Raw genomic sequence first — 68552 nt, 5'->3', positions numbered from 1 at the left:
GGAACTATAAGTGATGAGAAATGTTGAAATGATTCATTTGAACTGTGTGGGTGCTGGCTGTGGCAGCTAGGGCCTGAAGACAAGTGGTCTCTGTTGGAATGAATGGCTTTTCTTCAACCTGTACAGTGTCGTTTTGTCCCCAGCGGGCCACTAGCTACCTTGCTGGGTCTTCACAATGGGTGATCCAGAGGATAATGCAACATGTCACTGTGATGACTGGATTCCATTAAGTACTTAAGCGTTACTGCCCTGTGCTCTCATCAGGCCTATTCTCATTCAAATGGCCCAATGCTGCATGCCTATGTGGGAACCAGAGCCAGCTACTGTATAGCAGTCGAAAGGTGTGTTTAGACTGTCGAGTTAAGAAAAAAAGAAAAACAATTGGGGGGGGGGGGGGGTGGATGGTTTTCCAAGTCTGGTCTATTACAGCCATCAAGTACAGTATGTTGTAATCCTGGGGTGCTTTATGTCTTCAAACATTAAATAGATTATCAAAACTATTTACATTGATGATCTAACATTAGACTACTTAATGATCATTCTCACTGTCAATTAGCCCTATTTTGGAAGCGTTTCAACAACTCTCCAAGCCACTTGAAAGACTTTGTTGTAAGAAACAGTGGTTTATCAAAACACCATGATATTCAGTACTTCATGGACAGGCACGGTGACCCATTTAGAGCGCTTTTTTATATACCTTTACCCCTTTTTCGTGGTATCCAATTGGTAGTTACAGTCTTGTCCCATCGCTGCAACTCCCATACGGACACGGGAGAGGCGAAGGTCGAGAGCCACACAACCCAGCCAAGCCGCACTGCTTCGAGGCAATGCCTGCTTAACCCCGAAGCCAGCCGCACCAATGTGTCGGAGGAATCACCATACACCTGGCGACCATGTCAGCGTGCACTGCACCCACCCCGCCACAGGAGTCGCTAGTGCGCGATGGGCCAAATCCTCCCCTAACCAGGACAACGCTGGGCCACGGGCCTCCCGGTCACGGCCGGCTGCGGCTAAGCCTGGACTCAAACCAGGATCTCTAGTGGCACAGCTAGCACTGCGATGCAGTGCCTTAGACCACTGCACTACTCGGGAGGCCCAGGACGCTTTCACATATACCCTGTATGATCCGGATCCTGGAGCATTTGGTACTCTGATCCACGCTATAAAGTGTGTGTCAAAAGTTAGCATTTAAAACAGTGGCCAAGTAAACAAAACCAAAGTATGGATTGCTATCATACCTTGTCCATAGACAGCTTACAGGGTACGAAAACCAATTTGTAATTTTGATGTCAAACCTTGTCCATAGACTGCTTAAAGGGTAAGGAAACCAATATGTCATTTTGATGTCAAACCTTGTCCATAGACTGCTTACAGGGTAAGGAAACCAATATGTCATTTTGATGTCAAACCTTGTCCATAGACTGCTTACAGGGTAAGGAAACCAATATGTCATTTTGATGTCAAACCTTGTCCATAGACTGCTTACAGGGTAAGGAAACCAATATGTCATTTTGATGTCAAACCTTGTCCATAGACTGCTTACAGGGTAAGGAAACCAATGTGTAATTTTGTCATTTGGGTGAACTATCTCTTTAACCATAAAAGTGCCAACTTAAAAACATTTTAAAAGCATTTTATTTGATCCTTCTAAAATGTTAGGACTTTGTCAAGCAAGTAGTTACCAACAAAACCCTCACAATTTGCAATGATTTCTGTGTAAATATGGTGGAATGAAATGTAAGCTGAACAATTTGAGTCAATCGTGCACTTTGTGTTAACAACACCCAATTTGTCACAGAGGTAGATGTATGTAACCTGAAAAAATAAAGAGCCACCCCGGATTTGGCCCCTGGGACCCTGGGCAACCATTTTTCGATGGTAACATTGTTGGACAATTCAGGAGGACTGTTTTGAGAGAAAGGCACCAATATGGCACAGAGATAGATTTATGGAGAGAGCGAAATCTAGCTACAGAGTAAATCTGACTCTGATAGCTAGATTTTTATACATTGTCGAAGCCCACTGTCATTGCTATCAATAGCCCTCAGGCACCAACAGTCCTCTGGCACCCCTTCTAAAGGAGATGTCTATGTAGTAGAGGTTCCACTAAACCCCTAGAGCCCTCAAATTCAAAGATGGACCTCGAAGCCAGTTCCACTGCTTTTTTTCATTCTCTCCCTCTAATCAAGAACTGATTTATAACTGGGACACAATTATCAGGTAGAACAGAAAACCATCACTAGTCTGCAACTTGTGCCCTATATTGGACACTTTCTTTGTCAAATTATAGTAGCCATAGTTTGCCACTATAACTGAAAAATACAAACACATGTTTACCCTTATAGATACAACATTTGATCAATTTCTCTATACCAAGTTGAGAATGTCATCATTCAGATGAAACTCAGATGAAGCAATTGAAACTGAGTTTAAAGTTAGAGCTAAAAGTCAGATTATGGCACTGGCAGCCAAATCTCCAATAACGGCAGCCATCTTAGGTCATACCAGTAGGCCAGGCACATGCACAGATAGGGCTCAACCAGTGCCCGAGCACCTGCCCTTGTGCGCTCCTATGAAAAAGCGCCCTCTCAGCTCGGTGGATTTGAGTAATTTTATGAATTATTTAGTAATTCTATTTTGAGTCCCTTTGCGTTTTTTGTTTTATTTTTTATGTAACAAATTGCACATCAATCTAGCTAATTTCATGAGCTCTTCAATCTCAGAAAATATCTCCCACCCCAAGTGCACAGTCATCTGACTTGCATGCAGTGGCCATGCAAGGCCCTTTTTTTTAGCAACTGTCGCTCCAAAGGTCTGTCCACGACCCTGCAGTAGACTATGTCAGATTAGCTCAATTGCCAATTACTCTTCCTCTGAGTATGACAGAACCACAACAGAATAACAGAAACATTTTCATTAGAAGTTGCAATGGATAAAATTGTTCAAAATAACTGTTAAAAACATGAAAACCTGTCTATTTTTAACATCAAATTTAACCATAAATGTGTGATAAAAAAAAAAATAGATGTTTGTTTTGGGGAATTTCAACCATTAATTTGTCTTACAAAAGGTTACTGAATCGCAGACAGTGTCTGGAATGAGGGGGGCTGCGCTAGAGTGATGTGTGTGAGTCAAGGGAGGATCTCGAGAGCAGTTGTTCTCACGGAAATGTCTGTAAAAGTCTAACGGTTTGAGCTACAAACTATTATGACCGATCCAGCTCGACGAGGAGGCTAAAGGGGGCTTAGCCCCTTCAGTTTAAACTTTAGCAACCTCACTTTTAGTTTTATGTCCCTATATAATGAACAGGGTGAGCTGTGGTGTGTGTGTGTGTATCACCTATCCTTAAAAAGCGTGGGGAAACGCTTCTCCTCTCTCACCTTTGTGGTAGGCTAAGTGAATAACGTGATACACCTCCGCCTGTAATATTTGATTTTGATTTTTAAGGGCGAGGTCAAGTTTACCATTGAAGCTGCTTCACATTTAGCTAGCTTGAACCAACTAATCTCCCACGATGGATATCAGAAGTTGGCTTCGTCAATGCACCAAAACTAAGGAAAAGGAGAGCGATGAGCAACAGCATCAAACCACCGAGGCCACCGCCAAGCTCAACAGCGATGATGCTGCCAAGCTCCAGCTATCTCTGTGTGCAGAGCTTACCCACCCTTCCACAAATGCCACCAGGACAATGGCTCCACTGCCACCTACACCTCTCCATATGCTCTCCACTGTGTGTACAGACTCCTATGTGACACGGTACAGACCTGTGCCTCCTGAGAACACCACCCTCCCACCGGAGTCCAGACTCCTTGATTGGCCCAGTATGAGGCTGAGGCAAGTCTCTGAAACATGGGCTACCATCACTGTTCAGATCCCTCATCACTTCAAGAGGATGTACAGCCTGGGTCTCTACAATAACAGTTTTTTCACTGATATTCAAAACCTCAAACTTCAGGAGGACATTGAACTTAAAAACCTGAAACCCGATACTGACTACACGTACTGTGTCACTTCCATAAGGAATGCCCTTAGATTGAATTATTCGTGTATGCTATTCTCTTGAAGTGAATAGCTGTTACAGAACCATGCAACAGCTACCCACTACATTATGACCATCCTAGGTTGTCTCTTTAGTATGGTGATTGTCCTAGGGGTGGTCTACTATTGCTTGTGTAAAAAACGTCAACAAGATAAAAAGCACTGTATCGATGCTTTGAAATCAGAATACACATCTTTTCAAGGGGTGAAATCAGGAGCTGTGTCCACCCAGGAACCCCAGCTGGTCCTAATATCAGAGCAGCCGCAGAGCAAGTCTGGCTTCCTAGACGGCAGGTAGCCTAGTGGTTAGAGTGTAGGGCCAGTAACTGTAAGGTTGCTAGATCGAATCCCCAAGCTGACAAGGTAAAAAACAGTTGTTCTGCCCCTGAACAAGGCAGTTAACCAACTGTTCCTAGGCCGTCATTGTGAATAAGAATTTGTTCTTAACTGACTTGCCTAGTTAAATAAATAAAAATACAATTCCTGTCCCCGGTATATTATATAGAGTGAGCATAGTGTTCTCTTCCACAACTATAGAGCCCATTTGCATAACTGTTCAGACTCCCACTGTTCTCCCCCCGTCCCTGCCCTACTTCCACTCTTTCAACCTAACTAACGCTTCCCATAACTTCCCCTTTGTCTAACCCCATGTTGTCCTGGGAACCACTGCTGATTGACAGGTTACACTGGGAGAGATCTCGTCTACCCTTCATAAGACTATAGGGTTATGGGGGAGGGGGAGGGACATCGGAAAATAGTGAGAACTTCAACTGTCTTTAGTTGGACAGTTGTAATTATGGATGCTAGGGGGGACACTGAGAGGCAAGTTTTGAATTTGTTTTGATTGTTTTCAATTGTCACCCATGTTCCTGGGAGGGCTTTGTGTTTTGTATGATGTGCAATCTGAAGAGATGCAGGCTGGGGACACAGTCTGCCTGTGCATTATGGTGGAAGAACGGAGCTCTGGGAACTGATACTGTATGAATGACAAGGCATGCCGATGTGTGAGAATCTCACGGGACTGACTGCTGAGCTGGCCTGGGAGAGATTCCGATGGGAAACTGCTGAGGTTAGACTCAGCTGAGGTTATGTGGGTGATATGTGTATTGTGTGAATTACTTCATCTCAAATTGAAATGAGATTTAATTCCAACTCCCTTGAAAAAAATCTATACAAATTCTAACACCCTTGTCTTTCTTGCACTCGCTGGCTTTGTTGATAGCTGCTTTATTGAGGAAACATTTGCTTACTATGACTGTAATATCTGGTTGTTTCACCCATTTACCTTAAGATGAATGCACTACCTGTAAGTCACTCTGGATATGATTGCTTGCTGACTAATATGTAAATGTTAAATGAAATGGGAACAATTACATATTGGATTAGTATCAACAACTTATCTGAGGTGGTTTCGGTTCAGACTAGCCATGAAACTAGTTGGGCTACCGCGGCCCCCCCTCCCCTGACTTCCCTCATCAACAGTTTCTCTTCGTTGAACCGTGTAACTTGTCTTCCTACCAGTCTCCTTCCAACCACAGGTAAAAAAATATTCCCTTGAGTCTCACTCTTCAGAAGGGACTGATACATGATCTGTTTGGAAATGAACAACTCTGTGTGAACCTCTAACTTCCCTACCCTCAGGGGCCCGGGGGCTCCCAACAGGCAGAGGGGAGACACTGTCTACATCAACGGAGGCCCTGCCTGTAACGTGTGTGATTCCCAGGGCCTTCGCCCTGCCAGAGCTCTATCATTGTGTCCTTCATATTACGCCACAGAGAACAACGACGGACAAGCAAGGCTCTCTGGGTCAATTATCACCACAATCAGTGATATTATACTACATCTGTTATCTATTTAGAGCTTCACAGCTACTTTCTCCACAGTGTCAGTTACACACTCGTCATTTTGGTAGTCTACTTAATTTTTCATTATACTCCGGCTTAAAAAAAACATTGTTAATTTCATACTAAAAACAGAAACACTCGCACTTGTCTTTTCCTAATAGCACTGCCTTTGCTGATTGAGGATAAATGTACTTGACTGTGATATGTGGTTGTCTCACCTAGCTATCTGAAGATGAATGGACTAACTTGTAAGTCACTATGGATAAGAGCATCTGCTAAATGACTAAAATGTCAAGATTCATATTATTTCATTGTTTTTGTTTATCAAGTAGTTCCTGATTGATAACCTTCTGGCTTGTGTCTTGTAAGCTATTTTTATTTTATTTTACTAGGCAAGTCAGTTAAGAACAAATTCTTATTTACAATGACGGCCTACCCCGGCCAAACCCTAACCCAGACAACGCCGGGCCAAATGTGCGCCGCCCTATGGAACTCCCAATCACGGCCGGATGTGATACAGCCTGGAATCAGAACTAGGGTCTGTAGTGATGCCTCTAGCACTGAGATGCAGTGCCTTAGACCGCTGCGCCACTCAGGAGCCCAATCTGGAGAGTAGCATCCCTCTATCATATCCTAGCTTTTAGCCAGGGTAAATAAAAGCAGTGACGCTGAGCAGAGAGCAGGGTTTAATGGATAGCACCATGGGAAGCCAGGGGAATTACCAGCCAACAATGTAAAGCAGATGTGATTGTAAGGTTGTTAAATTACTTTACTGCCATGTAAAAACCAGTGAGAGACGACACAAAGAGGACTAGCTAATTACTAAAGACTAACTGGTAATTGAACTGACATGGAATGCTAAGACTGCATTTCCTGTTGGAACCCACATAGAATGTATGTCAAGTTACTCCCATTTCTCCTTTTGTGATAAATGACACATACCACTTCTTGGCTCCTCCATTAGCAAATTGAGTCCAACATAATCACATACATATTTGTGATTGTTGTTATACTAAACTGTGTTTATTCCACTGCCATCGTGTGATGCATAATTTAATGCAAGACATGCATATGGCTCAATACTGATTAGCCATTCTCCATTAATAATTCAAAAACCAAGGACCACACGTAAACAAGGCTTACTGCAGTCATGCTTGGCCATCTGTATGACTGGGGTAGAGCCGGCCTGGCCACATGCTACATGCTGAGAATACAACTTGCTCGGCAGAAATGCCAGTCTGTCTCTCAGTCTGGAATATCAGCAGAGCAGAATGATAAGGAGGTGTCCCCCACACACACGTCTGCACACAAGTGAACACACCAACACTCATACACACATACACCCACAAACACATACTGTACACACACATATGTTTTACTATCCTTGTGGGGACCTACAATTTATTTCCATTCAAAATGATATTTTCCCTTATCCCTAACCCTAAATCTAATCCTAAACGTAACCCCTAATCCTAATTCTAACGATAACCCTAATTGTAACCCAAAACCTAAACCCTAAGCCTAAAATAGCCTTTGTCCTTGTGGGGACCATGTTTTACTATCCTAGTGAGGATTTCTGGTCCCCACAAGGATACTAAAACCAAAAAAACACACAAACACAGAGAGACAGACACACACAGCCTTCTGCTCCCCAGACTTTTCATCCTAGTCAGCTGAGGGAATCTTCTGCTCTATTTGCTGCTGAGGGAGGTTCATTCCTGGCACAGCTCCATTGAGGGAAAACAATAGCACCTCCATGTCGCCATCACACAAGGCATCAGTCTACCCCTTGTGGAGGGTCTAACAGAGCTGATCCTCTCGTAATAAGTGGATTATCCTAGGCCTTGTTTAACTGTCAGACCTTTAATGAATACAACAGGGGCATATCTAAGTTTACTTTATCGAAGGCAAATCGACTTACTATGACTGTGCTATGTGATTGTCCCACCTAGCTATATTAAGATGAATGATCTAACTGTACGACTCTCTGGATAAGAGCGTCTTCTAAATGACAGAAATATAAATGTCAAATGTTGTTTAAATGTCAGATTTACTGAATGCAACAGGGGCTTATCTAAGTTTACCCTTTATAAATAACATAAAGACAAATATTAAATTCATATATATGATTAATATTACATGCGATATTCCTTTTATTCATTGAAAGTAGTAAATAGATTATGAATCGTTGTATTGTTTGTATTTTGTGCTTTTACATTTGGCTATGGTTACGACTTACTACCTACGTGGTATTTGGGAAACATACTGCATATCTGACCCCTGTGGGGAATCAGACTTCTGCTAAGCCCTCATAGTAACCGTGGGAAACTCCAGGATTATTGCAAGTTACAAGCATTTTGATTTCCCTCAGGGAGCATGAATGAGGACCAGGTTAGGTTAAGATCCTGGTGCAACTATATGGTCCATTATATGACTGGACAGAACGGATCAAATTACCCATAAGCAAAGATCCCATGGAGCAGGTCAGTCAAATGAGTAAAATTAGTCAAATAATTTCTCTAGAATAAACACTAATAACCACAGACTACCATCACAACGATGTTATAATATATCCATTTGTTATACTATGACATTGCACACATGTCAACTAAGAATTCCTTGCAGGTAATTAGATGCCATGTATTGTGATGAAATAGTATGTGAGCCAGACTTGCAGCATTGCATGGGGTGACTACAGCCCCAAAGCCAGATTAGATAGTGTTAGTTTATGGAGATGCCGGGTGTTTTGCTGAGAGCCCGTGTCTCTGGTAGGCTAGTCTGTAGAGTAGAAGAGCAGCAGGTGCTCCTCCCTGTCTATGCTCGTGTAGTAATCTCCTTCACAAGGCAGCGGCCCCCTATCCCCTCAGACTGCTCCATACGGGCGCCATGCTAATCACAGTCACAGCCCAGCCTGCCAGCCAGCCACACAGTCCAACACAGATGTGCCTGAGATCAGACTGAACATAAACACCCCGGCCCAGGCCAGCCCAGAAGTCTGGGTATGGACTAGGCTGTAAAGCCTGGGTTAGCCTGTGTTTAGCCTGTGTTTAGCTAACACCCCCTTAGCATGGACCATGGGGAGCAGGCTTTGCCTTCACTGGCATATAGGCCTACTGCATGCATTCCTCTGTATCTTCAAGTGTCAATCCCCCTACATTTTGGTTCTTCCTTTTTGACAGAACATTTAACTATATCAGCTTGTTTGTCAAAGTAAAATATCCCGTCAAACATTGTCATTTTCCCTTCAATGCATATTTTTTTCAAGGCAGCTCTGTCTGGGGACCAAGGAGAGAGTGAGAGATCATGGAGCATCTGTGCTCATATGACCTGATGATGTGGTGGGGAGGGGACGATCGCTAAAGCGCCCTCACTAAGGCCTCATTAGTAAACACACACGCAACCACAGTAACCCACACACACCATCACTTTTGTCCCCAAGACAGGTTGTGACCGAGACTGTAATCATGTAATCTCCCCACACTGAATCCATTGGTTCTGTTGGACACCCCCCAATATCGTTAACCGCCGCAGAGCCATTCACTGTGACCAGTGCCAGCCCCAGTCGAGGCCACACTCGCTCACTGGGCCTTTCCCACAACCTCCAGGCACCTTGGAGGAAGTCATCCATGACTAACTGTGCTCCTTAATCAAAGACTGAATGTAGAAGTTGTCCCGGAGGTTGGCTGCTGCAAGTGCGGCATTAGCAAAGCACATGCTCTCCTTTCAGCAGGAAACAATAGCACCCATTGTCTTGGTGCAGAACTGTCTATTTTGATTTAGAGGGGCTCTTTCCAGCAGATAGACAATACAGAGGAGCTATATTTGTCCCCAATACACCAGTACACTATTGGGACAGGACTTCACAGCATCAGAAAATCAAAAGAGCTCTCTGTTTGAACGTTTTTATTTGTTATGTCAAATGACACGTCCTTCTTTTCTAATGGTTGTATAGGAAACATTATGAATGACAATCTTTTTTTCTGGAAAGAAATTGTCACTCAGAAGAACAAATGTTATACTTGTATAACCCATAACTTCAGTTGGTTTATTAATAGCACTAACCCATACAAAAAAAGAAAGATGTTTTGTCCATTGTGTTCCCATCCTGGTACTGTCCTCACCATTAATACATCTCTGCCATTCTCTGGTAAACATCCTGCGAACCAATCTAACTGACCTATTACCACTGACATGTTCTTCTCTACAAAATGGCGCCGGAAGAAATGGCAACCGTTTTACGGGCGCCCAACCAATTGTGCTATTATGTGTTTTTTTTCACGTCATTTGTAACTTATTTTATACATAATGTTTCTTACAGCAAAAAAGAGCTTCTGGATATCAGGACAGCAATCACTCACCTCGGATTAGACAAAGATTTTTTCTTCAACAAGCAAGACGCACAGGACATTCTCCAAACACCCGACAGGGCCAACTAACCCGTTATTTTTTATATGTATTTTTTTACATTTCACCTTTATTTAACCAGGTAGGCTAGTTGAGAACAAGTTCTCATTACAACTGCAACCTGGCCAAGATAAAGCAAAGCAGTGTGACACAGACAACATAGAGTTACACATGGAATAAACAATAAACAAGCCAATAACACAATAAACAAGTCAATGACACAGTAGAAAAAAGGAAAGTCTATATACAGTGTGTGCAAAAGGCATGAGGAGGTAGGAAATAAATAGGCCATAGTAGCGAAGAATTACAATTTAGCAGATTATCACTGGAGTGATACATGAGTAGATGATGATGTGCAAGTAGAGATACTGGTGTGCAAAAGAGCAGAAAAGTAAATCAAACAGTATGGGGATGAGGTAGGTAGATTGGGTGGGCTATTTACAGATGGACTATGTACAGCTGCAGCGATCGGTTAGCTGATCAGATAGCTGATGTTTAAAGTTGGTGAGGGAAATAAAAGTCTCCAGCTTCGGCGAATTTTGCAATTCGTTCCAGTCACTGGCAGCAGAGAACTGGAAGGAAAGGCGGCCAAATGAGGTGTTGGCTTTGGGGATTATACCTGCTGGAACGTGTGCTACAGGTGGGTATTGTTATCGTGACCAGTGAACTGAGATAGCTTCACCTAGCATAGACTTATAGATGACCTGGAGCCAGTGTGTCTGGCGACGAATATGTAGCGAGGGCCAGCCGACTAGAGCATACAGGTCGCAGTGGTGGGTGGTATAAGATGATTTGGTAACAAAACGGATGGCACTTTGATAGACTGTGATAGACTGCATCCAGTTTGCTGAGTAGAGTATTTGCAAGAGGAAGCGAAGCAGGTACAGAGGACAAAGAGCCGGATGCCTGGTCTTCTATGCTCGCTTCGAGTGGGAAAGCTGCCGTTACCGTCAATACTACTCGCCAACGTGCAATCATTGGACAATAAACTAGACGAGGTACGATCACGAATATCCTACCAATCGGGACATTAAAAACTGTAATATCATATGTTTCACGGAATCGTGGCTGAATGACGACATGGATATTCAGCTAACGGGATATACGCTGCACCGGCAAGATAGAACAGCACACTCTGGTAAGACGAGCGGGGGACGGTCTGTGCATATTTGTAAATAACAGCTGGTGCACGAAATCTAAGGAAGTCTAGATTTTGCTTGCCTGAAGTAGAGTATATTTTGATAAATTGCAGGCCACACTACTTGCCTAGAGAGTTTTCAGCTATACTTTTTGTGGCTGTTTATTTACCACCACAGACAGATGCTGGCACTAAGACCGCACTCAGTCAGCTGTATAAGGAAATAAGCAAACAGGAAACCACTCACCCAGAGGCGGCGCTCCTGGTGGCCGGATACTTTAATGCAGGGAAACTGAAATCAGTTCTACCAAATTTCCAACAACATGTTAAATGTGCAACCAGAGGGAAAAAATTCTAGATCACCTTTACTCCACACACAGACACGCGTACAAAGCTCTCCCTCACCCTTCATTTGGTAAATCCGACCACAACTCTATCCTCTGATTCCTGCTTACAAGCTAAAATTAAAGCAGGAAGCACCAGTGACTCGGTCTATAAAAAAGTGGTTAGATGAAGCAGATGCTAAACTACAGGACTGTTTTGCTTTCACAGACTGTAACATGTTCTGAGATTCTTCCAATGGCATTGAGGAGTACACCACATCAGTCACTGGCTTTATCAATAAGTGCATCAAGGACGTCCCCACAGTGACTGTACGTACATACCCCAATCAGAAGCCATGGATTACAGGCAACATTCACACTGAGCTAAAGGGTAGAGCTGCCGCTTTCAAGGTGTGGGACTCTAACCCGGGAGCTTACAAGAAATCCTGCTATGCCCTGCAACGAACCATCAAACAGGCAAAGCGTCAATACAGGGCTAAGATTGAATCATACTACGCCGGCTCCGACGTTTTATGTGGCAGAGCTTGCAAACTATTCCAGACTACAAAGGGAAGCACGGCCGCGAGCTGCCCAGTGACACAAGCCTACCAGACAAGCTAAATCCCTTCTATGCTCGCTTCGAGGCAAGCAACACTGAGGCATGCATGAGGGCATCAGCTGTTCCGGATGACTGTGTGATCACACCGTCCGTAGCCGACGTGAGTAAGACCTTTAAACAGGATAACATGCACAAGGCTGCGGGGCCAGACGGATTACCAGGACGTGTGCTCCAGGCAGGTGCTGACCAACTGGCAGGTGTCTTCACTGACATTTTCAACATGTCCCTGATTGAGTCTGTAATACCAACATGTTTCAAGCAGACCACCATAGTCCCTGTGCCCAAGAACACAAAGGCAACCTGCCTAAATGACTACAGACCCGTAGCACTCACGTCCATAGCCATGAAATGCTTTGAAAGGTTGGTCATGGCTCACATCAACACCATTATCTCAGAAACCCTAGACCCACTCCAATTTGCATACCGCCCAAACAGATCCACAGATGATGCAATCTCTATTGCACTCCACACTGCCCTTTCCCACCTGGACAAAAGGAACACTTATGTGAGAATGCTATTAATTGACTACAGCTCAGTGTTCAACACCATAGTACCCTCAAAGCTCATCACTAAGCTAGGGATCCTGGGACTAAACACCTCCCTCTGCAACTGGATCCTGGACGTCCTGACGGGCCGCCTCCAGGTGGTGAGGGTAGGTAGCAACACATCTGCCATGCTGATCCTCAACACTGGAGCTCCCCAGGGGTGCGTGCTCAGTCCCCCCCTGTTCACCCACGACTACATGGCCAGGCACGACTCCAACACCATCATTAAGTTTGCAGACGACACAACAGTGGTAGGCCTGATCCCCGACAACAACGAGACAGCCTATAGGGAGGAGGTCAGAGACCTGGCCAGGTGGTGCCAGAATAACAACATATCCCTCAATGTAACCAAGACTAAGGAGATGATTGTGGACTACAGGAAAAGGAGGACCGAGCACGCCCCCATTTTTATCGACAGGGCTGTAGAGGAGCAGGTTGAGAGCTTCAAGTTCCTTGGTGTCCACATCAACAACAAACTAGAATGGTTCAAACACACCAAGACAGTCGGGAAGAGGGCACGACAAAGCCTATTCCCCCTCAGGAAATGAAAAAGATTTGGCATGGGTTCTGAGATCCTCAAAAGGTTCTACAGCTGCAACATCGAGAGCATCCTGACTGGTTGCATCACTGCCTGGTACGGTAACTGCGCGGCCTCTGATTGCAAGGCACTACAGAGGGTAGTGCGAACGGCCCAGTACATCACTGGGGCTAAGCTGCCTGCCATCCAGGACCTCTACACCAGGCGGTGTCAGAGGAAGGCCCTAAAAACTGTCAAAGACCCCAGCCACCCCAGTCATAGACTGTTCTCTCTACTACCGCATGGCAAGCGGTACCGGAGTGCCAAGTCTAGGACAAAAAGGCTTCTCAACAGTTTTACCCCCAAGCCATAAGACTCCTGAACAGGTAATCAAATGGCTACCCGGACTATTTGCCTTGTGTGACCCCCCCACCCTTCTTTTTATGCTGCTGCTACTCTCTGTTTATCATATATGCATAGTCACTTTAACTATACATTCATGTACATACTACCTCAACTGGGCCGACCAACCAGTGCTCCCGCACATTGGCTAACCGGGCTGTCTGATTTGTGTCCCACCACCCGCCAACCCCTCTTTTACACTACTTCTACTCTCTGTTCATCATATATGCATAGTCACTTTAACCATATCTACATGTACATACTACCTCAATCAGCCTGACTAACCGGTGTCTGTATGTAGCCTTGCTACTTTTATAGCCTCGCTACTGTATATAGCCTGTCTTTTTACTGTTGTTTTATTTCTTTACCTACTTATTGTTCACCTAATACCTTTTTTGCAACATTGGTTAGAGCCTGTAATTAAGCATTTCACTGTAAGGTCTACCTACGTCTGTTGTATTAGGCGCACGTGCCAAATAAACTTTGATTTGATTTGATGGGTGATGAGAGTCCTTTTGTCTCAATGGGCATTTCATCATGAAGATATGGTCAAATGAACTGTCAAACTAAGTGTCTTCTTTGTCTTATGAAAATAAATCTGAAAGTTGTAGCTGGGATTATGACCAGAGCTATTTCTATCTGATATGTAGTGAAATATAAATAGCAACATTTGTTAACATGTTTGAGCGTAACCATGGACAACAGTAGTCCACATGATTGGATGTGTTTGGGAAAAACTTCAAGAAAAGTTTACAGTGCTGGACTGTTTCATGTTTTTGGTTTTGTCTGGTGGCTTTCCTGGTGGGACAGCTTCGAGCAACTAATTGTAACTGGCACTTATGAAAACAATGTCCCAGAACATCCGTTTCTTGACATCACTTTTCATCATGTGGTCAGTTAAATAAAATAAATATAGCATCAACCTGTCAAACCTTATCGCTTATTGTATTTTTATGTTTTACAAATAAACCCCAGCCTCCAAAAAACCAACATTGGCTTTAAATGTATATCTTCATGCTTTGTTTACAGTTATCATTGACATGTTTTTCTCGTTTAATGTCATCGCTGTTTATGGGACAGTCTGGGTTTAGATACCCACGTCCTACGCCATAACGGTTGTCTTTGAAGTTGCTGACACGTTAACGCAAAACAAAAAGGGACAGCTTTTAAAGGGAGAACATAAAACTTGGTCAGACATGGTTTCTTTTCTCTACGTGATTATGCTCCGTTTCAGACTGTTTAAGAGGAGCGTTTTAAAGGGAGCTTTGGGGCCTTAAGCTGGGGGGGGGCTGAAGTGGTGGTTCTCCATTATTCTCTTTCACTGGGGGCTGCCATTTTCATTGAAATGAAGGCAATCTATCAGGGGCCCGTATAGCTCTTTTCACAGCAGAATAAAGGGTGTGCTTTAGACAGACCTGTCCATGGGCTGCACAGACATGGGACACAACAGATGTGTTAAACACAGTGAACCCTCTGACAAAAGTTCAGAAGGGGGACTTCTGCATCCTTTAAGAGGGGCAGCTTTATGCTAATTGCTGAATAGAGTTGCTCAAAGCTGGTTCATCTCTGATGCCCTTGGTGAGCACGTCCGAGGACGCCCATGTCACAAAGCAAAGAGCTGTCTCTTCCCTCCATTTTCAGGTTGTGAGTGTAAGTGAGAGAAAAGGCTTAGTATGAGCTTCTTCCACTCAGTGAAATGCAATGATGCCGCATGATCCCAGCATCACAACCCTAGTTTGAGGGGGGAAATAGATTATTTGGTATACATTACATTCAGTTAAAAGTAGTACACACCATACTGTCCTGTTTTCCCATCTATTAAATCTATAAACCTAGTATAGAATCTTAAAATCAATAGATTAGTAGCATTATATTGAGCTGTTGTAGTCTGGGGACAGACACATTGTGTAGTCAGGATCACATGTTTTACTATGGCGCTACGTACAGCTTGAAGACATGTTAGTGCTGGGGCCTAGCCTGGCTCCTTCTGTGTCAGAGACTCCTGTGGGAATAAAGGTTTAGCACTATCCATGTGGGACTGCAGCCTATTCCACAATGTCAATCCAACCACACAAAACAACACTCCCTGGGTTGTGTCAATCTTTTACTTCACATGAAAAAGTATTTCTCATCTAAAAAAAAAAAAAAGTAATATCCCTAAACATGCAACTGGTTGTTCGAGAAAAACCTGACTCCTATATTTCGTCTTCTACATTTAAGTGTCCCTTCTTTGGCGCTAAGGTGGGAGGAGTGAAGGTCCCGGCAAGCAGCTTTAAACCCGGGGGTAAACAATGGGAGCTTGGCGTGGACAGCCCAAGGCAAGCCATCTGCCATGGAGAGAGTGGAGTCCCATTGTCAGTCATTGTGGAATGTGTGGCCAGATTGATGAGGGTGATTCCTTCAGGGTCCTCCGAGGCAGCAGACAGCACAGAGAGAACACCATGGACAGGGCACACCACAGAGCACACCATAGAGCACACCACAGGGAACACCACAGAGCACACCACAGGGAACACCACAGTGCACACCACAGGGAGCACCCCCTGGCTCCCTGTCCCTGTCCCTGTCCTTGTCCCTGTCCCTGTCCCTGTCCCTGTCCCTGTCCCTGTCCCTGTCCACACACACATCCACCAATCACAGGAGGATTCAGCAGCAGGGCTTCCTGTGCTCTGTAAATATAGAGGGAATGTACTTTTTTAAGTCAATGTGAAGTTAGCCTACATAAAACCAAGGTTATCAGTGCTCTCAACGGTCATTTTTCACTTCAGTGGAACATTGTGGACATACCACAAGAGATTAAGCAGAGATGCTTTGTGGTTTGTAAATGTAGTTTGTAATACCCATTGAAATTGAGCAATTTCTCAAAGTTGATAGATGAAAGTACTTTAAGAGAATTAATCCTCTTACATGTAGAATGGTTGAACCCATCATAAGTTTCAAAGTGAATTCCTTGTTATAAACCCTGTTAATGCCCGACAACAGATCTTTCCAGCAGTGCAGTCATTCTCTGTGGAACATGTTTTTGATCTGTGGTTTTTGTTGTTGTGAGTGACCTTTCTGGAACCTTAATCGATAACAAAGAGCCTGGTTCCTCTCTAGGTTTCTTCCTAGGTTCCTGCCTTTCTAGGGAGTTTTTCCTAGCAAACGTGCTTCAACATCTGCATTGCTTACTGTTTGAGGTTTTAGGCTGGGTTTCTGTATAGCACTTTGTGACATCGGCTGATGTAAAAAGGGCTTTATAAATCAAATTGATTAATTGATTGAAGAAATTGACATATGACTTTATTGGTTGATAATCATCCATAAGATTTGACATTGACTGTAAAAGGCAGAGTCAGGAACTAGAGAGAGGGTATGACTTTCTCCTGAACATTGGGAGAGAGAGAAACCATTGGTTGACAGGAGGCTGGAGTCCTGCTGTGTTGTGGGTAATGTGTGCATGCCTTGGTCGGCAACCCCTGACCCTCTCAGCAGGTGTGTGTGGCCAGGCTTTATTGAGAGAGGTGCCCTCTCTGGCCTTTCCTAGAGGGGGTGGATCAGTGGTGGAGGAGGAGGGGCCTGCACAGGACAGATGTTGTATGTGAAAACCTCCAGGGAAAGCGTGCCGTCACTAAAGGGGGGAGGGCAGAACAATAAGGCAGATCTCTGACACAAGCAGCCACACAACACACAAGCCCCCTGTTTCCATGGCAGCTTGTTGCTCTGGCAGCAGTACTAAGACCCGTCTGTTCACTGTGACATAAATTATGCCCTGGGATCCAGGAATCCAAAAAACTAAATATGCCTTTATTCCACTACTGCAATCATAAAACCATGTCGGTCAAAACCCACAATGATTTTGTAAATTGTGAAGTCAGTATGATGAACCAAATAACATCACTTCACACAGAGCATTGTTGCAGCCATATGGTTTCATCATCCCTCTCACCATCTGTTTGCATGTGACTTCATGAATAGATCATGCCGGCACCACTCATTTGTATAAAACCAAAATGGAGGTTGCACAATATGGTTAACTGTGCCACAATTGTAGAGTAATTTCCATTATGTGGGATGATGAAAGAAGATCGGTTGCATTTGAACCGTCTCTGACAAACAAACAGTTTTGTGTCCACTGCGCAGTCAGAGAGTCAGTCTTCTGCAGGCTCCTGGGCCCCTATTCATAAAGCGTCTAAGAGTAGGAGTGCTGATCTAGAATCAGTTTAGTCTTTTAGATCATCTGCTTAAATGGACAAGGGGGGACTTGTTCCTAGATCAGCCAAATTATGAAAACAGGCCCAGGTCCTATAGTTGTAATAGACTCCGTCTTGAATCCTGACCAACGCACATGGACAGAGTGTCTGAGGAATGCACTGTGTCTGGGGACAATTCCAACATGGAATTGCTAAAGCTTCAAAGCGGTGGGGTGTAGCAGACAGCACAGCTTGTTGCCCTGTCTGTTTACTGCGCTTGGGTCATTTCCTTTGAGGAGATGGCTGCTGCAGAGGAATGTGAGAGTCTGCCACTGTCTTTGATCAATCCACGGCCTAATCAGGTCATAGCACACAATAAATGAGCAGTAAACCAGTCACTTCAATAGCTTCAATCGCTGACAACTCTTTCCAATTGAGTAATAATGCACACAAGCACATTGCATCATTACTGTAGTAAACCTTCATGGACAGGGGAGAGTCTCTGCAGCTAATCTAGAGCTAGTTTCTCTAGCCTGGCCACCATAAAATGATCTTGGAAGTGACATGTTTTTTTTGTTTATTTTAACCTTTATTTAACTAGGCAAGTCAGTTAGTAAGAAATTCTTAATCACAATGACAGCCTACCCCGGCCAAATCCGGACGACGCTGGGCCAATTATGCACCGCCCTATGGGACTCCCAATCACAGCTGGTTGTGATAGATCCTGGAATCAAACCAGGGTCTGTAGGGATGCCTCTAGCACTGAGATGCAGTGCCTTAGACCGCTGCGCCACTCAGGAGCCCAAGAATGATGAAGGTGATTGGAATGGAAGGTGCATGGAAGATCATAAAACCAAAACAATACAATGATGAAAGATATATGAAAGACATGGGGAACAAAACATGGAGAAACTGTAGCTGTTCAGCACTCCACAGTGAGTGACAGGATGATTTTTCACTCAGACAAATCTGTGAGAAGACCTTGCATTGACTTTTCTCCGTGCTGACCTGTTTTTGTTACATTGAATTTACATTCAGAGAGCATTTTGAACTTAGTTCCTGGAAGGTTTTCACATGAAATGCTCAGGGGGAAACGGAGGGAGAACAGGCAACCTCTAAGAATAAATGGTAATCGGGCAGGAACCGAGGAGAAAGTCTTAGGAAGCAGTTCTAAAAGGAAGCTGCTGTGAGTGGAAAACATTGCCTCGCTGTGCTAGTGTTTTTTCTTTTTTCAACATGACCTTGTCTATAAAATATCTTTGTTCATTTTGCCAGGGGTCTCTGCTCTTCTCTGCCTCCAGGACAATGTTCGGAGGGTAAACGCTGGTGCCTTGTATGGGAGATGTCAGTCCAATGATGCATGACATTTGTATAACATTACTGGGTTCACCGCCTTGGGTCAAAGTGACCCAGGGAAAAGAAAGAGCCAGGTCCAGGCCTGAGGATAAATCTTGAACTTCAGCCATCAGAAAGAAAGCACAGGTCAAATAACCCTTAGATATGCATCTTGGCTTTAGCTCGGCTATCAAGTCTTTGAAACGATCTAAAGATTATTGCTTCAAATGTTTTGCCCCAAGAGCCATGGTCATCATCTCCCATTGAGAGACACCAAAGAAAGCCCCTTCGGAACCTATAGAGATGATGTACAGTTTGTACAATAGGAGGTCTACCATTTTCTTCTTCTAATTGTGACCAAACCAAAATGGAGGTTGCACAATATGGTTAACTGTGCCACAATTGTAGAGTAATTTCCATTATGTGGGATGATGAAAGAAGATCGGTTGCATTTGAACCGTCTCTGACAAACAAACAGTTTTGTGTCCACTGCGCAGTCAGAGAGTCAGTGTTCTGCAGGCTCCTGGGCCACTATTCATAAAGCGTCTAAGAGTAGGACTATTCACTATTCATTTATTTACCTTATGGAATTTGTGTTGCAAAAGTAATACTATTGCATGGAAGTTTTTTTAATGGGGGATGAAGATCTGTTACATTTTTGAGACAGATACATAGTGTGGCCTCTTGAATGTCTAGCCAAGTTTCACGTGTATTTATTTTGTGAGATTAGTTAATGATACACCACTGATTTACAATGTGATTTGTTGAGCATGCAAATTAACAGACCTAGCCCCGGTTTCTAGATAGCAATGGAATTTAGGCTTACGATCTTTCCTACATTTCCCAAAACACCCCGCAGAGAACGTTCGCTAAGTGCGTCAATGAGGCATTTGGGGGCGGCAGGTAGCGTAGTGGTTAGAGCATTGGGACAGTAACCCAAAGGTTGCTGGAGCAAAAATAAAAATCTGTCGTTCTGCCCCTGAACAAGGCAGTTAACCCACTGTTCCGCGGTAGGCCGTCATTGTAAATAAGAATTTGCTCTTAACTGACTTGTGTAGTTGAATAAAATAAAGGTTAAATTTAAAATAATTATGTGTCGATACTGATAGGATGGAAAGAAAGGCAGCACTGCTCTCGGGTCAGCTTTCGCCATTCAAATCTTACCTTAACAATAGAATTATTCCACAATACTGACGACGGATCAACTCCTAGAAAGATATTAGTTCCTATGGCTGCAAATATGGAGACGGCTTATTCTAATGCTTACCCTATAATATTGCACTAAATCAAGATTTGACACATCATTGCGCACATGTAAGGCCATACTTCAAGAAATATATTGAGGCCAAAAAATGTGACAGTCGCCAAATAGATAAATAAAACCCAATTTAATGAACATAAAATTGATTTCAATGTAATTGATATATACAGAAAGTATTCATACCCCTTGACTTATTCCACATTTTGTTGTGTTACAGCCTGAATTCAGAATGGAATAAATTGAGTTTTTTTTCTCACCCATCTGCACACAATACCCCATAACGACAAAGTGAAAACATGTTACATTTTTTTGTGTGCAAATGTATTGAAAATGAAATACAGAATGATCTCATTTACATATGTTTGCACACCACTGAGTCAATACTTTGTAGAGCATCTTTGCCAGTGATTACAGCTGTCTTTCTTTCTGGGTAAATCTTTAAGAGCTTTCATACCTGGATTATGCAACATTTTCCAATTATTATTTTCTAAATTCTTCAAGCTCTGTCAATTTGGTTGTTGATCATTGCTAGATAACCATTTTTAGTTCTTGCCATAGATTTTCAAGTCAAAGCTGTAACTCGGCCACTCAGGAACATTCACTGTCTTCTTGGTAAGCAACTCTGTTGTAGATTTGTCCTTGTGTTGGTGAATTCATCTGGTGAATTCATCTCCCAGTTAATGGCTGCAGCAACTTACTCTGTAGCTCTGCTAGCTCTTTCTATATCATTTATATATGTATCGCTTTCAGCTCTCAGTAACCACCACAAACACCTTATAGAAAATAGGCTAAAATATAAGGCACATTGCCACAAAGTTAAAAACAAACAGACTACATTGATGGTTTTTGCAAATAGAGCTGGGTTTCTTCACATTTAAATGAAGACTTTTAAAACAGGCATCTACAGTATCTGTTTTTTTGTCAGACTTTCACATGTTTTCTACCACAACCACAAACCCTACAGCAGTTTCTGGTTCTCACCTCTGAGATATGATCTTCCTCACAGACAAACTGACAACAGTCTTTCCCAGGGTTTGTTTCCTACTGTGTCATTACAATACAGACACAAGTATTACTAAAGAAAGGAGCAACTTAGAGGTTACTCTTCACCGCTGTATTGCTAGGACAAACGGGTTTTAAAGCAATGGTTGTTTTAGGAATCCAGCACGGAAGCTCATTTTAAGACATCTTGCTCAAACATATTGGCGTAGTCCAGAACATGCCTAGAGGTAGGAAAATATAGTGAACAAAAATATAAACGCAACATATAAAGTGTTGCTCCCATGTCTCATGAGCTGAAATAAAAGATCCAAGACATTTTCCATAATGCACAATAAGCGTATTTCTCTCAAATGTGGTGCACAAATTTGTTTACATCCCTGTTAGTGGGCACTTCTCCTTTGCCAAGATAATACATCCACCTGACAAGTGTAGTATATCAAGAAGCTGATTTAACAGCATGATCATTACACAGGTGCACATTGTGCTGGGTCAATAAAGGCCATTCTAAAATGTGCAGTTTTGTCACACAACACAATGCCACAGATGTCTCAAGTTGAGGAAGCTTGCAATTGGCATGCTGACTGCAGGACTGTCCAACAGAGCTGTTGCCAGAGAACTGAATGTTGATCTCTCTACCATAAGCCGCCTCCAATGTCATTTTAGAGAATTTGGCAGTATGTCCAACAGGCCTCACACCCGCAGACCACATGTAACCACGCCAGCCCAGGACCTCCACATCCAGCTTCTTCACCTGCTGGATCATCTGAGACCAGCCACCCGGATAGCTGATGAAACTGTGGGTTTGCACAACCTAATAATTTCTGCACAAACTGTCAGAAACCATCTCAGGGAAGCCCGTCTGCATGCTCGTCGTCCTCACTAGGGTCTTGACCTGACTACAGTTTTTGGGTGAGCATGCCAGTGGGAGGTGAGCATGCCAGTGGGCAAATGCTCACCTTCGATGGCCACTGGCATGCTGGAGAAGTGTGCCCTTCATGGATGAATCCCAGTTTCAACTGTACTGGACAGATGGCAGACAGTGTGTATGGCATCGTCTTTGCGAGCGGTTTGCTGAGGCCCATTGTGGTGCCATTCATCCGCCGCCATTAAGTCATGTTTCAGCATGATAATGCACAGCCCTATGTCGCAAGGATCTGTACACAATTCCTGGAAACTGAAAATGTCCCAGTTCCTCCATGGCCTGCATACTCACCAGACATGTCACACATTGAGCATGTTTGGTATGCTCTGGATAGACTTGTACAACAGCGTGTTCCAGTTACCGCCAATATCCAGCAACTTCGCACAGCCATTTAAGAGGAGTGGGACAACAACGCACAGGCTACAATCAACTGATCAACTCTATGCAAAGGAGATGTGTCATGCTGCATGAGGCAAATGGTGGTCACACCACATACTGACTGGTTTTCTGATCCACGCCCCTAGCTTTTGTTTAAGATATCTGTGACCATCAGACACATATCTGTATTCCTAGTCATGTAAAATCCATAGATTAGGACCTAAGGAATTTATTTAAATTCACAAATTTCCTTATATGAACTGTAACTCAGTAAAATAGTTAAAATTATTGCATGTTGCGTTTATATTTTTGTTCAGTGTAATTTCCAGTAGTTCAGAGTGACCAGCACCCTGGCTATGTTGAGGGACTTAAAACAAGTTGAATGAGATTACATTGAAATAATTCATTGAGTGAGCACATGAGCTAGGGTGCTCAGTCAGTAGCAAGCCAGGAGCAGTTTGAGCCAAGTCAAACATGGAAACCTCATCATAGTGAAAGCAGAAGTTAGGCCCGGGGAGGACCCCTTCCTCTCAGCCAATCTCCTCCTGATTAGTGGGAATAAAGGGTCATCCTCCCCTGACATCCCTTTGTGTCTGTACCGACGGGAAAAAATCCTATCCACTGTTTCCCCTCTGGGATATGATGATCACTACTGTTGGCGGGACCATCGCTGGTCCAAGCCAAGGAATGTTTGATGTAGACCTGGCTCATCTTGGCAGGTCTGAGCCCTGCTGTGAGACCATATGGACACGGTCACATCTGCAGGAAGACTCCTGATTATGATTATACCTTTGTGGTCAGCATGGGTTCCTCTCTGTTCTTCTCCCATTTCCTCCTTATCGTGGGCACAGGCTTGCTTCGTGTCTATCTCTGATATGTTTCCAATATGTATGCAACGTGTGCATTTTCAAAGAGTGACTGAAGCTAGGGCTTTCAAGTTGAAGCGGTGTTGACTTTGAGAGTCCTTGTCCTTTTATGTGTCCAGTAGTGTTTACTGTTTTCAATCTGTTATTTCCCACCATTGTCTGCTGTGAAGGCGTTTTCTGGAAAGCATCAAGATATTTGTTTATCATCTACTTTAGCACTTGCCTTGTCCAAAGAAGCCGCTGCTAAAGATGTTTGTTTAGAGGATCAGGGAATCTGTTTAGAAATATAGATGTGTGTTTAATGCTGGAGATGTATTTAGCAGCTGGGGGTGATCCTTTGCTATTGTAGACAGGATGAAAATAACTTCCCAGAGTGTCATTATTTTCTGTTCAAATTCAGGAACATGGTTGTGTACATAACATGCATCTTGAAGATACTGAGATACTGTATGCATGCAAACTGAGAAACACAACACTGTCTGTATAATAGAAACAGTACAAACACTAACAAATTCAAATCATATGAGGATAAGGGATAGTACACAAATGTCACACCCTGACCTTAGAGATCCTTTTTATGTCTCTAGTTTGGTTGGTCAGGGCGTGAGTTGGGGTGGGTATTCTATGTCTGGTGTTCTATGTTTTCTTTTCTGTGTGTTTGGCCGGGTGTGGTTCTCAATCAGAGGCAGCTGTCTATCGTTGTCTCTGACTGAGAACCATACTTAGGTAGCCTTTTCCACCTGTTTGTTGTGGATAGTTGTTTTCTGTTTTGTGTTGTTGCACCAGACAGAACTGTTTCGTTTCGTTCACTCTCTTTGTTGTTTTTGTTGTTTCAGTGTTCAGGTTATTTATTAAATTATAATGAACACTTACAACGGTGCGTTTTGGTCACCTTCTTTCCAGGACGATCGTTACAACAAATAGTCCAGAAAACTTTTGTTTACAACTTCAGTAAATCGGAAGTGACCAAACATGAAATTTGGCTGATCTCGGATTTGATCAATTTAGCCTGTTGGTTTAAAATCTTCAAAGCGTTAAAGGGCTTGCTACTGGCACCGCCATGTTGTCTTCTGGATCTATGGTCTATTGTACACTGTTAATACCAGCTTAGCAGGAGAGCCTTGGCTAATTATCCTGGTTTACCAGCTCTATGTGACATTATAAACTCAGCAAAAAAGAAACGTCCTCTCACTGTGAACTGTGTTAATTTTCAGCAAACTTAACATGTGTATATATGTGTATGAACATAACAAGATTCAACAACTGAGACATATACTGAACAAGTTCCACAGACATGTGACTAACAGAAGTGGAATAATGTGTCCCTGAACAAAGGGGGGGTCACCAGCTTCATTAAGTACTGCAGTGCATCTCCTCCTCATGAACTACACCAGATTTGCCAGTTCTTGCTGTGAGATGTTACCCCACTCTTCCACCAAGGCACCTGCAAGTTCCCAGACATTTCTGGGGGGAATGCCCTAGCCCTCACCCTCCGATCCAACAGGTCCCAGACGTGCCCAATGGGATTGAGATCCGGGCTCTTCGCTGGCCATGGCAGAACACTGACATTCCTGTCTTGCAGGAAATCACACACAGAATTAGCAGTATTGCTGGTGGCATTGTCATGCTGGAGGGTCATGTCAGGATGAGCTTGCAGGAAGGGTACCACATGAGGGAGGAGGATGTCTTCCCTGTAACAAACAGCGTTGAGATTGCCTGCAATGACAACAAGCTCAGTCCGATGATGCTGTGACACACCGCCCCAGACCATGACGGACCCTCCACCTCCAAATCGATCCCGCTCCAGAGTACAGGCCTCGGTGTAACGCTCATTCCTTCGACGATAACCGCAAATCTGACCATCACCCCTGGTGAGACAAAACCGCGACTCGTCAGTGAAGAGCACTTTTTGCCAGTCCTGTCTGGCCCAGCGACGGTGGGTTTATGCCCATAGGCGACGTTGTTGCCGATGATGTCTGGTGAGGACCTGCCTTACAACAGGCCTACAAGCCCTCAGTCAAGCCTCTCTCAGCCTATTGCGGACAGTCTGAGCACTGATGGAGGGATTGTGCGTTCCTGGTGTAACTCTGGCAGTTGTTGTTGCCATCCTGTATCTGTCCCGCAGGTGTGATGTTCGGATGTACCGATCCTGTGCAGGTGTTGTTACACGTGGCTTGCCACTGCGAGGACAATCAGCTGTTCGTCCTGTCTCCCTGTAGCATTGTCTTGGGCATCTCACAGTACGGACATTGCAATTTATTGCACTGGCCACATCTGCAGTCCTCATGCCTCCTTGCAGCATGCCTAAGGCACGTTTACGCAGATGAGCAGGGACCCTGGGCATCTTTCTTTTGGTGTTTTTCAGAGTCAGTAGAAAGGCCTCTTTAGTATCCTAAGTTGTCATAACTGTGACCTTAATTGCCTACTGTCTGTTAGCTGTTAGTGTCTTAACGACCGTTCCACAGGTGCATGTTCATTAATTGTTTATGGTTCATTGAACAAGCATGGGAAACAGTGTTTAAACCCTCTACAATGAAGATCTGTGAAGTTATTTGGATTTTCACAAATTATCTTTGAAAGACAGCGTCCTGAAAAAGGGACATTTCTTTTTTTGCCGAGTTTATGAAAGTATCTCTGATGACCAGAAAAATCTGTACAGTTATGTGACCAAAAATGATCATGGGTGGACCCAAACCAGGACCCATTACAACCAAACCTTACTCTTATATATGCATCCTCATAGAGAGAAAACAAGTCTTATTGAGAACAAAACTTTGTTTAAGATGAGTCTCTCACCATTAGGACAGTCCTGTCTATGTGTGTATCTGTGTGAGCGGGGACGAGGGAGTGGAATAACAGGCTAAATTGTGAGTAGGATGTGAGCACCCAACTCTGACCTCCCTCCCCACTGCTTCCTCTCCCAACTCCCTGGGTGGGACTTCCCCCAGGCTGCTAGAAATCACACATATCTACTGTTCTCATGACCATTGTCTTCAATTATGCTCGCAATGCGTTCTCTCGCTCTCTGCCTGGCTAGTGTTTCTCTAGTAAGTAGTCTTAGGGACTGGGACTGAGAGATAACATTTATTGTCTGGTTGGCTGGAGTAGCAGGGATATAACATTTATTGCCTGGTTGGCTGGAGTAGCAGGGAGGGAAATCTGTCAATTTGTTTCAGTTGGGTTTCTGCCATGATAGATAATAATCTGCTGTTTTTAATAAGCAGGAAATGAAAAAGAATCCCTAAAACACATAAAAAGGGTGAAACAGTTAATGAATCCTCTGTCATAACAATAACACTGTGGTATGTCCCTGTCTTCTTTTATAGCCTTCCCTTATTGTGATCAGAGTGACTGAGGATTCGAGAGAGATCAGGCCTTGGTAAGAATTAAATGGTGCATTCGGAAAAATAACAAATCATGAATACATGTATAATAAATTACGAAAAATACGTCAGCATAGTCCAAGAACGTTGTGACATTTTCTGCCTCATAGCTCATGTTGTCATATCACATCATAAAGCATTCTGCATCACACACAATATGTTGACAATAAGTTTGCACGAGTACACTTTTCCGTGCACAAGAGCGGCATTGAAAAGGACACATGACTTGAATTTGTATCCGTGAATTGTTTGCCTGTGGAGAGGCCTTAAACAGCTTTAAGCTTTATGAAGACGAGGAGGCTTCTATCTGACGGAGCTCTATCTCTATAGTACCAACCCCTCAGGAAGTGTGTGCACCAGTTCAACCATGGAAAGTGTACACTGCTGCTGAAAAAAATCTGTGTTTACGTTGGGGCCACCTCAGTAGGAAACAGTGTAGCAGCAGTAGAAGCAGCAGTGGTGGGCTCCGACTCCCTGTGTCATCAAATGAGTCACTTTTTCCATTTGATAAGTACAAAGCAAACAGTTTGATTCCGCTGTTTTTGGCAGTGCACAGGATGTGACTCTGCTCTAGAAGACATCAGAGAGTTGTTGAAATTCCAAAGGAACGTTATAATGGTTAATTGACTGGCTATGATGTGGGTTAGTAGTGTATGTATGGATGGAAAATATATGCTGGTTCTGTCATTTCCATGGGAAATGTGTGTTGGACCTCAGCTTCTGGTTGAGGATGCATGAGGCCAAAGTGCTGATAACAGGATGGAGGTTTGGTTTCAAGCAGGTTTCCTCCCATAAAACACACACTCATCACTTTTACTGCTGGGACTGAGAGTCAGCGTAAAAAGTTGCCCTCTTGCTTTACAATGAGTATAACTGAATGCTGGATCAGGTCCAATACAGATGTTTTTATCTCAATATCAAAATAATTTTGGGGTAACATTGAAGCACCTTACTGTGATTGTTTTCAATTCAAATGGTCAAAAGGAAACAAAATCGTAATTTCTCAAGCAAAAATGTTGCTAGGACGGTCTGGGACTGGTCTAAGTGTAGAGGGGAAAACTGAAAACTAGCTGTTATTGGCAGAGAGGGTTGGAACTCTCTTTCTTATTGGTCTATTAACTAATTTACCGCCTGGGATGTCACAGGCAGGTCAAATATCCATCCCACCAAAACAGGCTGAAATTTCAGGCAGTCTTTTCAAACAGCTCTTCTTCTAAAAGGGCATTATCATAATTTTCACAATTTCACAGTATTATTTCAACCTCATAGTGTGGAAATATATATAAAACACAGGCAAATCACATTTTTGACAGCACTGGGACTTTAAAGCTATTTGGGAAACGTTTCTGCATAGTGTGTAATGTATCTCCGTAACTCTATCATGATTGCCTCAAATCAGTTTATTTGGTGCCATACTCTAATATACTCTTCTTTGTATACAAGAAAGAGATGGAAATGTGTTAGCTCCCTGTCCCCTAGGGCATTAAAATAGCCAGAAACCACTCATTATACGTACTTTGAATTGCTGTGGGCTCAAAGATGCTATCTGTCTCCAGATAACAGGAGATACTGTGTGTTTTAACTTAGCACAGAATGGGTGACTTGTTTGCGCTTTTGAGATTTTCAGTCATCTATTTCAAGCCAGTCACACCATAGACTGATGAGAGATATGTTCTTCTGGCAACAAATACAGTAATATTGCACAAAGGCTATCTGTTGCTGTCACTTTTCTGCTTCCCCTGAGAAAGACTTAACCGACAAACGCTCATGAAACCCCCCTCTCTCTCAATTAGTGCCTGATCACAGCTCTCATTCCCAGCATGCAGGGGATGTCACGGACTGCTGCCTCACCGCCACTGCAAACATCAGACCTGACATGGTGGTCAGCTTCAAACGCTCACACTTTTTGTACCACGTTACCATGGGAACTGCAAATCAATCTATTTTTTACCCAGCTACACCACAGTCCCCACTCATTGTGCTAGTATACATATCTGTAGAGTCATGTAAAACCTGGGACGTGTTATTAAATGCCGAGCTGCAGCAGATTCCTGGCCCTACCCCAGTGGAGCCATGATACAGTGTTCTCATTGAGCCTGGTCTGAAACAAGGTTAAGTAGAAAGCCCTTTTTCCCCATTTTTCTTTTGTCACTATGAAGGGATCACAACCTGGAGGGTCTCAGAGAGCACTTGGGTGTGCTGTCAGCATTTGATCTCCATTGTTCACTCTTTCCCTCTACAATTTGCTGAAGGAACAAGTTACAGTTTCTTTCTCCTCTCCATAGAATGTACCTCGTTTATGGACCTCCATTGAAATGTGACTTTTTGCCTCTTTGTACAATTCAGTTTCATCAATTGAGTTTGTTGAAAGACTCTCATAGATAGATTCCACTGGGCACACACTGGTTGAATCAACGTTGCTCCAACGTCATTTTAATGAAATTACATTGAACCAATGTGGAATAGACGCTGAATCGTGGGATTGCTCATAAAAAAAACAAATCTAATCATATTTTTTATTCATGTTTATAAAGGTGGATGGTTAAAACATTAACTTCAGTGATTATATTTGTTAGGGGTCTTGTTTGAAGGATTATAGTTTTTTGTAAATGAGAACAGTGTAGACTAATGATCATAGGAAAGCGGTGGGAATGGGGACATTGGGACAGTCACTATCTGATCGAGATATGCTAGGGTCAGCATGGTGTCTTCTTATTAACATATTTTACTGATTGTATCTGGCCTACATATGACCATTTGTTTTGGCATCTTGGGAAAATGTCCTGGGTACTGGCGTATCTTACTGTCATGGTAATGACACTGTATGCATTGTGTGCATTTTATTAAAAGGCATCAGTCAGCTGTTTCCTTCTAATTTATAGTTTGGTAAGAATACACAGAGATCCTCTTGAGGCTAGCCCATTTTCTTCTTGGGTAAACACTATTGTTATGTGGTTACTCTCTGTTATTCTTTCTTTCTCTCCTTTGTTTGGTTGCATTGTATTTACACTATATTTGTCTTGTGTAACACATCAGGAACAAAAGACAGAACAAACTACAATATCCACCTAGTTTGTCTAGGATCACAGACTGGTCTCATAGGCTAGACGTAAAATAGTAAATGTAAACCTGGGACACTCAAATTAGTATGATAGGTTACGTTTGGTATGGTTACATAAGACAGATGGTTACTTTAAGCAAAAACAAAAGTATGGTGGTTGTGGTTATAACACGAATGTCAAGCAACCCAAAGGTTGCGAGTTCAAATCCCATCACAGACAATGTCCAGCAAACCAAAGGTTACGAGTTCGAATCTCATCATGGACAACTTTAGCATTTTAGATAATTACCAACTTTTCAACGACTTACTACTTTTTAGCTACTTTACAACTACTTAGCATATTAACTAACCCTTCCCTAACCCTAACCGTAACCCTTTAACCATAATCCTAAACTTAACCCTAATCTTAACCATAACCCATAACCTTAACTAATAGCCTAGCTAGAATTCATAACATATCATACATTTAGCAAATTCGTAACATATTGTACATTTTGCAAATTCGTAACATATTGTACATTTTGCAGATTCGTAACATATTGTACAATTTGCAAATGTTTACATATAATACGAATTGTGACTCGTAACATATTATACAAAATGGGTGATGGACATCCACAAATTATTACATACCATACGAAATGTAACATATCATAGAGCGTTGGGCCAGTAACCGAAAGGTTGCTGGATCGAATCCCCAAGCTGACAAGGTAAAAATCTGTCATTCTGCTCCTAAGCAAGGCAGTTAACCCACTGTTCCCCGGCGCCGGAGATGGATGTCAATTATGGCAGCCCCCCACACCTCTCTGATTCAGAGGGGTTGGGTTAAATGCGGAAGACACATTTCAGTTGAAGGCATTCAGTTGTACAACTGACTAAGTAGCTCCCTTTCCCCTAAATGGAGTGTCTCTGATTTACGTAAAGAATAATACCAAATGCTCTGAGACCAGGTTGAGCATCAGCAAAAACCTTACAAAACAATCCCAAGTATCTACACTGACACCCAAAGTTGTAATTCAACAGATTCCACTTAAAGCGTAGTCTTTGGTAGCTGACCTCAAATAACAGCAGCAGCAGGAGCAGCAGTATCTAGACTAGCTGTGTGCTGTGATAGGAAACGAGATATGCCACTGAGGCAAGATGGAGAGATTGGGCCTGTGTGCTGATTACTACCAGGTTCCCAGGGTCTTGTCGCTCTCTGGGGAGAGACCTGATCACAGCTTGGGTCTCCCCACTGTCATTACCGCCAGTGAGTGCCACAATAGGTCAGGGAGATGAGATAACATTGTGGGTGAGAAGCTCAACAGGGCATTATTAGGTATCTGGGTCCCAGAGTGTAGCATTGCTGCTGGCCTCCGGGGTTATGACTCACCATCTGCCACAGAGAATTCCTCCTGCTCAGAGCTCAAGCCAAGGGCCAATTCAACAGGGAAACAAAATGTTTGTGTTGTTTTGGTTTGTCTAGTTTCTTTGTCTCTTTTTGTCAACAGATGAATGATAATGAATATGCTTTCAAAAAGTTATATCTATAGTAGTGTCTGTTTATCATAGCCTTAGTGGCAGACTACATCCTAAGGAAAAACAGATTTGTAGCATTTCAGATTTATTCTGTCTATATAGTCATAGGAGCTGACCTGTAGAACACAATGCATGAACAATGAAAATGGAACCTGTGTTTCTGCCAGTCAGATATGTGGCCCACATTATATGGGTTTTCAGATTCTCAAATTCCATTAGGTTTACAGGACCATCAGTCACTGAGAGCACGCCCCAGGGATGCTCTGATGAAAGCCATGTTAGATGATTCACACACATGACCCCAGTGTGCTAACGCTGGGTACACCCTGTACCTTGACCTCTGACCCCAGCGCCTGTTTGATCTGAGAACCTGGTGTAAAATCAGAGGTGCCCATCACACCCACACATGCCAGCCATCCATCCGGTCTGACAGGCAGACACGGCAGAACCTGGGAATATTGAATTAGGACCTGCTGCTTTGACTGGAAAGTAGGAGCCAGTTGTTAAGACGATGAGACTGGCCCCATGCCCCGTCTCTGACCAGACAGCTTCAAGAGCAGCTGGTAACAGCTATCAGCTTTCACTGACAGACCAGGTGAAGTATAACCATACTGCATTTCTACTAAATATCTCACTGCTCAAAACAAACTTGTAACTTTGTTTTGAGAGTAAATTCAACAAATTTGAAGTACCTGCATTTTCATTTGCATTGATTTGTAAATAAACCTTTACCATTGAATACGGAAATTAAAACTTTGATAAGATTATGCTCACTTAATGGATACAACTCTAGCCATTTCATAACAGAAATTCAGAGACTGATTTATGGTATGGATATCACATTTTGATGAAAGGAGAGAAGGGTAAGCCCCATCTGCAAAACCCATTCAAATCAGTTAAGGAGTCGAGCTCACACTTGTAAAGGCACTGCTGTTGTTGGTACCAGACACCTCAAGCCATGACCAGCACCTCTGACCTTTGCCTCATGTATTCTGACATGCTAATGATCAGCACATCAACTACTTTCACTGGCACCAAACAACTTATATCAGCTCATCCTATATCATCTGCTTTTAAGGGGCGGCAGGTAGCCTAGTGGTTAGAGCGTTAGGCCAGTAACCAAAAGGTTGCTAGATCTAATCACCAAGCTCAGAAAATCTGTCGTTCTACCTCTGCATAAGGCAGTTAAGGCACTGTTCCTAGGCTGTCATTGCAAATAAGAATTTGTTCTTAAATGACTTGCCTAGTTAAAATAAATAAGTGTGTGAGACATGCATATGATTGTCTGTTATTCTATTGACACCCTTGTCTTTCAACAGGAAGTTGTTGGACACAAACATAGTTGGTTTGGTCCAGGGACAGTGGATATCCTTGTGCACATCTGAAGGGCTGATGCGTTGTCCAGATGTGGTGTGTGACCCGGCGCTGACCCACAGTGCCCCAGAAGACCGCCTGAGCCTGGAAAATGTACTCGCCTTTGTGAAACAGAAAAGTGTGCAGCTAGACATCAGCAAAGCAAATACTTGCTAATGATTTGAAACATCTCAAGAGAATGACAAACATCAACAAAAACTGCATTATTAACATACAGTATTTCACAAAAGTGAGTACACCCCTCACATTTTTGTAAATATTTGAGTATATCTTTTCATGTGACAACATTGAAGAAATTACACTTTGCTACAATGTAAAGTAGTGAGTGTACAGCTTGTATAACAGTGTAAATTTGCTATCCCCTCACAATAACTCAACACACAGCCATTAATGTCTAAACCGCTGGCAACAAAAGTGAGTACACCCCTAAGTGAAAATGTCCAAATTGGGCCCAATTAGCCATTTTCCCTCCCCGGTGTCATGTGACTCGTTAGCGTTACAAGGTCTCAAGTGTGAATGGGGAGCAGGTGTGTTAAATTTGGTGTCATCGCTCTCACACTCCCTCATGCTGACCAATTAGCCATTTTCCCTCCCCGGTGTCATGTGACTCGTTAGCGTTACAAGGTCCATGTTTTGTGATTATACTGTACATATCAGAAGTACAAATGTTCCTGTATGATTACATACACATGTTGAGAGTCCTCTACATCAACTCTTAACATTCACATAATCATACATAAGCCACCAGGGCATCATAATATCCTCCTCCTACGTGCAACCTCAGAGTGCAGTACCTTGACAGCTCTGTGTTGGTAACCCCAGTAGAGCAGAGGACTCTGCCCCTTCCCCACCCCCGCCTCTATGCTGACAGAGGGCAGGGGGCCATCTGAGGGGCTACTGATGCCAGGGTCCATGTTCCACTACGTTACGGTATACAACCCCGCTCTACTCCCATCTGCTCAAGTCATCGGGCCTCCTCCACTGCTGCTGGAAAAGAGTTTGTGTGCTGGTTGCTGACATGTCAAAACAAACCAAGATGAGGAGTGCAGAACCGTGACCCCTCCTGTCCTGCCCCCTGCCCAGACCCCTGCTGGGACACCATAAGGCCTGTGTTTTACTTTCAGACATGACCCTTACGGCGATGACCCTCTAGACTAACATCCCTGCTGCTGAATGGACAAGTAAGAAAACCTGTGTGCATGCTCAGTGACACTAGGTAAACATGTAAACCTGCAAGGCACTGTACTGGGTTGGCGTCCCCCCTTGGTTTGTGCTGTGGTGGAGATCTTTGTGGGCTATACTCGGCCTTGTCTCAGGATTGTAAGTTGGTGGTTGAAGATATCCCTCTAGTGGTGCGGGGGCTGTGCTTTGGAAAAGTGGGTGGGGTTATACCCTTCCTGTTTGGCCCTGTCCGGGGGTATCATCGGATGGGGCCACAGTGTCTTCTGACCCCTCCTGTCTCAGCCTCCAGTATTTATGCTGCAGTAGTTTATGTGTCAGGGGGCTAGGGTCAGTTGGTTATATCTGGAGTACTTCTCCTGTCTTATCCAGTATGCTGTGTGAATTTAAGTATGCTCTCTCTAATTCTCTCCTTCTCTCTTTCTTTCTCTCTCTCGGAGAACCTGAGCCCTAGGACCATACGTCAGGACTATCGGGCATGATGACGCCTTGCTGTCCCCAGTCCACCTGGCCTTGCTGCTGTTCCAGTTTCAACTGTTCTGCCTGTGGTTATGGAACCCCTACCTGTCCCAGACCTGCTGCTTTCAACTCTTAATGATCGGCTATGAAAAGCCAACTGACATTTATTCCTGATTATTATTTGACCATGCTTGTCATTTATGAACATTTTGAAAATCTTGGCTCTCTCTAATTCTCTCCTTCTCTCTTTCTTTCTCTCTCTCTGAGAACCTGAGCCCTAGGACCATACGTCAGGACTACCGGGCATGATGACTCCTTGCTGTCCCCAGTCCACCTGGCCTTGCTGCTATTCCAGTTTCAACTGTTCTGCCTGCGGTTATGGAACCCCTACCTGTCCCGGACCTGCTGTTTTCAACTCTTAATGATCGGCTATGAAAAGCCAACTGACATTTATTCCTGATTATTATTTGACCATGCTTGTCACTTATGAACATTTTGAACATCTTGGCCATGTTCTGTTATAATCTCCACCCGGCACAGCCAGAAGAGGACTGGCCACCCCTCATAGCCTGGTTCCTCTCTAGGTTTCTTCCTAGGTTTTGGCCTTTCTAGGGAGTTTTTCCTAGCCACTGTGCTTCTACACTTGCATTGCTTGCTGTTTGGGGTTTTAGGCTGGGTTTCTGTACAGCACTTCGAGATATTAGCTGATGTACGAAGGGCTATATAAAATAAACTTGATTTGATTTGATACTGTTAAGAGGTGGACAGTAAATGATGTGGAGAGGAAAGGAAGCCAGGCAATGCAGGGCAGTGATCTGCTGTGGGCTGTAGTGCCATCCCGCTGGGAACAAACTGGTTGAATCAACAATGTTTCCACGTTATTTCAACGACAAAAAGAAATGTGATGACGTTGAATCAATGGGGAAAACTGATTGGTTTTGCAAAAAGTCACATGCCTGTAATTGATGGTCCATTCACTTCTAACCCTCTCAGTAGTGCTTAGCTGCACCTTTTGGGACTTTTTCCAGCTGGAAAGTGTTGAGCTCTTTAGCAGAGAAATTAGATGGACAGGGACAGGTTTGCACTGGGCCTTCTTTCAACAGTATCCTCACCTGGAGAAATAGCTAGATTTTGCATCAGTGTGTTACATAGAAATGATCTCCACTCCATCATGGTGTTACATGGAAATGATCCCAACTGCATCAGGATGTTACATAGAAATGATCTCCACTCCATCAGGATGTTACATAGAAATGATCTCCACTCCATCAGGATGTTACATAGAAATGACCTCCACTCCATCAGGATGTTACATAGAAATGATCTCCACTCCATCAGGATGTTACATGGAAATGATCCCAACTCCATCAGGATGTTACATAGAAATGATCTCCACTCCATCAGGATGTTACATAGAAATGATCGCAACTCCATCAGGATGTTACATAGAAATGATCTCCACTCCATCATGATGTTACATGGAAATGATCCCAACTCCATCAGGATGTTACGTAGAAATGATCGCAACTCCATCAGGATGTTACATAGAAATGATCTCCACTCCATCAGGGTGTTACATGGAAATGATCCCCACTGGAATGGGCTGTACTGTACAGTATCAGTAGGCAGACCATGCAGATGTTTGTTTAGTGGAGACTTACAGCCACATCACTCACAGCTCAAAAAGTAGGAAATCTCATGAGTCAGGTTACCTAACTAATGATACAGTGAAGATTGAGACATGGAAGAAAATACAAATGAGATGATATTGTAGCGAGAGCAAATCATCTAGAGAGTTTGGCATCTTAATTGAACCTATACAAAAATTGAAAACTTACAAGAAGAATCATTCAGTCCCATTCTACCCAACGAAAACAGTTTCTGACTGAGAAGGAACCAAAAGATGAGAACAACATAGAATATCTGCATCTTCTTCCTGTCTTTTTGCATTGTTAACGTATATTTTAGAGTTACATTTAAGTATATGGATCCCCCAGTGAGTCATTGGTATTGAACTAACAGCTAAGGCAGGTGTGAGCACAAGATGCACGTATCGACATGGACTAACAATGAGGTATACTCCATAACAGACAGCTCTAACTGCCATGTAATAAATGAAACAGATATGCTTTGAACTGCTGCAAGTAGTTGCTTCTGAAGTTGTAACATAAGTTAATACACTGCTCAAAAAAAAAAGGGAACACTTAAACAACACAATGTAACTCCAAGTCAATCACACTTCTGTGAAATCAAACTGTCCACTTAGGAAGCAACACTGATTGACAATAAATTGCACATGCTGTTGTGCAAATGGAACGTTTGTGCACATTTGTGGCCTGCTGGAGGTCATTTTGCAGGGCTCTGGCAGTGCTACTCCTTGCACAAAGGCGGAGGTAGCGGTCCTGCTGCTGGGTTGTTGCCCTCCTACGGCCTCCTCCACGTCTCCTGATGTATTGGCCTGTCTCCTGGTAGCGCCTCCATGCTCTGGACACTACGCTGACAGACACAGCAAACCTTTTTGGCACAGCTCGCATTGATGTGCCATCCTGGATGAACTGCACTACCTGAGCCACTTGTGTGGGTTGTAGACTCCATCTCATGCTACCACTAGAGTGAGGGCACCGCCAGCATTCAAAAGTGACCAAAACATCAGCCAGGAAGCATAGGAACTGAGAAGTGGTCAGTGGTCACCACCTGCAGAATCACTCCTTTATTGGGGGTGTCTTGCTAATTGCCTATAATTTCCACCTTTTGTCTATTCCATTTGCACAACAGCATGTGCAATTTATTGTCAATCAGTGTTGCTTCCTAAGTGGACAGTTTGATTTCACAGAAGTGTGATTGACTTGGAGTTACATTGTGTTGTTTAAGTGTTCCCTTTATTTTTTTGAGCAGTGTATTTCCTTGCTTGATGGCATTGTTGTGTGTGCCAAGGATAATGAAATCAGTCACTGGAGTTCCCCCTGTTTGCCAACGGTTTGGTCGGAAAACCTGCAATACAAAGTTAATGTACACAAAATCAGAAATGGGTAACTTCCCTCTGGGCACAAACTGGTTGAATCACCATTGTTTCCACGTCATTTCAATGAAATGACGTTGAACTAACGTGGAATAGACGTTGAATTGACATCTGTGCACAGTGGGTTACTGAACCATGGTTTATGTATTTTTTTATCCACTACAGAAACTAAATCAAGCTGGATTTATGAAAGAGATTTGAATTAAAAGCATAAAGATGATATCATAAAATATTCAAGTATTCTTTCGCAAAACGCATTGCAAAGGTCAACGGCTATATCTATTTTATGAGGATAGAACAGTGGTGACACTGTTCCACACCTTAAAAAATGTCCACATCCTTTGATCTCCTGTAAGTTATGGACCTATCCTCATCAGACTGAGACCTGTGTTTATGATTCATAATAAAACCATCTCTATAAAGTCTCTTTATTTACAGAATCCTCCATCCTCCACGGAAAACTATAGGGGCTGATTTCCTTACATGCAATTGATTGCCTTAGCAAATCACCAACTAACACCAAAACAATGGTGCATAGTGACCATTTAAAAAATGAGGCTAACAACTATTTGTCAGTTATATAGTGAGCTCCAATTTGAGGGTATTGTCATCCATATCGGGTGAACCGTTTACAAATTACAGCACTTTATGGAGTCACTTTTATTTAAAATATTAGAGAATATGTTTCTAAACACTTCTACATTAATGTTGATGCCATCACGACTATGGATAATCCTGAATAAATCGTGAATAATGAGAGGCATAAATATCATACCCTCCCCCAAAAATGCTAACCTCCTCTGTTAATGGTGAGCATTTTAATGGTGAGAGGTTCGCATGTCTTGGGGGTTTGATCTTTGAGTTTCTGTAACTTTCTCACTCATCCTTATTCACGATTCATTCAGGATTATCCATAATCATGGTGACATCCAGAAACATATTCTATTCTTATTTACAATAAACTGTCTCAAAAATGATACAATACATTATTTACCATGAATTTCTATTGGGCACAAAATAATCTGAAACACAACCAAAACGAACTGCAAATGCATCCAACAAATTTGTATTGTCACAAGCTTGATGTAGTCATTTCGTGCTAGGAATATGGGACCAAATACTAACATTTTTAACTACTTTAATACACATATACAGTTGAAGTCAGACGTTTACATAAACTTAGGTTGGAGTCATTAAAACTAATTTGTTAACCACTCCACAAATTTCTTGTTAACAAACTATAGTGTTGGCAAGTCGGTTAGGACATCTACTTTGTGCATGACACAAGTCATTTTTCCAACAATTGTTTACAGACAGATAATTTCACATATAATTTACTGTATCACAATTCCAGTGGGTCAGAAGTTTACATACACTAAGTGGACTGTGCCTTTAAACAGCTTGGAAAATTCTTTAGAAGCTTCTGATAGGCTAATTGACATCATCTGAATCAATTGGAGGTGTACCTGTGAATGTATTTCAAGGCCTACCTTCAAACGCAATGCCTCTTTGCTTGACATCATGGGAAAATCAAAAGAAATCAGCCAAGACCTCAGAAAAAAAATGTAGACCTCTACAAGTCTGGTTCATCCTTGGGAGCAATTTCCAAATGCCTGAAGGTACCACGTTCATATGTACAAACAATAGTACGCAAGTATAAACACCATGGGACCACGCAACCATCATACCACGCAGCCATCATACCACTCAGGAAGGTTCTGTCTCCTAGAGATGAATGTACTTCGTTGTGAAAAGTGCAAATCAATCCCAGAACAACAACAAAGGACCTTGTGAAGATGCTGGAGAAAACAGGTACAAAAGTATCTATATCCGCAGTAAAACAAGTCTTATGTCGACATAACCTGAAAGGCCACTCAGCAAGGAAGAAGCCACTGCGTCAAAACCGCCATAAAAAAGCCAGACTACGGTTTGCAACTACACATGGGGACAAAGATTGTACTTTTTGGAGAAATGTCCTCTGGTCTGATGAAACAAAAATAGAACTGTTTGGCCATAATGACCATTGTTATTTTTGGAGGAAAAAGGGGGTGGCTTGCAAGCCAAAGAAAACCATCCCAACCGTGAAGCACGGGTGTGGCAGCATCAATTTGTGGGGGTGCTTTGCTGCAGGAGGGACTGGTCCACTTCACAAAATAGATGGCATCATGAGTGAGGAAAATTGTGTGGATATATTGAAGCAACATCTCAAGACATCAGTCAGGAAGTTAAAGCTTGGTCGCAAACGGTTCTTCCAAAATGACAATGACTACAAGCATACTTCCAAAGTTGTGGCAAAATGGCTTAAGGACAACAAAGTCAGGGTATTGGAATGGCCATCACAAAGCCCTGGCCTCCATCCTATAAAAAAAATGTGTGGCAAAACTGAAAAAGCGTGTGTGAGCAAGGAGCCCTACAAACCTGACTCAGTTACACCAGCTATGCCAGGAGGAATGGGCCAAAATTCACCCAACTTATTGTGGGAAGCTTGTGGAAGACTCCCCAAAACGTTTGACCCAAGTTAAACAATTTAAAGGCAATGTTACCAAATAATAATTGAGTGTATGTAAACTTCTTACCCACTGGGAATGTGATGAAAGAAATAAAAGCTGAAATAAATCATTCTCTCTACTATTATTCTGACATTTCACATTCTTAAAATAAAGTGGTGACCCTAACTGACCTAAAACAGGGAATTTTTACAAGGATTAAATGTCAGGAATTGTGAAAAACTGAGTTTAAATGTATTTGGCTAAGGTGTATGTAAACTTCCGACTTCAACTGTAAGTGAATTTTTCAGAATTCTTTTGGTTACCAAAAGTGCTGTAATTTCTACATGGTTTACCCAATATGGATTAAAGTAACCTTAAATTAAAGCTGACAGTATGCATTTTAACCTCATAGTCATTGTATCATTTCAAATCCACTTTCGGACCTCACTGTAAGTGACGCAGCAAGTTTCAGAGTAGCATTAAAAAGAAAACCAGATGCACACTATGACTGCTCACTAAACAAACTCACTAAATGATGATTCATCTCTCTTGCCTCCCCTCAGTATGGATTCATGAGCAGCTTGACCATTGAGGGGTCATGGTCAGCTCTCTCCTTCCTCTCCCTGAGGTGTCTGTGCGTGTGAGGAGCTATGGTCCACAGATCACCCCTGGGGCCTATCCTAACCCCATTACACAGTCCCCTGTCTATGGAGGCCTATGGAGTGACAACCCCAGCGTTGGAGACAAGCCTTGCTGATGAAGTAATGCAGTTGGCCCTGTAGTTATTTTTTTATCCCAGTATTTAGAACGATTTCCATTGAACTGATGTGTCATAATCTTGGGAGTTCACAGAAACTCTACCCTGTTAGACATGTTTCATTTATTTATTTATGTTACTACCTTTCTTGAGAAGCTGTATTGTATGCCATGATTCTGCAGTGATTAGGAGTCAGACAACAGTCTGGTAGAAGGTTTAGGGCTGGATTCAATCTGTATAGCTGAAGTATCGCGGAAGATCCGCGTTTACCGTGAATGCAGTCTCTGCGAACGCGGGAACATTGCCTTTAAATCTACATAGATCTATAACGCGCATCTTCCTCGATACGAATTGAATCCAGCTCTTAATCCGTGACTAGTTCAAATGGGAGGTGGGCATTAGCAGAGTGGCCAAGGCTCAGGGATTCTATGGGATTGCAAGCTTCTTATGAATGCTGTCTAGCAAGGTCACTTATGGGTCTGGCTTCATCTGTGTGTCTACAATGTGAGAACATGCCCCACTCAGCCCCCTACCATGGCTGGACTCACATCACCACCATATGGTCCACATTCACATATGCATTGGGAAAGCAGCAACCTCAGCATCATTATGTAAATGCAGACGCCAAGGCCTTGGTAGACCCAGGCAGCAAAGTAGACAGAAGCCCAGCCTGAGGGGCTCTCTCTCTCATTCCCATGCAGAGACACTGAGGGGTTGGCCATCAGAATCAAAGCCACATGATATGTCTCGGCTGATGCACGCAGGCAATTTAGCACGTATTGCATATGTTTGGGTACGTTTTCTTCTGGATCTCAGAAGCCATTGGGCGTACAGGCCTATAGCAAAACACCTAGGAAACAATGGAACAAGCTGAAAAACAAGACAACCCTAGAATGAGTCCAAGGACTTGTGTTCGTGATTTTATGTTTGGGTTCAAATGTATATGGTCTCGTGGGAGAAATACTATCATTCAGACCAAACAATATAAAAAAGAATAAAATCTTACATTGCCAGTTTGAAAGGGAAAACCCCACTGGTATTTGGCAGTTGAAACATTTGATTTCTGAAAGCATTTATTTTGTATTCCACATTGATGTTCCTTTGTATTCACATTGGGAGTTTCATTAGCATGTCTCTGCTCACAGCAGATCTCTCCCATGACTTGAGAATAATTGAAATCTATGCTGTGTGGACCATGGGTGACAATCAACTTGCCTCAGCTGAATGTCACAAACTAAATGTGAATGAATTAAAAGATAAAAATTCATATTACTTTGTCTGGTATCACAGATTTAAATAAAATGACATGAGAATCATTGTTTACTGTTATGGTACTAACAATACTTTTTATCCTCTTTCTACACCCTATTTACATCCAGTCCCAGGAAGGAAGCCAGTGTGCTATTACTTCAAAACTCATCAGTACATTTTATTTTGATTTAAAAATAGGTGTTTGTCACCCTCTGTTGGTTAAGCATAGGACAAGCCCACACACCTGAGTCTTGACATGGATTTAGTTATCCAATAGAGGTCACTATTGTGTAGCCATCTTTGACTTGAGACCAAGGTATATAAATAATTATTAACTGGATGGGTCCAGTCCTGAATGCTGTTTGCCTGAAAGCCGTGGTATATGGGAGTCAATTGACGGATGGACAACGGAGAGAATTGTCCAGCAGAACACACAATAAGTCAGCCTCAGATATTATAACAAAGCACTCCTTTTCAGTTAATTGGCAAAGGTTCCCCATTGAACTGTACAAATGTAATTATTTAACAAAAGACAGGCCAGAAGACCAAGATACAGAACATTTTCTTTATTTCAGATACTTCAGAGCAGGTCAGCCTAGAAAGCCTTCCTGTCAATTGGTCTCATCTCCTGCACATCCTAGATTAGAACTTCTGGAACTGCTTCTTGGCTCCAGCGGCCTTTGTGACCTTGAGGACGTTGAACCTCACCGTCTTGCTGAGGGGTCGGCACTCTCCGACGGTAACAATGTCTCCGACGGAGACGTCTCTGCAGGGAAAAGGAGGGAATTATTGGAGCATAATCCTAAAGCGACCATGGCACTGCTTTTCTAGGAATAACATCAAGATAATGCAAGGGAAATTGAGAAACATGGAAACCACTGCCATCTCATGTGATAGGTAGGCCAAACTGCATCAGTGTAGCCATTAGGCAGTGTCGTCAGAGCCACATGGGCTTGGAAGACCATCGTGAGAAAAACATCATTTGCAGCCAACAAAATCTGATTTAATAGAACTTCAACTGTAGTGCAACAGTGAACTCCAGCCATCCTTGCAGTAGGAAAGGCACTAGCTAGGCACGATCAGCCAATTATTGGATACAGCCTGGCAAGAAATAAACATGCAAAGAGAGGTTGAAAAGACTCGACAGAGATCCTCTTACCTGAAGGCAGGTGAGAGATGGACAGACATGTTCTTGTGCCTCTTCTCAAAGCGGTTGTACTTGCGGATGTAATGCAGGTAGTCACGTCTGATGACGATGGTCCTCTGCATCTTCATCTTGGTCACCACGCCTGAAAAGGCAGAATCAGGTCAATCTTAGAATACATCTAAGCACTGATCTAGGGATAGGAGTAGACCGTTGAATAGGGTGAGCATGGTCTTAGAGTCATTGCATCAGTAATGCCATAAGGCGTTGTCATAACAAGAAAGGCTTGGAAGACCAACGTGAGCAAATAGAATTTGTAGTTCAGTGAGAAAATGGTCATAAAGGGCTCAATGCCAAAGATGACTGTTTTACATCCAAACCAAAAACAATGAACAGCAAGGAAATTTAAAGACTAACCGGAGAGGATACGACCGCGGATGGAGACATTCCCAGTGAAGGGGCATTTCTTGTCAATGTAAGTACCATCGATAGCCTGTTGGGGGGAAAAATGTTAGGTTCTCTGCAACTCTATCCAAAACTCTCAAACCCGTGTAAAGAATAAACTATGCCGAAGAAAAATAAAACCAACATACAACAATTAACCGAGTAACTGTTCATAATGAAATCAGTCATTTTTATTAATTGGGGCCTAATCTTTGGATTTCACATGAATGGGCAGGGGAGCGGCCATGGGCGGGCGTAGGCCCACCCACTGGGCTTTAGACAGAAATACTCTTGTTTCATGAGTTGTCGTCAATTTTAGGGAAAAAGCTCTGGGGAACATTCCTGCAGTCAGCATGCCAATTGCACACTCCCTCAACTTGAGACATTTGTGGCATTGCGTTGTGTGACAAAATTGCACATTTTAGAGGGTCCTCTTATCTTGCCCAGCACATGGTGCTCCTGTGTAGTGATCATAGCCTTTGATCAGCTTCTTGATATGCCACAGGTGGATGGATCATATTGGCAAAGGAGATATCTTCACTAACAGGGATGTAAACAAATTTGTGCACAACATTTTAGAAAAATTATATTTTTGTGCCTATGGAACATTTCTGGGGTCTTTTATTTCCACTCATGAAACACGGGAGCAAAACATTACATGTATTTTTTTGTTCAGTATAGATGGCCAAAGCCCTCCTATAACTGCATCAGTGTTGCCATTTGGCAGTGTCGTCAGAGCCTCAGGCTTGGAAGACCATCGTGAGAAAAACATCATTTGCAGCTTTAAAGAGCGGTTAACCATACAAGCTAATTGACACTACAGACAAGGCTGTATTCAAAAAACAATTAAACAAATGTATCATACTGCCCATAAGGAGCACAACTGTAGTTTTAGGATAGTTTAGGTCGTTGGGTACTTCACCTCTCTTGGGGTTTTGAAGCCTAGACCAACGCTCTTGTGGTAGCGTGGGAGCTTCTCCTTGGCCTCCTTGCCACCTTCACCAACCAGAACACGCTTCTTGTTCTGGAAGATGGTTGGCTGCTTCTGATAAGCCCTCTCGGTCTGTGGGGAAAGACATAACCCCAAGTCAAAAAAAAAATATATATGCAGACTAACCCGTTGCTCCATCATGGATCTGAAAAGACCCAGCTTCAAGGTAAACTGCATCAGTATCGCCATTAGGCAGTGTCGTCAGAGCCTCACAGGCTAGGAAGACCATCGTGAGAAAAACATCATTTGCAGGTAAAAATAGACATGCCTACTGTGCATTAATGTTTACAAAATATTGTAAGTTAATTTAACAGAGAAGCAGTAGATCAGAAAGGGTGCACCAGCAAGATTTACAACCTATGAAGCTGGCCATTATGAAAGTTCAGAAAAGTTTGAGCTGGCTGCACTCAAAAGTAGAGCAAATGAACTAGGTAGCTAAAACAATAGCCATAACATTTGGAATATACAAGTTGAGAAAGTAGACAGCTGAGTTTAGCCAATGAAAGGGTGATCTGGCTAGCAAGCCAGCCAAATTAGCGTAAAAACTAACCTAACGGCTATAGCTTTTTCAGTACGTTAAGACTTAGCTTCTCGCGCATACATTATCTAGCAATGACATGTTTTAGCTAACAACTCTGCCATAAATCAGTAAACTTCGATTATCAACTACAGATTAAGCATACGCACAATGTTGTAAAGGCCTAGTTAGCAAACGGCCTAGCTGGATCTCCGACAATGCGCTCCACAGCACAGGGCCTCGGAACGCGATAGTCGAAACAACTGCGGGACCAAACTACAGTCAGATACTTCAATCGCATGATCTTCGCTTAACAAAAGCTATTTATTGTATGCTACGATGCCATGCTAGTTATTTTCCTGTCAAAAAGAAGCACATTAATTTCGCCACGCTGTTTTGCAGAACGTACTTGTGCATCCGCCATCTTTGCCAGCCGAGTCGTAAAGAGAACTAAGCATGCGCGCGACGGACAGAAGCCAGAAAGGTCAGGATATGACGTTTAATAAAGGGCAAGGCAGAAACGGAACCTTGGATTACATTTGTCAAAATATTTGTATTAATTGCTGATTAAACTTGATATACTCTTAGTATTTTGTAAATTGACTACTCATAAATGTTATCGGCCCTCTGCGTAGTGCTCCTACAAGCTGGCATTCATGAACAAGCAACACGAAGCCACTCCTCTGTTACTGTAAACATATGTCACATGACTGCAGGCGGAAGCATACTCAAAGTAATCTTAGTAACGTTATAAGATGGCTACGCCGTCGGGAGGAGGCGATCCAGGTAAGTGACATAACTATGATAAGCACAATCTATACGGAACCGTGGCACTGATATCGTAATTATCGTGAGCCGGAACTTGAAATATTTGTCACCGTTTAGTTAACTTATTTTAGTTAACTTGTTAAAGAATTGAGGTTTGTTGCCGGTTGGACCCAGCCGCGTCGAGTTAGCCAGCGGGTTAACAAGCTAACATAACACCCAGCCATCCCATCTCTGGAACATGCCCATACACAAAACTATTTAAGCTAGCTAGCTATCTATCAATCTCAGAAAGTTACATTATAGTTAACTTGTTTTCTTTTCTCATCAAGCTAGCTTGTAAGCCTGTAACGTTATGTGATAGTCTGTAATAAACCGTTAATTGCTATATACATATACACCCCAAACATTCTGTTTTGTATTGGATATTCGGGTTTCACTCGTCAATAGCTATTGAACCAAGCATGCCATGACATGGAGTATTGTGACCTTATATTCTGAATCAGGGGAGGATGGAGAACAATCGACACCTTTTGTGTGTTAATCTTAGATCTTTTTGAAGATTGACATCTGATAAGAAAATGAGAAATTCACACAAAAAAAGCTATGGATTGTTCTCCATCCTTCCCTGATTTAGAATATATTTTCATTGTCATGGCATGCTTGGTTCAATAGCTATTGGCGAGAGAAGCGAATATCCTATATAAAACAACCTTTACCTTGGTATTGAACCATATACCTACCGGCTCTCTAAAAAGTCGGTTTAACAATACTTTCCTGGGGATATTTTGTCTCAATGAAGATGAAGGACAAACCACACAGACAATCGGTATAGTAAGTTTAAATGTAATTTTATTCAACATTCTGGCAAGGAACATTTACAAGATTTTGCAGGCATTTGTTTCAAGCTGTTTATACCTATTAATTGTGTATTACAGACTGATTCGTCAGACTAGTATGTGGGTGCTAGCTAGCTGTGTTTAATAAGTCTATTGTGACTTACAATTAGTGCATTTATCTTAAGATGGCTAGGTGGGACAACCACATATGGGGCGACGGGGTAGCCTTGTAGTTAGAGCGTTGGACTAGTAACCGAAAGGTTGCAAGATCGAATCCCCGAGCTGACAAATCTGTCGTTCTGCCCCTGAACAAGGCAGTTAACCCACTGTTCCTAGGCCGTCATTGAAAATAAGAATTTGCTAAATAAAGGTAAAATAAACGTAATTGGCAACTAACCTACCTGTAGTACATCTTGGGCCATCCCAACTGTTACTAATGTCAGCTGAGAAGTCTACTTCTGAAAATGAGCCAGCTGGTGTTTTAACTTTCACATTAATTCATGTCACACTTAACTGGTCATGAGACCTGCATACTTCCGTACCTACTTGTTCAAAAATATCTTTGTGTGGCACATTTCAATCATGTTTAGCCCATTACATAATATATTTATGACGCTACCTACGTGACTCAGTCAGCAGGACTTCAAGAGTTCAGTGTTAGCCAGACATGGGCATTGTCTTAAATTGCCTCTACCTGCCGTTGGTTTATGTTCTGGTAGTACTCTCACTCTTTGTGTTCTCAGGTAATGGAACTGATCAGGTACTAGAACTGGGAAAAAGATTACTGACAGAGTGAGTACGGTATACCTTCTTGTTTACTCCTGAATTTGATCTTTATTCTTTATTCACATTTGTCTGATTTAATCAGGCTGAAATACACAATCTAATTGGTACATATAGCCTGAAACATTGGAGTCCAAATCATAAATGTTCCTTACAAGGCAGAATGTTGAATAACATTACAGTTGACCTTACACTACGGGTTGTCTGTGCGGTTTGTCCTTCAGCCACTCGAAATTTGAGACAAAATATCCACAGGGAAGTAATGTTTACCAGACTTTGTACTGAGCCGGTAGGTATATGGTTCTGTTGGCTTGTATTTTTGGTGTGTATTTTCAATCTTCTTACGAATGCGACGTAAACACATGCACAATATGTAAACAATAGCCAAGCGTCAGCGAACCACAGATCAGATGTTGCTCGCATTCATCTGACCTACCAGCTCTCTAAAAAGCCTGGTAAACAATACTTTCCTGTGGACATTTTGCCTCAAATTTCGAGCGTCTGAAGGACAAACTGCACAGACAACCAGTAGAGTAAGTTCAAATTACATTTTTATTCAACATTCTGGCTGAACATTTTATAAGATTTTGCAATGTTTCAGGCTGTGTATACCAATTAATTGTTTGTTACACCCTGATTAATCAGACAATGATCACATATACTAGCTAGTTGTTTACCCGTGACCCTCTCTTCGCAGTTTCATCTACGAGCGGGTTCGTCGCCATGCTGACAGCAGTACTCAGTTGTCAGTGTCACAGACCCAGTTGGGCGGGAGTGTGCTGTGTGACCACAACGAAAAGAAACTGGCCCAGTGCCTGCAGCAGATTGGAGATGAGCTGGATGGCAATACACAACTCCAAAGGTATCTTAAACAAAGGACTTAGAAAGGGACTCCAGCTCTTTGCTTGAATCGATATTCACTTTGAATTGACCTCTGGAGTTTGTGCAATACTCAGAGTATCTTGTGTTTTCCCCTTCAGTATGATAAATGATACTGCACTCCAGCCCAGCCAGGAGGTTTTTATGAGTGTGGCCTGTGAGATCTTCTCTGATGGAAAGTTCAACTGGGGCAGGGTGGTGGCACTCTTCTACTTTGCCTGTCGGCTGGTCATCAAGGTGAGGGTTGTCAGTGGTTGTGTTTTATTTAGCTCTCCTTTCTCTCTCAATCAATCTCTTACTCTCAATCTCTTACTCTCTTGTCCGGGGCTCATCTCAGTCAGAATAGATTCACTGTTTTGAAAACCGCAACGCTTGGAATGGAACTGCATTTTATACGTTTTGGGATGAGTTGGCTTCTTCATTGTCTAATAAGACAGCATCGTCTTTCTCTCCTCAGGCTCTGTTGACCAAGGTCCCCGACATCATCAGAACCATTATCAGCTGGGCCACAGACTACCTGCGAGATCATGTGATCAACTGGATTAGGGAGCAGGGTGGCTGGGTAAGGAATCAGTAGATGCGCTTTCCCCAAATTGACTTACAGGTTTCATACATGTATTTTTTAATAAATGTATTTTTGAAATTGTAGTTGTGATGGTTGAAGACAATGGTCTCTTCCTAATTCTTAGGAGGGAATCCGTTCCTACTTTGGCACTCCCACCTGGCAGACTGTGGGGGTGTTCCTCGCTGGAGTTCTTACCACTGTGTTGGTCATCCGCAGGATGTGAGGGGCAGGAGAGCCTGAGAGAAGAAAGGACAAAGAGGGAGGGACATAAGACTGGGAGGAGAACTGGGTAGTAGAGACAGACCTGATGCGAGGGTAAATGTGAACTGTTTCTGGGGAAGGAAAAGGTGAGGAAAAATAGAGTTGGGAATGGAAAAACGGCAACGTTTGGACCTGATCAACCACTCCTCTTTCCTGCCCTCCATCCATGGCAAAGGATCGAGCCAGATTCAAAGTTCTTCTTGCCTCTGTTCCCAACACCGCTGAAAATGTGAGCGGCTCTTGACCGCACATACAGGAGAGAAGGATGGAAAGAGATCTATAGACTCGGCCAGGGCACATCTTTTAATTAATTTATTTTTTTATTTCTTACAAACAAACAAGTCGCTGCATGACATTTTGTTACTTAAGTCTTATGACATGAACTGATGACATTAAATCATTTCCCCCCCTCAGGTTAGCCATGAGAATCTCCTATGCTTTCCTGCTGTGCTTTATTTCTGTTGCACTTCTCCCATTGAGTCTCTCCTTTTTCCTATCTGATCATTCTCCCCAGCCGTCTTCATGGTATCTCTTTGCTAGAGTATGCATTTTGGGGTGTGTGTCTGTGAGCATCTACGTGTGATCATAGGATCAACAGATGTTCCAGGTACGTGTGTGTGCGTGTGCGCAATTCTACTGCGCACACACACAGCACTGTCCTCCTGTTCAAAGTACTGTATTCTATGGTGGGCTATTTAAAAGTAGACTATACCATAATCATTCACAATCAAATGCTCTTTTTATACACCTTGTTAAACTGTTAACAAATAAGGGAACTTTTTCTTATTTCTTTTAAGTTGTCAGTGCCTTTGTCCTTTTTTCATTTGTACAATAAATTGCTTTGATATTGTTCAAATGTTTTCACTTTTTCTATATATCTTTTGTAAAACTCTTATCCCTTGAAACAATCTTTTTGCAATGACAGTTTGTTTTTGTATGTTGTAATATGAACATAAAATAAAAACATTTTATGGATTGCGATCCTTATTAAACTGTGACATATTTGGGGAAAGATTGTGGGGTGTGAATGAGATGAATTAAACTATTGCCTGCTTATACACAAGTTCTCAACTGGAAGTAAATCCAAAGAGTGTCTAGTAGTAATGCAGTAGTTGGATTGAATCTTTCCTATTGATCAACAAATGGATATGAAATTCTCCAGAGTAGAACTTTTGTTTCATGACATGATTTCATGTTACTGTAAGGTACACAGGGTTGAGATGTTAATACCCTATTGGCTCAGTGCTGTTGTTGGGTGTGCTCTAGCTAAGTACAGAAAAGGTCTGTCATTTTTGGACAGCTGTATAGAATTATGCTAGGTCTACAGCACTGTTGGACTTTCCATACCTTACTTTGAGAAAAGGCAGTTGTAGCTTATTCACATTAACCATTGTCTCTAAAGAAAACACAAACACCACATGTGTGTGCTCCTGTAATTTACAGAGATATCCATTTATAAGAAACCCATGACATTTGTCCCTTTATGCATAACACACAGTTTCATAAAAAGCAGGATAGACTGAGACAGGCATACAGGAGTGAGTCTACAGTCCTGATGCTTGATGAGACTGCTACTGATGAATGGGGGGAGTTGATGTCTCAGCCACGAGTCTCCAGCACCCCCTCCTTGACCCTCCATCTCCAGGCCTGGCTGTAGTCAGGAGCAGGGACACAGTGGAGCAGGAGGCCAGAGTCCTGCACCTCCTCATCATGGGCCACTGGCTCCCGCTCCTGAGTCTCCATGGTGAACACCCTCTCAGAGATCTAGGGGGGAGAGAGAGACACACAGGTGTAAGAGTTATTGTGGTGTAATGAAGGACTCTGTGTAGTCGCCTGTGAAAAGGACAAGAGCATCAAAATGAAAATATGATTGTGCATGACTTGTTGTCAGGGGAGGCATATTGAAAAGTCAACCATGAGTCCTCACTCACCTGGTCGCTGATCCCCGTGGCAATGTGGCCCACCTTCACCCTGCGTTTCTCTCGGATCCGGATGCTTTGCCCATTTACGTCCGTGATGCAGACGTCCACTCCTGAGCCAATCACAGTGCAGAGAAACAGCCAACATAAGTGCACTGCACATGCTTTCTTAGCATGAATTATATCTCTATGGGAATGAGGTCCTATCCAGTGGGAAACAATATGACATGATCCTCTTATCTAAACATCCTGAGTTGTAGCACCTTCCAGGGTCAGATAACGATGTCACTCACCCTCAAAGCATCGGGGTGGAGACAGGTGGCTTTGGTGAACCAGCCAGTCCATACTGAGAATCTGTCCGTCAGGTTGGCTGTTGTAGGAGAACACGCCAGAGCTGAGGTCATCACCTGGGCTGATGGACCAACGGCCAGAGTCCTGTAGTCAGGGAGGAGGGAGACGGAAAATAGAGGGAGAGCCGTGAATGGGTTGATAATGTGACCGAGAGATCCAGATACCAAACCACAGAAACACATTACACACCCTACAGCTGTTCATATTATCTAACATGTCAGGTATGGCAGGCTTGTATGATGGGTTACCTTTCTGTCCCATAAGTCCCTGTTGGAGTAACAGTCACTGCTGCTCAGGCAGGACAGTAGCTGCTCCTGGGTTTCTGCTGAGTGCAGCTGAGACAGACTGGTCAGGTAGAACTCTGCAGACAAGCAGAAGAGGAGCGGTAAGAACAGAGGAGTTGACTTGAGTTGATATAGACACACACAGATATACATCAAGTAAAATTAACTAAGATACACAGACTGACAGACAGCAAACACGCAGAATGTTGCACCAACCCTTACCTCTCTCCAGTTTGCGCAGTTCAAGCTCAGACACGTTGGAGGTGACGTCGGCCATCTTGGGATTTTGCCATTCATGGAGTTGTGACAGTAGAGAGCGAGGTGAGTCTGGAGGTGAGGTTGTCTCCTCTGTGTCTGCCTCACTGCCTTCCTCCTCATCATTGTTCAGCTCCCTGCTCCCTGGGTTCATGGATTCCAGCAATAGCTTATGGTTCTCCTCAGAGCAGGTGTCTCTGCTGAAAGGAGGCCAGGGCTGGCTAGACTGGCCGGGGCTGTCATCTATCTGTAGGTGCTCCTTATAGGACCCTCTGATGGGGCTGCTGAGTCCTCCCACTAAAGACACATAGTAGGGTTGTTAGTCAGTTATAACAAAGTTATAACATCTAAGGACTGATCTAAAAGCAGTAGGTTTGTTAGCCAGTATTCACATGAACATGGTTAACAGCCACAGTTTTTAACATCTAAGAACTGATCTAAGAACAGTGGTGGTGCTACACTCTCACCTTCTCTCAGAGCTCTGGCTGCTCTTCCCTTGAGCTCCGAGGCGGAGGCCCTCTTGGTTGGCTCCTTCTGTAGTCCCACCTTTATGACATCAGCAGTGAAGGGACTGCAATCGGGCGGGATCTCCCTCAGAGGCGGTGGTTCATTGGCTATCTGTAACCATAGCCACATGAACAATCAAGCCACGACATGAAGATTCAATCCAATCGGAGGCCTAATATTGGCTCCAAATTATTATTTTTTAAACATCAAAAGCTACATATGTGTCACATGTCAAGTAGGAAGACAGGTTGGTGTTGTGTTGAAGGATACCTTGAAGTACAGTGGGCGGGAGTAGTATCGTGTCCAGGGCTGGCAGCCATTGAGCATGTGCAGTAACATGCAGCAGCTGCTCCACACGTCTGCTTTGGCTCCGCGGGTTTCCCCTTTCACAATCTCCGGGGCCATGTGTGTCTCTGTCCCCTTCAGATCTGCTTCCACACACATACACAGAGTATACATTCAGACATGACAACCATGGTCAAGCACTTTATTGTTTTGGTGTATCCCTCTTTTTTGTCTAGTGGGGTCTTGAGTTCATATTTTGCTACCTCCTTGGGATGCACTTAGGCTCTGTCCACCAATGTCCATTCTCTCCGAGTGTCCAAAGTCACACAGAAAAGTGTCCCTCCCATCCTCTGACAGCAACACATTGTCCGCTGCAACACACACACACACACACACACACACACACACACACACACACACACACACACACACACACACACACACACACACACACACACACACACACACACACACACACACACACACACACACACACACAGGAAGGCATGTTAATCTATGGCTATATACTGGATTTGGTTATTGTTGTTCTATAATCCTGGGATGAGAGCCATATTTAGCAGCACTGTAGCTATGCAGACGGGGCAAGGTTCTGGTAACCAGGGGGAAAAGAGAGTCAAATCCAAGTCATGTTGGCTATTAAGAAACAGCTGTTGGGGAAGGAATGAATCTGGGGCTTATAGCATAATAGACAAGCACCAGGTGACTTGGCAAAACCTCCCTGTTGTATCTGTGCCTGTGGTGTGGCATATCTGACACCAGGTGGTGTCTGAGCACTGAGCCATGTGGTTCCGACTGTCTATCCTTTGCTCTGTCCTTTGCTCTGTCGCTCTCTCTCTTCCTCTAGTTCTGTCTCTCCTTCTCTCTGGCTGGCGAGCGCATGCGCCCTCTAAAGAGCAGCGGTGAGTCACGCTGTGGGAAAGTCCCGGCTTGGCGTGTTCTCAGCCTGTGGTGCTCTGGTTTCACAACACAGGTGCTGGAGATCAAGACACGATCTGCGACTCTTGTGTTCCACATAACAACTGCAAAAACAGCCGAGAAAGAACTTACTCTCACCAAGGCAAAATATGAAACAAAATATGAATAACCTGAACGTCTGCTTCTCTATTTCTCTTTACATGTGTCAACTGTCAAGACACAAGTCTTTTAATTACTGTTTTAATAGCTGCCATAATCAAACACTGTAATCAAACACCGTAATCAAATCTATCACCAGAGTCAGTCTACGTGCCCAGACATTTAGTTACTGTGTGTTTTATGAACCTTCTGGTGTAGTTTTGTTCATAAGTCAGCCGTTTTTCATTATCTCATGTCTCGGCCTACCCTTTATGTCCAGATGCAGCACTCGTCTCTTCAGCAGGTGTTCCAGCGCCCCCAGAACCTGACAGTGGTAGTGTAGGGCCAGGTCCTCAGGTAGCCGACCCCTCTCTTTAATAAGCTGACCCACAGAGCCTAGAAGCAGATAATAGAGAAGAGGGCAGGAGGGGTCAGTGGGTGATGGAAAATCACCTCAAAATTATAGTGGTGATCTGAGGCATCCTTCGAGAAACTCCAACAGAGGTGTCTAGTAGTGATGCCCTGGTTGACTCATAAACCGGGCGGGTTTAGGGTCATTAAATTAAAAAAGGGGTACTTTGTAAAAAATAATTAAATAAAAGGTTACGTCAATCCACGGAGGCAAAAAGGAGTTTATTCAACAAGAGAAAAGCTTTGAAATGTTGAATATAAAGAGAAAGGAGGGCCAGAAAAGTAATGTTGGGAAAATATTTGGTGAAATGGGAAATGTGTGATGATTGTGAGGCACTATACAAATTCAACAGTCACAAGACGGGGACTTCAAATAGGGAAGTTCAAGGGAACTGTAGCCTACTCTTCAGATGGGTTAAATGGAAAATGAAATCTGGACACTGACTGTAGGTCTATAACCTCTCACATAGCGTAATATTAACTCCTTCAAAATTAAGGATTTCTTGCAGTAACAAGTTTAACCAAATGTAGGCAAAATTCTGACGCAGGTATAGGAGTGGAGAAATGTGATTTCTTTCTATCAGCATCTTGAGAGAATGCAAATACTCAGTTAGTACCTCTACAGATGGTATCTATCTTTACATTTACATTACATTTAAGTCATTTAGCAGACGCTCTTATCCAGAGCGACTTCTTTATCAGCATCATAAAAGCTGATAGAATTTCAACCACATAAAATATTCCCCCTTTAATTATTTTTTTGTCCCTAAACGTCTTTGCTCCATGAAAGAAGATGACAGAGAAAAACTTTACCGATGTCAACTAGATTAAAGCATTCATTCTATTGATTTATGACAATCTGGTGAGCAGGGGATAATATAGTCTTTGAGGGGAACATAAAATGACAGAAGAAAAGCTGCATCTATTTAATTATAGACAAGTTGACTAACAAATAGTCTACCAAAATGTCTACCAAAAATTATAAGCAGAAACATATCTAAAATCATGAGAAAATCTGCACCCCCTGTCAAAAAAACATTCCACTGTCTTTGACTGTAGCCTACAGCATTTTTCTATGTTAGCGGGTTAGGGTCGGGCCTCAGATTGTCACTTTATCACATATAGTCTGGCGGTTGCGGATGGGTTATTAGCAATTGTGGGTGGATGTAGGTGAACAAAAAGCTTGCCCGCGCATAACTAGCGTCCAGGTCACTGCCTGAGATCGAGGTACAGTATAGTGTATAGCGCACCAGCTTTGAGGTCCATGAAGAGGACAACGTAGGGCCCCTCTCTGATCACTCCGAAGAGTTCCACCACGCGAGGAGACTTCAGGGCACTCCACGTACCCACTTCCTCACTACTAAAACTCTTCAGGAGAATCTGGGAGGAAGGTGAGGGAGGAGAGAGTTCAATAGTTATCAATAGTGAGAGATAACACACATATAATATGTACAAACAGAGAGTGTAAGTGCTGTTGTACCTTTTTGGCGCCAAATCTGAAGTGTGTTCTGTTGTCTTGCACACTGTGCACTTCCCCGTATGACCCTGTGTTGATAGACTTGCAGAGGCTGTAGTCCTTCCCCTCCCTGTACTCATAATTCACAGGCTGAATATTCTAAAAGGAAATAAGAGAGAACAATTGGCTGAGTGAATAAGGAGGAATCAGAAAAAGGCACAAGTAAACAACCGCATTTATCGACAACTATTGCAGTCTGGAGAGTTACCTCATTGAAGATCAGGCCCTCGTTGGTGTCAGTCTCTGAGACGTCTCCCTCCTTCTCCCTGACATCCCTTTCCACGTCTTTGCAGAAGGGACCTGCGTAGCATCGGTCCTCCAGACTGACACTGCCCCTGAGCCCTGCTAGGGCCAACGAACAGTCTCCCACACTGCTGAGAGGAGAGTCCGAGTCACTCTCCTGCCCATAGGTGGAGAGGTTGCAGGAGGGGCTAAACACCTGGGGGCCCCAGCAGGGGTGGGAATGGCTGGGGCCCCTGTTGCAGTCCTGGAGGGGGTAAGGGGGGCGTCTTGTGTCATGAGCCTCTAAACTCGGGATACTGCTACTGTAGGAAGTGCTGATGTTACTTAGGGGCTCTGAAGCGTCCTCCTAAAGGGGAGAAAGATAAACCAACCACCGGGTGAATAAAGGTGACTGTCTGCCAGGAAAGAACTTTCACCTCCAGGTGATAAAACTGACACTGACAACTATCTATGTGGGTGAGGCTTCAAGACTATGGACAACTTGAAAGGAAGCTTTGTCAGACAGTCAAGAGTTCTCTGAATCCCTTCCTACTGGTTGGAAAGCTAATGTTTGTGGTAGGATGTTTGCTGATAGAAGCTCAAACACTATATGAGACTGTCTACGGTTCATACTACAGACTATGAATCATAAGAAAGGCACTTCAAGTTCAACTAGAGTTCAACGTCATCCATTTTGTGTCTGACGGTAGGATGTTACAGGGAGTGCTCATCTTACCTGGGTCTGGATCAGTTGAGGAGAACTGCCAGTCTGGGTCTCCTGCTCAGGGACACCAGAAGGTACTCTACGTCTCTGTCTCTGCTTCCCTGTCTCCCTCTGCTCCTCTTTCTTCTCCTTCCTCTTCTGTTTCTTCCTTGGCTTCTTCCTGGGTGAGCAGTGGGCCGGGGAGCCTGGTTTGTCCTGGTTGGAGGCTGCGGTGGAACTCGCCACATTGTTGTGCTCTGATGAGTCCCTGTGGAAGACATAACAGCAATACCTGTGTAAATGCAGTACTATCACGAAAACCGAAACTGTAAGACATTAGTGGTTTTACTAATGCTTTGTAGCTAAAGAAAACCAAAGATTGAGATAGTTGGAAGGAGAGCTAATGTTGGAGTGTGTTATGGAGGGATAAGTGATGTCATACCGGTTGATTAAGCAGTTGGGGGACCCGACATAGGAGCGTTCGGAGCAGGAAGGGCTGAACTGCTGGGAGTCTTGGGTTTCACCTGGGGAAGCACAGACAGCAGGTGTTAGCTTGGTGCCATTCTCTCTCTCTCTCTCTGTAAATAATTCTATCAAAACTAGTATCGCCCGTCCTTAGTATACTCACATTCAGCCTGGGCTATGAACGAGTTCTTTTGATAGTTCAGTGGACCTGCTTCACCCACTTGTTCTGCTGTGCCCTGTGTTAGGACTTGAATTAGTCTGGGTTTTAAACAAGCCATGAAGTCCCCTTCGCTCTCCTTCCCCTCCTCGTCACTCGTCCTGTCTTCTGGGCTGGGGCGGCTTGGGTAAGACCCCTTCAGCTCTATTTGGGGTGACCCTGAGAATGGTCTGGTCGAGTTAAAGATCCTTTGATTCACCGCCATTCTCACCTGCTGGAGAAGGAAACAGAAAATGATGTCAATTCAGAATAAAACATGGTTTTATCCTGTTTACTAACTTCGCTGTTGGTTGGACTATTTAAAACGGTCCGTCCTTGAACAGCTCAGTGTACAGCACTTCATTTGAAGCACATCTCCACAACAACCAACTTGCTGATCTAATCGATCCTCACACCTGCCATTAGCAAAGAGAGGAGCAAAGCTTGTGATTGCAGGGACAGCGACTGGGTAATTAAAAACCCCAGTATAGCTTGTTAACTTCTGGAAAGAGCCTCCCTCATGTCAACTGAACTTCGCACCTGCTAAGAATGGAATAATGGCCGGCTTTGTGTGGCAGTGAAACAAGTCAATCTAGTAATTGTTTATCGCTGCCTTGTATTGCGCCTCGTTCCAAAGCAAATATTTGTTGTACTTTTTAACTCTGCATTGTTGGGAATGGGCTCGTAAGTAAGTATTTCCCGGTAAAGATCACACCTGTTGTATTTGGTGCATGTGACCAATAAAATTGTATTTTATTTTAAACATATCACTTTCTCAACATGGAGGAAGTGTATATGCTTGACACAGAAACTTGATCGCAACTCCTTCTCTGCTGAAACTTCCCGTTTTGCAGTGAGAGAATGAAACAGGAAACTCGATCACGGCCTTGTTTTGACAGTTACAACTGTGTAGTTAACACCAGGAAGTAGTTGTGTTATAGAGACTGCTACAAGGCATGCTCAAGGAACAGAACTGCCTCAGTTCCACAGAATATAATGTGTGTGTGTGTCTCTGTGTGTGTGCATCAAGCACGGAGTATGTCTTTCAAATGAAAACCCCTCTGATCTGAGCATGTTTAATTCAGTAAAGAAAGGCCAGAGAGGCTTTGGAACTAGGCCCGCTTAGTGAGCACTGTAAGCGGAGAGCTGTAGAGCTCGGGTTGCTGCATGTTGCATCAGTGTGCCAGCACTTCACAGGAGTTTATCTTTACCCCTCACGTTTGATCTTCCCTTAGACAGGTGCTCTGTTCCCTTTATGACACGCCAAGCTCAGGTTGAATGCCAGGGTAAATGCTATGTAAATGTTTATACCCGGATATGCAAATGGCGTTAGAAATCTCTTAGAACCTGTATAGCATTCAAATAAAACACTCCACACACTGTTCAGTGAATTTTCCTCCACTTTCCTGTCAATCTCTCATTCCCCTCCTCCACACACACTTTGTCTAACCCAGACTCTGATCAGGCACACTAGCTTTCTCATTCACTGATCATCACTTCCTGCTAAAGCAAGAGCTCCGCACACGTACCCCTCCTCCAAAACACAGCACCACACCCCAACTGAAATCAAGTGGGGCGGAAGTAAGAACAGGCCCGTTGACAAAGAACTGAACAGAAAAATAGACGCTGAGGAAGGAAACATAGACCTACCGACAGAGGCAGGTCTGAATTGCAGGTCTGCAGTCTCTTCTAGTTATCCGTTTTTCACTAAACTAAACTGAAGTCAAATATTCTGCTAGTAAATACCCCTATCCTTCCAAATGATAACTCACTCTCTGTAATATAGGTCTCTTTCGACTCTCTCTCTCTACCTCACTCTGTGATCTTGCTGTGCATCTCGGTTGCTTGGTGTCGCTTGATCCCACTGGCCCACTGCCAACCTGGGTAGGAGCTGTGATTGGTTGATGGTGATTTACGGGAAATCCATCTCACTTCCCCACATCCCCCCTCCCTCTTTTCCCTGCAGCAGCAGGGCTGTCTTGCTCTTTCTGTGCTTTCTCTTTCTCTCGCCTATGCTCAGTGTCTTTCTGTCCCATTTTCACTCTCCCTAAATAATGGGAAAATTAGAGCACATTATTAAAAAGTGCACCTGACAGTGTCCAAATCTAACCTGTCTAACTCTTTAAATGTTCATTTGGGACCCAAAACAACAAACCCTGAAGATCTAACTCCCCAAAGCAAGGGGCCACATGTTAGTTATGTACTAGACTATGTTATACTCTTTGGCCGCACTTAAAGCCTCTCATTGTGCTGCGTTGGGGCTGCAGAAAGGGGTCAGGGTTCAGGGATATGCTCTTAAAACACACTCACGGTCTAATACCAAGCAAACGATGATGCATGAATAAGCCACTTGATCCCATCAGGCCAGAGTAGTCGCATCAATCATGTCCACAGGAACACCCTGGTTCTGTTCTGCATATAGCCAAAGTTATGTGCTCCCATAAATCAATGATCAAATCCCCTCTGTCTGTATAATCTATAACCTATGATTTTTAGTTATGGGTGTTGAACTCCAGATCTTTAGCCCCTGCTATTTTCCCTTCTTATTATAATAATTTTAATAAATAAAACAACATCAGATTGACCCGTGAGGAATACATGTGAGAATTGTGAGGTTTTAACTCATAGCACTGAAAAGGTCGGTCACCTTTTTGAGTTTGGGAAGACCTCACTTCCTTTTTTGGTTTCCTCTTTTTTTTGAGAGAGGAACAACACATTACTCAAAACAGAGACACTAAAGGGCAAGGAAACTCAGGGACCACATTTGGACATGTCAAACAGCCAACTCTTGTATCAAATCATAGCAGTGAGTGACAGCTTAAAGCAAGTAGCCTACAGTATATGAATTTATCATCACCCTTGACTCTTGCTTTATTTTACTTGTGATTGCTTAAACAGAGCGAATGTGATCATTTTCTATCCTGGGATTAGCCTACATCCTCTGGCCTTGATGGATCACTCACAAGTAATTTGCAGTCTCTTAAAAACCTCTTGAAGAGGTTAAACTATGAGAACTACAGGCTAATGAGTGGTTGTAGAGCTGCACTCCACAGCCCAGAAAACCACTCTGACCATAGGGACCAGTCATTGTGATATATAAAGTAAGTCCTCCCCTAGCTGTACTCAGCATTTGGTAAACTGTGCAGATTCCGTTTTTTGTATCTCTATGTTGTGTTATTACAGCAATGTAACAACTTTGTTATAACAATGTAGGCCCCTGCCTAACTGTCAATGTGACAAAGTAACTGTGTTTGAGGACCTCTCGACTCCCTATCAAAAACACATGCATGAAAAACATGAGCATGATACTCAGTGAGCAGAGGGGTGGGGGACAGTTGGAATCTTGGTGGAGGAGTGAGAGAATGTGGGGGCAGAAAGGACAAGAACGGGAGGAGGGGTGGAAAGGGGATCCAAAAATGGCAGCTAGATTCTGGGGGAGTGAATGTAGACTGTAGAGGATACAACAAAGAAAGGAACAAATAGAGGAACGGCTGCAGATGGAACTGCTGAAAAGATTCAGGATGGATACACACAGACACACAATGACCACTGACTCATATACGCCCACTCAGATTAGCAGAATACCAGAGGCTTGAGTAAGGACAGCCGAGGGCTCCATCTCCTGCAGGACCTGGATAATTTAATACATCAGTACGCCTCCGCCATTCCTGGATACCTGCCAGTACTTCTGGGCCCCTCAGTCCCTCACAGAGCACTGTTACGAGGCATTCATTCAGTGACTAGCAAGCAACTCATGGGAATCCAAAATGAATGTCTCAATGAGTGAATAACGCAGGGTATCAGAGGGGGTGAAGGCCTCTGTGCATAGCAACACATCCTTCACACACCAGAAAGACAACACCTATTTACTCTGGTGCTAAAAATGCATCATAGACATTGAGAAGGACATTGCTTCTCTTTTGTCATTTCATCAGGTTCGCGTCTGGTCCCTGAGTGGAAGACTTTAGCCCAGTCGTGTAGTGGGGGCTATATGCTGTATACCCACTATTCTTTTCAGTGAGCATTGCGTATACTCACTTTTTAATCGTCACTGATGCTGCTCTCTGTTTTGTTCTACGACCCCCACAAGTGTCACAGGACTAGTCTGAAGGTACCAGTTCAAAAAATGTATGGGTAAAATATGTGTTAATTATTATTATTATTATTTATTTATTTTAAATAAGAAATCTGAGCTTTCTTCTATTTCATAGATATAGGACAGACACTTCAAAACCTTATTCCTTAGGATACATTTTTTGACTGTCTGTTTTGCCATTTATGAACGTGTCATTGAATACTGACCTTCTATGGGCAAATTCTATATTTTATCAAATACTTTGCAAATATATATTTGTTTATACCTACAGGGTCGTTAAATCAAATAGCTAAATGATCCATGGTATGACCATCTTAATACAATTCCATATGTTAGGCAAGTATAACCCCCCCCACCCCCATACTGACCTTGTGCCATCATACCGACTTTGTGCCATCCCGTAATACCAGCACTAAAACACACAAGGGGCCCTATTTTCAATCAGAAGGTTATCAATGCTAACAAGTACATGTACAATCCCATAGCAAATACTAGCTAAATGCTAACATGCAAGCCTTTTACATAAACTATTTGGAGGACAGACATCCCAGGTCATACAAGTAACTCTATGGGCAAATTCTATATTTTATCAAATACTTTGCAAATATATATTTGTTTATACCTACAGGGTCGTTAAATCAAATAGCTAAATGATCCATGGTATGACCATCTTAATACAATTCCATATGTTAGGCAAGTATAACCCCCCCCACCCCCATACTGACCTTTAATCGTCACTGATGCTGCTCTCTGTTTTGTTCTACGACCCCCACAAGTGTCACAGGACTAGTCTGAAGGTACCAGTTCAAAAAATGTATGGGTAAAATATGTGTTAATTATTATTATTATTATTTATTTATTTTAAATAAGAAATCTGAGCTTTCTTCTATTTCATAGATATAGGACAGACACTTCAAAACCTTATTCCTTAGGATACATTTTTTGACTGTCTGTTTTGCCATTTATGAACGTGTCATTGAATACTGACCTTCTATGGGCAAATTCTATATTTTATCAAATACTTTGCAAATATATATTTGTTTATACCTACAGGGTCGTTAAATCAAATAGCTAAATGATCCATGGTATGACCATCTTAATACAATTCCATATGTTAGGCAAGTATAACCCCCCCCACCCCCATACTGACCTTGTGCCATCATACCGACTTTGTGCCATCCCGTAATACCAGCACTAAAACACACAAGGGGCCCTATTTTCAATCAGAAGGTTATCAATGCTAACAAGTACATGTACAATCCCATAGCAAATACTAGCTAAATGCTAACATGCAAGCCTTTTACATAAACTATTTGGAGGACAGACATCCCAGGTCATACAAGTAACTCAAAAATGTTACTCACTGTTTGTTGCACGCAAAATATATATATATATATATTAGACACCAAGCCTCTAATCCAGGAGGCGATTCTCTTCTGTTACCAAGAGGAGCTTGATTGCAAAAAGCTCACCACTTAAGCTTACTACGAGCTCTACGCAGACGTACGATTCGGAGTGTGGCAATATAATTTTTTGGCACAAAAGGAGCGTCTCTTTGTAATAGGCTCCGGCATTTTACTTACTTTTTTACTACCTGAAAATTAAGACACGCTGTATCATTCCTTCCGCAGTGGGGGCAGTGTTGTCGCTTGGCTCCTTAATCTGATCTATAGGCTATATAGGCTACTTGAGTACTTGAACGGACATCAAAGCTTGTTCTTTAACCAGGGATCACAGTTACATTTTGTCCCAATTGCTTTATTTATTTTGTCTTGAAGACAACGTTAATTTGCTTTGACTCTAGTGTTCCATTTGTACATGTGCAGTTGTGACTACCTCATGAAGCTGGTTGTACAAATGTGCATTAGTGACTAACTCATGAAGCTGGTTGAGAGAATGCCAAGTGTGTGCAAAGCTGTCATCAAGGCAAAGGGTGGCTACTTTGAAGAATCTCAAATATATTTTGATTTGTTTAACCTTTTTTTGGTTACTACATGAGTCCATATGTGTTATATCATAGTTTTAATGTCTTCACTATTATTCTACAATGTAGAAAATAAAGAAAAACTCTGGAATGAGTAGGTGTGTCCAAACTTTTGATTGGTACTGTATATGGGGCAATTTAGCATTTAGGATTTGTTATCTGTAATGGTTATGATAAATTATAGATAAATATGCGCATATTTCTTACCAGCGCAGGCCTTGTGTTAAAAAATGTGATGATGCTGAACTGATGCCTGGCCTAGAAAGAGAATTTCCATAGACGGCTATATAGAGAAGTCAGCTTAGAAAATTCCTAATAAGACACTTCAGTCTTCAACTTTGTGCACAAATAATTGTAGTTGAGGCTGATTTTTTTCCATCACTCACAGCCGAAGATATTAAAATGTTATTTTCATCCAATGTCTGCCATGTTTTTAGATGACGTTGTGGCTGCTCCCTGTGCGTAGGAGATGTTGGCTGTATAAATAGGATGCAACCGAGGTATCCATGGTCCACGAATCGGCGTAAGTAAACGTGAGTAGATCTACCTTGAAAACAACGGTTGGACATCTTGGATGCAGTCTCCAGTTCTTATTATATCTCAGTGGCTGCCAGCTAGCTACTACTACCAAGGAAAGTCACAAAATGAAAAAACGTTGCTATCACCCCCTTGTGAATGAGAGTGTGCCCGGCAAGGAAATCATATTACAAAAAGGTTTTCGCTATTCCAAAAATCCCACTCCACCCACGAAGATCAATGGAGTGACGCTTGATAAATAACTAGCTACTATGTCAGCAAACCAAATGCACAACTTCAGAGCATTTAGCACATTTTAGACAGTTAACTTAATAGTTATATCTAGCTGCAAACATTTAGTTGTGAATTCAAACTGTAACTATGCTATTGTGTATGCTGCACAACAGTGAGTGACTCAAAAGACTTCGGTCTCTCGTCGTTGTGTGCATGTAATAACAACATGTGACTGGGGACTACCAGTGAGCTTCATAATGTAAAATAATGTGAGAGGTGAAATGAAGAACGCGATCTGCTTTATTGCAGGAGAATTGCACAAGTTGACTGCAGGTGTTTATAAAAGTAGAATCTGCGATATAACGTACTTAGATGCAGAAAGTAAACAGCATAGTGGGTTAATTTTGACAACACCTAAGAGCGTTAAAAGCATGAGACTCAATTTATCTGCTGTATTGGTATATACGGTAGTAGTAGTAGACAATGGACCTGATGGGACAGCTCAGAGCTTCTGCTCTTTTCTGTCCATAAGAAACAATTGGATTGGTGGAAGAGGCAGGGCAGGCCAGGAGCAAGGTAGGAGGGTGTGGTCAGTATACTGCCCAAGCCTATATATTGCATACTGGAAGAGTGACAGCAGACCCTGTACAGACAACTGGTAGAGGGTTGATAGGCCAATTGGCTTATCAAATTCAGCAACTTGTCCAAAAATAGCCTACTAGACCAAATTAAACTGCTAGCATGAAAAACACAAGTTTTGAGGGAGCGTGCAATTCTAACTGCAGCACTGTCAACCAGAGCTGTTGCCAGATAATTGAATGTTGATTTCTCGACCATAAGCTGCCTCCAACATAATTTTAGAGAATTAGGCAGTATGTCCAACCGGCCTCATAACCGCAGACCACGTGTATGACGTCGTGTGGGCGAGTAGTTTGCTGATGTCAACCTCGTGAACAGATTGACAAATGGTGGCGGTGGGGTTATGTTATGGGCAGTCATAAACTACGGACAAAGAACACAATTGCATTTTATCTATGGCAATTTGAATGCACAGAGATACCGTGAAGAGATACTGTGACGAGGTCCTGAGGCCCATTGTCGTGCCATTCATTCGCCGCCATCACCTCATGTATCAGCATGATAATGCACAGCCCAATGTCACAAGGATCTGTACACAATTCCTGGAAGCTGAAAATGTCCCAGTTCTTCCATGGCCTGCATACTCACCAGACATGTCACCCATTGAGCATGTTTGGGATGCTCTGGGTCGACGTGTACGACAGCGTGTTCCAGTTCCGGACAATATCCAGCAACTTCACACAGCCATTGAAGAGGAGTGGGACAACATTCCACAGCCCACAATCAGCAGCCTGATCAACTCTATGTGAAGGAGATGTGTCGTGCTGCATGAGGCAAATGGTGGGCACACCAGACACTGACTGGTTTTGTGTTCCAAACCCCTACTTGTGACCAACTGATGCAAATCTGTATTCCCAGTCATGTGAAATCCATAGATTAGTGCCTAAGGAATTTATTTAAATTGACTATTTCCTCAAATAAACTGTAACTCAGTAAAATCTTTGAAATTGTTGCATGTGGCGTTTATATTTTTGTTCAGTATACAATTCCGATGCTGTGTTTTAAAGTTTAAAAAAGTCAGCAATCATGACTTCCCAACCGGTTTTCAAAACATATGTTGATATGTTAAAAATGTTAAACGTTAAAAATTGATGTAATAAATGTATCACTAGCCACTTTAAACAATGCCACTTCATATAATGTTTACATACCCTACATTACTCATCTCATATGTATATACTGTACTCTATACCATCTACTGCATCTTGCCATGTTGATGTAATGTATCACTAGCCACTTTTATATGTTTACATATCCTACATTACTCATCTCATATGTATATAGTATATATGGTAAGGTAAAAAAATATATATGAATGAGTGTTGCTATAGAACGGCATAGGCAAGATGAACGGCATAGGCAAGATGATATACTGTACTCTATACCATCCACTGCATCTTGCCTATACCGTTCTATACCATCACTCATTCATTTTTTTAATGTACATATTCTTATTCATTCCTTTACACTTGTGTGTATAAGGTAATTGTTGTGAAATTGTTAGGTTAGATTACTGGTTGGATATCACTGCATTGTCGGAACTAGAAGCACAAGCATTTCGCTACACTTGTATTAACATCTGCTAACCCTGTGTATGTGACAAATAAAATTTGATTTGATATGCCCCTTGTCTTTAATATCAGCGATAAAGAATCCTTCAAATAAAACAGATACACTTACTGTAGAGTTTTGCACAGATCCACAAGCTGTGCAAGCCTCCAGTTGAGGAACTACACTTCCTCCCCAGTTACACTTACACACGTGTTCGGAGCGCATTAGATAGCTAATTAGCACAGGTGGCCACCTATGTCTTCCATAAACAAGCGATGTATATTGGAGATATATTTAGGCGTGTAGTAATTGAAAGGTGTGTAGTAATTTAAACTTTTGTTTTATGAAAACAAAAGGTTATTTCTCTCTGATCTGGAAGATACGTTCCTTATGTTTAAAAAAAACGTTCTGCAAGCGATACGTGTTCATGTTTGCAGCAAGCGTTGGCGACTCTTAACAAAGCCGCCGGTCAGAAGATATTATCGTCAACAGGCCGTCTACTGTACTGTGATATCTGGCAATATCTACTGTAATAGCCTATGTGGCAACTTCGTGCATAACATCTACACGGGTCATTTGTTATCTTAAATGTAACAACTAAGAAGTTATTAAGTAATTAACGTTAAGTCGTTTCATTAAAAATTATCATTATACTATGGTCGAGAAAAATGTTGAAGCGACTTCACTTCACCTCCTTTTCCTCCGCCATTTCAAATGTACTTCAACCCTTTCACTAAGAAACATATTAATCATATTCAATTCTGATATCTTTATAGTTCATATTGACTTACCTTAGTTCAGGTCTGTTGTTTTTACAATGATAAAAGGCGTCGGCTGTTTTCAGCATCTACACAGTTCGCTAAAAATGTTCAACGTTGAAAATTAGGATTGCGTCATCGGAGGGGTGTAGATCTGAAAATCGAAAGTACATGATCGTTTTCGAAGTTAGGTTTGAATGGAGGATGTGTGTGGTTCTTGTGTACAATTACTTTAGTAAACATCAAGGCTGCGTTTAAACAGGTAGCCCAATTCTGATATTTTTTTCCACTCATATGTATTTTCTCACCAATCACATCTTTTCTCATCCGATTTTTTTCAAATCCAATCCGATTGAAAAAAATCAGAATTGGGCTGCCTGTCTAAACGCAGTCTAAATGTTATCACAATGTAGGCACAACTTTTCTCAACTAAGTTATATCGAACCTGGACGCTATGGATAGTGAGGATCCATAGCGACCACTAGCGGCTGCCAAGGCTAATCCAAGCGCTCGTGGAGGTTTCTATGACATGCTTGGTGGCACCCACGTATGAGAAGTGTATATAAAGCGAAGGGGAAGCATGTAGGCCTACCAGTAGCGGTGAGTGGGTAAAATCACTGGGGAAGCCAAGCCAGGAAAAAATAGCCATATTACAACCTATGTGTTGTGATAATTGCGTTTGCTCTATTTATTTATTTATTTATTTTACCGTTATTTTACCAGGTAAGTTGACTGAGAACACGTTCTCATTTGCAGCAATGACCTGGGGAATAGTTACAGGGGAGAGGAGGGGGATGAATGAGCCAATTGTAAACTGGGGATTATTAGGTGACCATGATGGTTTGAGGGCCAGATTGGGAATTTAGCCAGGACACCGGGGTTAACACCCCTACTTTTACGATAAGTAATATCCTGTTAGTTCATATGCCATGGTTCCCCGGCGGTCCAGTTTTATCCCCCCAAGTTTTCTGAGCAAAAAAAATCTAAAAATACACAGTACCAGTCAAAAGTTTGGACACACCTACTCATTCCAGGGTTTTTCTTTATTTTTACTATTTTCTACATTGTAGAATAATAGTGAAGACATCAACACTATGAAATAACACATATGGAATCATGTAGTAACCAAAAAAGTGTTCAAC

At 42.8% G+C, this 68552-nt stretch overlaps 3 protein-coding genes and 3 non-coding genes across 8 annotated transcripts; 1 reads left to right on the top strand and 5 right to left on the bottom strand.

Annotated features, from left to right (window-relative positions):
- Positions 1-42807: 42807 nt before the first annotated feature.
- Positions 42808-45870, bottom strand: LOC129830096 (40S ribosomal protein S11). The gene is made up of 5 exons (XM_055892324.1): positions 45762-45870; positions 44767-44907; positions 43818-43893; positions 43416-43545; positions 42808-43022 (listed from the first exon to the last, which is right to left on the bottom strand). The coding sequence occupies exons 1-5, from the start codon at positions 45774-45776 to the stop codon at positions 42899-42901; spliced, it is 486 nt and encodes a 161-aa protein (XP_055748299.1). The 5' UTR covers positions 45777-45870; the 3' UTR covers positions 42808-42898.
- On the bottom strand, positions 43160-43243 carry LOC129833790 (small nucleolar RNA SNORD35). The gene has a single exon (XR_008756107.1). It is a non-coding gene; the product is annotated as a small nucleolar RNA SNORD35 (small nucleolar RNA).
- Positions 44543-44624, bottom strand: LOC129833785 (small nucleolar RNA SNORD35). Its single transcript, XR_008756106.1, has one exon. It is a non-coding gene; the product is annotated as a small nucleolar RNA SNORD35 (small nucleolar RNA).
- LOC129833797 (small nucleolar RNA SNORD35) lies at positions 45003-45086 on the bottom strand. Its single transcript, XR_008756108.1, has one exon. It is a non-coding gene; the product is annotated as a small nucleolar RNA SNORD35 (small nucleolar RNA).
- Positions 45871-46045: 175 nt separating the features above from the next.
- LOC129830088 (apoptosis regulator BAX-like) lies at positions 46046-50425 on the top strand. Of its 2 annotated transcripts, XM_055892313.1 has the most exons (6): positions 46046-46138; positions 47700-47748; positions 48437-48601; positions 48720-48855; positions 49076-49180; positions 49308-50425. In XM_055892313.1, the coding sequence occupies exons 1-6, from the start codon at positions 46108-46110 to the stop codon at positions 49404-49406; spliced, it is 585 nt and encodes a 194-aa protein (XP_055748288.1). In that variant the 5' UTR covers positions 46046-46107; the 3' UTR covers positions 49407-50425. The 2 variants fall into 2 exon arrangements, with proteins under 2 accessions (XP_055748288.1, XP_055748277.1); XM_055892302.1 differs by having other exon boundaries at positions 46087-47748.
- Positions 49742-67569, bottom strand: LOC129830076 (mitogen-activated protein kinase kinase kinase 14-like). 2 transcript variants are annotated; one of them, XM_055892279.1, is made up of 16 exons: positions 67444-67569; positions 57600-57867; positions 57414-57495; positions 57005-57239; positions 56255-56635; positions 56011-56145; positions 55781-55910; positions 54387-54515; positions 53309-53416; positions 53031-53188; positions 52721-52871; positions 52221-52550; positions 51963-52075; positions 51657-51798; positions 51376-51476; positions 49742-51208 (listed from the first exon to the last, which is right to left on the bottom strand). In XM_055892279.1, exons 2-16 carry the CDS (start codon positions 57856-57858, stop codon positions 51044-51046), a joined length of 2619 nt encoding a protein of 872 aa, XP_055748254.1. In that variant the 5' UTR covers positions 57859-57867; positions 67444-67569; the 3' UTR covers positions 49742-51043. The 2 variants fall into 2 exon arrangements, with proteins under 2 accessions (XP_055748254.1, XP_055748264.1); XM_055892289.1 differs by lacking the exon at positions 67444-67569 and adding an exon at positions 59283-59479.
- Positions 67570-68552: the final 983 nt, after the last annotated feature.

This window comes from Salvelinus fontinalis, chromosome 2 (genome assembly GCF_029448725.1).
Source record: "Salvelinus fontinalis isolate EN_2023a chromosome 2, ASM2944872v1, whole genome shotgun sequence".
In the NCBI taxonomy this organism is placed as follows: Eukaryota; Metazoa; Chordata; class Actinopteri; order Salmoniformes; family Salmonidae; genus Salvelinus; species Salvelinus fontinalis.
This window is presented reverse-complemented; position numbering and strand designations above follow the sequence as displayed.

Bases quoted from the DNA above. Each gene is read 5' to 3' on its own strand.
- LOC129830096 (XM_055892324.1), bottom strand. The intron at 43,894-44,766 runs GTGAAGTACCCA...TCCCCCCAACAG, and splicing joins GCTTCAAAACCCCAAGAGAG to GCTATCGATGGTACTTACAT. The intron at 43,023-43,415 runs GTAAGAGGATCT...TTTTCCCTGCAG, and splicing joins CATCTCTCACCTGCCTTCAG to AGACGTCTCCGTCGGAGACA.
- LOC129830088 (XM_055892302.1), top strand. From the start codon at position 47,624: ATGGGCATTGTCTTAAATTGCCTCTACCTGCCGTTGGTTTATGTTCTG. The intron at 48,602-48,719 runs GTATCTTAAACA...TTTCCCCTTCAG, and splicing joins GGCAATACACAACTCCAAAG to TATGATAAATGATACTGCAC. The intron at 48,856-49,075 runs GTGAGGGTTGTC...TTCTCTCCTCAG, and splicing joins CCTGTCGGCTGGTCATCAAG to GCTCTGTTGACCAAGGTCCC.
- LOC129830076 (XM_055892279.1), bottom strand. From the start codon at position 57,858: ATGGCGGTGAATCAAAGGATCTTTAACTCGACCAGACCATTCTCAGGG. The intron at 56,636-57,004 runs GTAAGATGAGCA...TCTCCCCTTTAG, and splicing joins CTCAACTGATCCAGACCCAG to GAGGACGCTTCAGAGCCCCT. The intron at 52,551-52,720 runs GTGAGAGTGTAG...ATGTGTCTTTAG, and splicing joins AGCCAGAGCTCTGAGAGAAG to TGGGAGGACTCAGCAGCCCC.